This window comes from Tinamus guttatus, unplaced genomic scaffold (assembly GCF_059628265.1).
Source record: "Tinamus guttatus ecotype Peru unplaced genomic scaffold, ASM5962826v1 Tinamus_guttatus_pri_ptg000098l, whole genome shotgun sequence".
Classification (NCBI taxonomy): domain Eukaryota; kingdom Metazoa; phylum Chordata; class Aves; order Tinamiformes; family Tinamidae; genus Tinamus; species Tinamus guttatus.
This window is the reverse complement of record NW_028288632.1, coordinates 45-72,133: the sequence shown is the minus strand read 5'-3', so window position 1 is coordinate 72,133 and position 72,089 is coordinate 45. Positions and strand designations below refer to the sequence as shown.

The 72,089-nt window shown below is 39.8% G+C and overlaps 1 protein-coding gene across 1 annotated transcript; it reads left to right on the top strand.

Annotated features, from left to right (window-relative positions):
* The first annotated feature begins 21,376 nt into the window (after positions 1-21,376).
* On the top strand, positions 21,377-59,472 carry LOC104578273 (tryptophan--tRNA ligase, mitochondrial). The gene is made up of 6 exons (XM_010225825.2): positions 21,377-21,493; positions 40,129-40,386; positions 52,740-52,820; positions 54,436-54,521; positions 56,911-57,029; positions 59,011-59,472. Exons 1-6 carry the CDS (start codon positions 21,377-21,379, stop codon positions 59,457-59,459), a joined length of 1,110 nt encoding a protein of 369 aa, XP_010224127.2. The 3' UTR covers positions 59,460-59,472.
* The last annotated feature ends 12,617 nt before the right edge of the window (positions 59,473-72,089 follow it).

Below are 72,089 nucleotides of genomic sequence, written 5' to 3'. Positions count from 1 at the left end.
TCACCATGACGCGGCGGGCCAGGCGCGCGGCCCGGGCCCACGGCGCAGACGGTGGTAGCAGCTTCCCGCGGCCAGGGGGCGTCGGCTCGCCGGGCACCCGGCAGGGCCGCATCGCGGTCTCCAGTCCAGATAGACTTTGGTTTTGCTCGAAATATTTCAGAGGGCTGGGGATTTCAGTAATAAACAGGAAAGCCTCCTGGTTTTGTCTTCTGGTTAAGAAAAAATCACTTGATTTCCAAAACGGTATTTTGAAGAAAGGGAGACCTTTGTATGAAGTCCAAGCTTCGGGCAACAAGCAATTTACCAAAATGGTTAGGTATAGTGCTCCATGAATATTACATTCTGACTGCTGTTTTTTTTCCAAATCCACACCTCAGTCAAAATACACCTCTTGAAAATACAGCAGATATGTCCTCAGATTACCTTTCTTCACAAATTCTTGGCAGAGATTGCCTGCTACAAATAAAGAAGGAGGAAAGAAGGTAGGAGAGAGAAAAACAGCAAGAATTAGCGTAGACAGGAAGCTATAAACTAATCCGGGCTCCCACGTGGGGACTGTGGGCAGAGGCGGTGACAGGACAAGCATATGCATAGCCTGCATTGCTGCTAAATCATAGGCATGTATCCCTGCTGTTTCATCAAAAGCTGAAGGACGTGCAGTGGAAGATGCAGGAACACTGCGCCTGCCAGGGTGGTTTTCTTTTAGAGATCTTGCAGGCTTTGGAGATCCTTCAGGCTATGTGTTGTAGTGTCTCATGCTGTCAAGAGCTAAACATGCCACAGCAGATCTTCAAGAACACAAGGAGCTATGTAAGGAATTCAGGCATCTCCAGGGTTTGACAGTTGTTTTGCTGGCATTTTGACATATCCTTAAGAAATCTAATTGTCAGGTCTTGAGCCTTTTTTTTTTCTTTCCTATTTAATGAGGCCTCTGTTCTTAAATTTTGAATTGTTTACAGGAATATTCTCATGAGAGTGTTACACAGGTACAGGATGAGTATGAATTTACAGCAAATGTCACATGAAACTGTATTTCAGTGATGAAATTCAGTGATCACTTGGAAGTCTTATCCTTCCAACTAGAGAGTGTTAAAAAAAATTCTGAGTCTGCAGACAGGCAGAAGAAGCAGAAAATGGCCGAGTCAACCTGGCAGATGAGCTTCCTTAACAGCTCTTTGATTGATTTCAGGTTATCATAGTCAAAGCAATATTTCAGTAGATGTAGGTGAAAACATTTCTTTAAAAATATTTGCTTTTTTTTTTAACTGTCTCAGCCTTGTTGCAGATAAATTATAAATTAACTTGAAGATGAAAAGCAGGAAGTAGATATAAAGCCCTGGTGAGGCCGCATCTGGAGTATTGTGTCCAGTTCTGGGCTGCACAGTACAAGACGGATGTGGAGCTGCTGGAGAGAGTCCACCACAGGGCTACAAGGAGGATGATCAGGGGCCTGGAACATCTGCCCTATGAGGAGAGACTGAGGGAGCTGGGCCTGTTCAGCCTGGAGAAGAGAAGGCTGCGAGGGGATCTGATCAGTGTATATAAGTACCTCAAGGGAGGCAGTGAGGAGGATGGTGCTGGCCTCTTTTCAGTGGTGGCCACTGACCGAACTAGAGGTAATGGCCACAAACTGAAGCACCAAAAGTTCCACAGGAACTTAAGGAAAAATTTCTTAAGAGTGAGGGTGACAGAGCACTGGAACAGGCTGCCCAGAGAGGTTGTGGAGTCTCCTTCTCTGGAGATCTTCAAAACCCGCTTGGACACAGTCCTGTGCCACGTGCTCTAGGTGACCCTGCGTGTGCAGGGGGGTTGGACTAGATGACCTCTAGAGGTCCCTTCCAACCTTAAGCATTCTATGATTCTATGATTCTATGATCACAACAGATGTATACTGTGACATTAAATGCCAGGATTTTTCTCCACCTTTTTGTCCTAATATAGCTACCTGCTTCATGAAACTTGTCAAAAGTTCTCTCAGCAATTTTGAATATATTGGGGTTTTGCTTGATTTCCATACTCTGCCCAGCATGCACACTGTGCCTTAACGGCACGTTCATGTTTAAATATAGAAATGAACAACCAAATTAAATGAATACTTCCAGTATGCAGCTTTTTGCCAAAAGCAGGATTCAGAACTGCGGGCTCATACACTTTGAGCACTTGATCCTTGGAATCAGGTTGTGCTTTTTCCAGCATTTGAGTCATCAGCAGAAGACTTGAGTGTGCAGCCCACCACAAAAATATAATCTGAGGCATCTACTTTCTACCACTGCTAGCATGGTAACAACCATCAAGAGAGCCTGTGCTGCAGCTGTCTGGGTTAGTTTGGATTGGTCAGATAAATCACATTGTATCATTTCCATTCCTTTGCTGGCGGAATGTGTAAGCACTTCAAAACTGAATGCTTATGCATAAGAACTTAAAAACTGGTTCACTTAAATACACACATATGTATCTCTGGCATGGACTTTGTACAGATTTTCTTGTCAATAGAACTAAATGGCTCGACTGTTCATGGGAAGTTAACAGATAGTCAAAGTGAATTCATATTTTAAAACTGCATTTTAGGTGACTGCATTCAGTGACAATTTTTTCCAGAAAAAAATGATTTGACTCTTTATTGCTGTGATTCTGTTCCAACAACTCTTCTGAAATCACTCCTTTGACTAAGAGCCCCTAACTTTAAGAAACAGAAGAGCAAACTGAATGCCTATTCAAGAGCAGAAGATGGCTGATTTATGGTAGGCTGTGGGTAATGGAATTGTTTCAGCTCATGAGAGGACGTAGAAACTGTCCAGTTACTCCCCAGCTGTGCAAACTCTCCCGTTTAGGGCTGATAACTCTATACCTTTTCACCACATTTCAGATCCTCCTTTGGGTTGATGGAGAAAGCCTTTCAGCATGTAGCAAAACCGAGCCTAGCTACCTTTCCTAGCTAGCTTACACATCTTCAGGAAACAATCACAGCTGCTCCACAGAAGAGGTCCAAGAAATGCCTGCCTACCCACCCCCTCAGCACTGTGGAGCTGTTAAAGGAACAGTGAAAGAGAATCAAAAGCTGAATACTGGGGAGAGTGGCAGGAACAAAAGGAGCAAAAGCTTGGGGAGCATAAGTGGTGTAAGAGTTTGGGGAACTTCTCCTCCAGCAGACTGAGAGATAGGGCACCATTAGCTCCAAGTTTGTCCCTTCCTCCTGTTGCTGAGTGGTCAGAACAGCTCCAGCGCAGTGTCTTCCACTTTTTGTATGTCTAGAAATCCTTCCTTGATGCCCCATGAGTTAACCATGATGGGCAGCTTTTCTAAACTTTTCTACATTAGCACTGTTACAACATTGACCGTTAAAGGGGCATGTGTAGGCAGGAGCTAATTTAATTTGTGACATTTAAGATCAATTATTTTTGTATGGAGGCTGTAGGAGACTTGACTGATGGAGAAGGGTCTAATTTATGTAACTATTGCAAGGTTATCCCAGTAATGATCTACCCTTGATCAATATGGCTGCTACAGCCTCTGCTTCTTTTCATGTGTGAAACAGCTGTCCTTGTTTTTTGAGGATATGAGGTGGAACTGACACAATTAAAGGTCATCCTTCATCTGGGAAGAGAAAGTTCTGGTCTACAGTGAAGTACAGAGCCTGGTTTCCGTTTTGTTAGACTTATGTTATCTCTAAATAAAAAAAATAATTCTGTTGTTCACTACAGGAGCTTGTTGCTTAATGCTCCTTAGAAATGGCTGCCAGATTCCTGCACGAACATAGCATGGACACAGAAAGCATTTTAAAGTCTACATAGATTAGAGGTTCTTTAAACTGTAAATGAAAAGCATTATTTTTTAGAAAAAAAATGGTTTTCCAACTGAAAAACATGAGTATCTCATTTTCAGAGATGCTGAATTAAAAGGCAGCTGCAGTTGTAGAACCCATTGGAAAATTAAGTCTACAGTATTAACAGTATAGGAATGTTAGGTGGACATGAGATACAGAGAAATAAAGTAAGGAAAGAATCAGGAAGAGGAGATTTAATATGCATGGAAGCAAAACTAGAGAAAAGGGGAAGCAATCAAGTCTTTAAAGAAAATCACCAACAACAGTTGGTCACTTCAAATTCCATAATTCCAGATTCATAATCCAACAGAACTTTGTACAGACCTGAACATCAAAACTGTGGGTTTTCCAATTACATACATATGCCTAAGAGACAGTCCCCAAAACTACATTTCTGCACAGTAAATATTTTCACCTATTTTTCCCTATTTTTCTCTATCCTCATATATGTTCAAGTGCACTAAAATTCAAGAAGTAATCAAGAAAAAAATGATCAGGTTGCAGTGCTACTACCTTCAATCTTTATATTTGATACTTGAGGTTGTAAGCATAAGCAGGAGAAAACAAATGTTTCCTTTAATATTTTCATTAGGAGCTTTTAAAGGCTTTGAAGGAAAAGGAGTTAGAGGTACTGAGCAAAACTAGACCAGAAGTTAACATAATGACTGAATGGTAGGACTCTGGTCAAGAGACAGATAGAAGAAGGAAAACAGAGTGAAGTGTCCTGTCAACATCATTAAATAGAATCTGTAGAAGCGCTCAGACATAACTCTGATTTACAATAGTTTGCTCTGGATCTAAAAGTTTTCACATCCAAAAAAGGGACATGTGCATCTGTGCCTGCTCTTGTGAAGGAGATAAGATTCATTCTTTCATGCTAGCATGTTTCCTGTTTAAGGATATCTTCTGTCCAAGATGTAACACAAGAATCTGCACTAGGCGCAATGTACTTCACTAGCAAATAAGCTGTTCCCTTGTAGCGAATCCACGATAAGGTGTGCAGACTTTGCTTGTGCTGTGAATCCTATCTCTGTGCATGTACATGACACTGCTGAGAGGTACAATCAGTCCAGGAAGTGCCAACCAGCATGAATCCCTGAAACAAGGAAGACCTAAACGAATCTCATGGTAACAAAACTACCACAAATCTAGGATCTAAATCTCTTGCTTCTTCCCAGGAGGGATAGCTTTTCCTCTTCCTTTCCAACCCCTGTGTTCAAATTAAGTGTGTTTTACAAGACTTTCCTCCTGCTACTGCAGGAGATCATATGGCACTGCCAATTAAAAAGAACTCTGCTCAGCCTTTCTAACGCTTCCCCGCTCCACTTTGCCTAACCATGAGCAAATTTAGAAAATATAGTGCCTAAAATTTCCATGATTCTTTGCGCCTTGTCCATGATTAAAGTTCTTATTCCATGCAGAATATCTACAGAGAAACACAGCAATAGGAAAACAAAAAGTGTTTTTTCTACTACTGCTCCATGTGACCAGTATCACCCTTCTTCATTATTTCCTAAACTTAATGAGAAATTAGGTCAAGACCTAAAGATACCTTTTGATTCTAGCCTCTTTTTTTTTTTCAAAGCCTCAGTAGCCATCCATGGTTCACATTCAATATCTGACCTAGCCTTCCATTCCAGTCCTCAGAGGAAAGGCCAAACACCAAAGCTCTATGTTGTTGTTACATCTGATAGATGTGCTGCAGTAAGTCACTGAAAGTTTGACAGTCATTTTCCCTACGGGCAGACAGTTTTCCAACATCGGTGAGGTGAAAGGCAGCTGCCATTCACCCCAGCTGCAGCTGGAGAAGCCACAGCAATGTATAAAGACTGTCAGAAGTGAGAGCCTCAGGGGCGAAGAGGGAAAGAAACGACGTCACTGTAATGGAACCCTTTTCTGCTTGCCTGTCTGTCTGTCAGCAAGGACTTCTGAGTCAATAAATACCAGTCAGAATGCACAATTCCTGCTGACCTGCAAGCTCCCCTTCATCTCTGGAGAAAATAAACATGGTTTTTGGGTGCTGAGCAGTTCTGCCTTCTTCAGAGGTTTCATTGTATTTGTGTTTGTAGTATTTCAGCCAGCAACACTGGGTAATGTTCACTTCGTAGTCCCAGGAACTTGGAGGAACTCCCTGGTTATTATGAGATTATCCCTTCATTGCAAAATAAATGTTTTTTTACTGATTTCATCTCAGGGGTGTTCTCTCACAGATGTCTAGGAGTCAGGAGGGGTCAGGACTGGAGGGATTTAACATTATGTATAAATCCTCAATGCAAGCTGATGTTCCCAGTACAATGCCATTCACTGTCCAAAGTGTCCATGAGAACAGGAGTTGCCTCTGGAAAATCTAAAACACTCTCTCTCAGACTCCAAAGTCCAAGAGTGCCATGGAGGCACCTGGAGGCAGCTCAAAATCAGATGTAGAAGAGAGTTCCTGATCACTTGTGTCAGGAACAGAAACATCAGACACCATATCCCAGTATTTCCTGGATGTTGCTTGTTCCTATTGGGAAGTGTTTTGTTCTGGAATTTTGTATTTTATTCCCTGTCTTGATAATTCAAATACAGTACTAATTCAATATAATTTAATAATGAAAGGGCAAGCATTCCTCATGCCTGGGGGGAATGAGGGGACAGAAATTCCTTTGCTACTCAAATTACTAGCAGTGGTAGCAGACTGTCATGAATTTAATGTGTGTCCTGGGCATTAATGGGCATGAGACACACTTCACCACTGTGCTTCACAGGTACTTGGTGAGAGCGGAGTGATTCAACTTCTGAACTGCGTTCCAGTTTCTCTAAACTAGATTCTGGTGGTTCTAGATACATCTAGCCCTGTTCTCCAGGACTATGATACTCCCTGCTACTAATCTTATCCTATTTCCAGTTCCAGATTTTCTGTATCTTGTTCTTTGAAACTGCAAGGCCACTGGGACACAGACTGTTTAACACAATGACTGGAAAACACCTTATCACTTTAGTGTATAATAAAAAGAAATAACAATTTTAAGGAGTGATGTGCCTTAATTCTTAACTCCTCCTTTTAGAACATTTGTCTGACTGTGCCCAGGAAACTGTCCAACAGAACAGACAGGGCAGGACAGCACAAATCGCTCCTGCATACAAAAAATACAGTTTGCAGATGCTGTAAGATCTTCCATCAGCAACATATTCAAGCCTCTTTCCTTTCTTCTTTCCCCCTTCACACCTTCCCAAACACAAAATTAAAAGAGAGAAAGGCTTAAAAATATGTTGATCTCAGCAGACAAGTTCTGGATTGTTTGCTTGTTTAAGTTTCAACAATTAATGATTGCTGGCCGATTTTTGACAACAGAGAACAGAGGTGACTTTCTTTGCGGGGAAAAAAAAAAATCTATAGATATCATGGCATGTTTTGGGTCACCCAGATTCTGATCTTTTGGGGATCATTCTGGAAGCCAAGACTGCTTCAGAATTTGCCAAATTTGTTTTCCATGTTTTCATTTTGAGTGTGGTTGTTTTACAAGACAACCATATAAAACATGAAAAAACATCCAGACCTCATACCACAATCTTAATACTGAGTGAGTGAGAATCACATCACCAAGTTTGGGACAAAAGAGTGGACACAAGGATGGAGAGCTGATTGATTACAGAGATGATTACAAGACTGTGCGGCATAAGCTATTCAATAGAAAACTCCCAGAGGAAAGGGCAGAAGAGCAGTCCCAACTGGTGGGGGGTCGACTATAAAACAGTCTGGTGTATAGTCAAGAGTTCCTGCGGTTCTGTCCACATTGAATTTACTTACTGTAAATCATGTTTAGAAGCTTTCTATAATTTAAAAACTTTCCAGCAATTGCAGTTATGGAAATAACTGAGAGCCTACAATAGCCCTCACATCACCTTCTCCAAGCACTTCAGTCGCAGCCTCAGAAACTCAGCAGCGATCTGGAACCTTCCCGTAACATTTAAATTCAGCATTTTAACAAAGTTTGTAGCAGGTACCTGACCTCAGTTCCTGGTTGTCTTGCAAGCCAAAACAGCAGGAAGCCAGAGAACAAACTCTGCCTCTGGCAAATGAGACAGTACTAGCACATTGCAGCAGCAAGACCCATAGCTGCTAAAGCTATCTACAAGTAAACCAGACATATAGGAAATAAGTCCCGGACTATGCTTGTTGAAACAATACTGCATTAAAGAGGGCTCTGACAATGCAAACATATTGCCTGAAGACATTGTGAGGCCAAGAAAATATAAAAGCTTTCTTAAAAGAATGGTTGAAAATACTCATTGCCTTATACTGCAAATATATTTATATGTATATAAGTATATGAAAATATATTTTCAGCACCTATGGGCTACCGCTGTGCATGTTTGTGTGAAGGAAGACGAGAATGAAAAGATTTTTTTATACCATTACAGTCTGGTCGCATCTCAGAAGCTTGCTTAGTGAAGAATACCTTCTTACAAATCCTTGGAGCCAGGGTTAATACATTTAATTAAGCAATTAACAAGATACTGAAGCTTACTCAATTTAGAGCAGCATATGTTCTGGCCTATATGGTATACAACAACTGTGTACTACATAGATATAATATTAAGAGTCTATGGAGGTTACAAACAGATGTTAAGTATCATCAGCAATAGGACCAGCCTCATTTCAACCTTATGTATTGTGTTAGCTTACTGTCTTTAATTACATGTTCAAATAATATTTTTTCACTGCATTTCTGCTGCATGTCCTGTATATTTGGTATCTTCTTTTATACTCTTTATTCAATAGACAATTCATATTTCGCTAACTGCATATCATTCAAACTCTGCTCTGCAGGCTAACTCCTGAATTTTCTGGGATTTTTTTTGTTTGTTTTGTTTTTTTCTCTGTTAATTTTGGAATTTCCAACTTGAATTAACTGGTCTATTCCTTTTTAGGAGACTAGCATCTGAGGTCCATAGCGCTCTCCTGCCCTGTATCCAATCCTACCTCATCCCCTCAGATATTAATATTGACCATAGTAGCATTTTGTCCCTATGTCTTCATTCCCAGTGCTTCATGCCTCGTTCCCTGCCTTCCGCAGTCCTGTCTTGTCCTGTCAGAAAGGTTCCTTCTTCTCTCCTGTCAGACCATTTCCAAGATCACTGTAGAGGCAGTAACACTCTTCTTTTCTTGTGCCTTGCGCAAGGGTAGCCACACCACACTCCCCGTGGCTCCAGTGGAAAAGGAGGCCCCAGTCCATCCGTAGACTTGAGAACGCCCATCGGTCCTTCAGAAACTGTACATTTATAATGTGCTCGTACAAGGCAGAAACTTATGAGGCTCGTATCTTGAGTAAATGTGGGAAAATTTTCACAGAAATAGGCAAGTAAACGTGATTTGTGACATCACAGGGATCCTCTGCCCCCAAAACTGATTAAAAGACAACTTTTTCATCCATATTAGGTAGGGATTACAAATGCCTACTGATATCCCTTTCAACTTTTTAAAATATATACATGAGAATAAAACCTTTTTTTTTCCTTAAAACTCAACTGTTTTCCTCCCCCTTTCAAAGAAAAAAAGAACGTAAGACAGAGATTTATTCTTGACAAGGGAAACTTCAGCACAGTTAATTGAAATCTAGCAAATTTCAAATGCAACTGGCCTCCAACCGTCAATATTTTGGAGATGGGATTTTTAAAAGTAGAGGAAGTCTTTTAAGTTTTATTAATTAAAGAGCTGTCACATTGATTAAAGGTTGCTCTAAGATCTTGCAAATATTTACTCAGGAATTTTGAACAATCTTCTTGTATCACAGATGTCTAGCTCAGTCTGGGCAACTTGTTTGACTGAGTTTCTACAGCCGAGTTCTTCCAGGAGAGCTTCTTGGCCTCGTGTAAGCAACCTGCCAAAGGAGGAATTTGAAACTATCTAAAAGTATCTAAAGGCTGCAAACACCTCACACTCCCGTCCCCCTGCACTGCCCCATGCCCATTCTCCCTCCTCACTTTGCTCCCCTGCCACAGTGCACCATAGTCGACAAGTGGTCGCCAAGGGGAACCAGGCCAGTGCTGACGAACGGGAGCACGGCACCCCTCCCAACGGGCGGGGGGAGTGCATGCTGATTGGCTGGCTGGGCTGCAGGGCCGCCTGGAGGGCGGGGCTGCTCGTGGTCGGCCGTTAGCCTGGCCCAGAAGGGCTGTTGACCCTGGGAGGAGCCTCTTCCTGTGGAAGAACAGACTGGAGAATAATGGATAATAATAGGAAAGAATTCTACCTCCTGCTGTCTAGATGAGCGACTAGGAGTGAACCTGCAGGATTTTCTGCCTCTAAATCCTGTGAAACTGTGATCGAGGCGAGCTCTGTTTCATATCCGTTTTCGACAGTCTTAGTCCATGAGGACTGGTTGGAAAACTGAATCCCCTTCTCACCAGAAAGGATGAGGTAGATTTTTCTGCGTTGGGTGAGGTGATTTGATATTGGAACACAAGGCTAGGCTGCCATTCTGCTTTCCTAGTACCTGTTTTGTCAATCTGGAACCCCTCACTAGCACCAAATTAATAAATTTCTTTTTAAAAAATGAATAAAAAGCATCTAAAAAGTGCTAAGTAACCAGCAGTCTGTAGCTTGAAGCCCAAGATCAGATGGTGGAGAGGGAGCAGGGGGTCTTTTTCTCACCTAGGTAATGATTATACGAGCCCCATAAGGACATAGTTAAATCACGTATTAAGAAGACTGCACTTAAGAGGGGGAAAATATGTCAATCACACTTTGCCTTTGACAAAAGGAAATTCCTTGAAACTGAGAATGGGGACAGAGCGGGAGGGAGAGTGTCTCGTCATGTGGGTGGCCAGGAAACTGGAGGCCAGAAAAGTACGAGAAAGAGACCGGGGGAGGGGGAGCGGGGGGACCCCACCAGACTGAATTCTAATCCAAATGCTGTGAGGCGTTCACACCAGGCCTTGTGAGAATATTAACAAGGTTACAAAAGAGGGGCCCTTAGCCTCAGGAATTATTAGTGAATATGGAATTATATTTGCACAAACACAACCATATGCAAGCAGCTAAATGCTCTGCAGATGTGAAAGGAGCCGAGCATGTTCCAAATGGGCAGCAGCTTCATGAGTTTTAATCCTCTTTCATGATGCCTTGTTGCACAGTTCAAGAGAGCTCCATTTCTGAAATGACACTTGGAGATGACAGATAGGGTCTTCTGGTCTATCAAAAACTTACACATATTATCAACTTTAGGAATTAGTCTTTCCCAGAGTCAACAGTATCTTCCAAGTGATTATCCCACTGAAAAGTATGTTTTGTCTTTACTACACTCTTTCGCTTAGATTCATTTCCCTTAGATTCATTTCCTATGAGTTTTGTCTTCAATTTGCCTTTTGCTTTTCCTTTTGCAATACCCTCTTCTAAAATGTCTCTTTGTCCTCCCTCCCTATTTTTCCTCCTTCTTCAGATATTTCTAACTCCATTGTGGCCTAATCAGCTAGCCAGTATTTGGACATAGCAGGCTGTTTCCATTAGAATGAGAAACTGATTACAAAAGCCAGGTATTTATTTGAAGTAACCCTGTTTTACTACAAAGACCTTTTCTTGAAATCCATTAAGACAGTACAAGCTGTTGCTTTCCTCATGATCCAAATTTGCTTTTGCAGGCAACACGCTGCCCCAAAAGCTCTTTCGCTTGGATTTCTTTCAAGGCCATTATGTGTTCACTTCATTTCTTGTATTGTTATTTTGGGTTTCATTTTCTGCCTGTTTCTTTCTGTTTTTCACTGTTTCAGTCATTCTAATCAATCTTCTGACCCTGCATTCAATGTTTACCGTGGGCAGTAGCCTCCTTTGTCTAAACTATTATTAAACAAAGGGACATTTGTTTGTTCCCTCATTTAGTGGTATGGAGTGCAGCTAGCACTGCTTCAGTGGCATTTATGGTTGTTTCTGAATCAGAGCTACCCCTCATTTACTAATATTACATTATTAATTGTCTTATAACAGTATCTCAGTGTTTCAGTTGAGAACGCAGCTTGAACATTCTGAAGATGTATCATTACTCTTAAAGAAATTACAATTCATAGTCTGAAAATGAGAGAGTAGGTATTAAATTTTAAAGATCAGCATTTATCAGTTTATGCACAAAACCACTGAAATGGCTTGAGGCATAGAGGTTTTCTCTAGTGCCATTCTATGGCAGGGTTAAGATTTCTTTACAAGAGAAAAAAAAATTGCTCTGCAGAATAATGAAGGCAAATGACTATTTACCTTATTACATTATAAATGTAAAAATATGGGCAAGATATGGATGTTTATGTAGATGGCATTTTAATAGATTACAGTTAGATTTGGGTGACTATGCTAAGAGTCAAATTAATTACATGAATAGTTTGAATATCTGTTCAATTAAGTCTTGCCTGTGTATTCCCTTGAATCACAATACTTGTTTTCTAAAATAATTACAACATTCCTGCACTGCAGCTTTTGCTAAATTATTGATGATGTATACCCTCACATTTAATTATGTTTTAAAATATTTTCTGTCATGGAATGTATGTTTTGGAGGCAAATAAAGATTCCACACTGAAAGCAGAATTTTCCAATTCAGTCATGCTTTATTGATTATTCTTCTCCATCTTTGAAAAATACAGTGTGTTTTCCTTCATAGTACAATATGTAAAGTATGATTACAAAAAGAAAAGTGTGGTTATTTCAAAGTTGCTTTTGAATATATCAATTTGATTAGGAATTAAAATTAATACAAATATAAGGCACTTAAAAAGTAGACCACCCATTATTAGATCTCTTTTTGTCTTCTATCTTGGTAACAGAATACAGAATCCAGCTACCCAAGAGTATATGAGGCAGGAGGCTGCACAGAGAAAAGGGAGGGTAGAAAAATATCACATTTTCAGAGATGAAACATTATTTTCTGTCAAAAATTGTTTCCCATTAAAACTGTCAAACACGAATTTCATTCTTTTAGTATTTAAGGGGGAATTAAAGCATTAATGGGAGAGCAGCATAAAGTACTCTAACCTCCTACAAAATGGGCTAAACCACTACTAGCTCCCACATACATGGCACTCATTGCAATTTTGCATAAAGACCTTATTCCATGCATTTCTTGCAATTTTTTTTTCTGTAGTATGTACTTGCATTTTTTCCCCTCAGGCAGAGCCTGAAGGGTAGACTGCAGAAAGCTGCAGTCTTTCGCTATGGCTGCTGGGGCTTTCTACCACCAAGCAGGTCTCAGTTGGTGGCCATTTTGAGATGGGTTTTCTTCATTGTTCTGAGCAGATATGTATTTTATGACTCCTCACACTATAGGCAATCACCATCTCCCCTCAGGGCAACTGCAGTTTCTGTTTCATTGAGAACAATGGATGATGGTGGCCAGTCTAAAATGGAACAATTCTACATGGAAAAAGAAAAAGCAATAACAGAACAACTTTTAGTTACAGAAAATAACAGCAAGTATGACCATTCATACTAAGCATCTGTGAGAAAAGCACCTATTGTGCCAGATCTCTTAACAAACAAGCTAAGAGGGAAGTAGGAACCAGAAAGCTTGTTTTCTGCACTGAAAGGGAACAAAGAAGCTCCCTGTTTTAAGGAATGATAGAGGGGAAAGTGGGCATGTGCAGAGGGCTGGCTCCAGGCTTGTCCCATGATGCGGGCAAGATTATTTTGCTACCAAAATGAGAAGGGACAGGGCCCCTTCTGCTATGGGATGCAGAAAAGGAGATGAACTGAGGCAGAAGGCTGAGGGGTTACACTGCTGCTCCTGCTACCACCGAGAGGCCAAAAGTATGTATGCTACATGCCACTGCTGCCCTCCTGCCCAGCAAAAGCAGGCACCGGTGATGTCTCCTGCCTTCCTCCCAAGCAGCTGTCAGCCTGGCTGCCTGAGGCTGTGCCATAAGACAGCAGGTAGCAGCAGTACATGATTTTGCCCTTTCCCCCACCAATCTGTTGCTCTAGGTAACTAATCACTCCATCCACATGGAGTGGTATACAAGGGGAGCTGGACTGCATGAGCCTGGGGAACTATAACCACAGAATAAAGCGTAAAAAGGAGAGCTGAGGTAGAAGTCACACAGGATACAGGCACAGGCAACAGGCAAACAAGGGAATGGTTGTTTCCCCTTGATTATCTATCTCAAGAAAAATAAATGGTGCAAGGTGGCAAATCAGCAGGAATTTGGAGCACAGCAAGCAAAGAGTGGAGAATGTCAGCAACTCTTCATTGCTCTGGTGAAACAAAGCAGCTGCAAATCCAGTTGAACCATCCTCTAAACCATAGGTATAATATGCTCCCCAGATGGGAATACAATCGCCAGGGCAGAGTCATGAATATGTGTATAAAAGGTTAAAAAAAAAAAAAACACTTATCCTGGGATTTTATTTAATTTTACATTACTATATTTGAATGCTTTCATATAGATAGTTATAACATCTCTGTATTTTCGTTTAAATACTTCAGTCTTTTGGGTATCTAGAAATACTCCTGGCTGTGCTATATCTACATTTTTGTAAAGTACTTTTTTGGTGGTTTGAGACTGTCTGAATTTAAAACTAACATCTGAAAATCAGCAGAGTATATATTAAACTGTACATTAAATGGAGTAAGAAAAGCAATTCACTATTGAATCATTACCATCTGAACAGGTTTTAAGATCTCAGTTTACTAATTAGTATTTTTATTAACCAGATGAAAGAAAATACGAGAGCATGCTAGTAAAGTTTGCACAACTTAGTGGGATGATAAAGAACACTGAGGAACAGCCAGTTATACACATTAAGATTGTTTGGGAGGAAGCGAAACTTATTCAGGCAATATGTTTGAACACAAATAAATGAAAGGCCACACACCTGGAAATAAAAAAATGCAAGTCACACAGGCTGGGGGACTATAGAAATCTCCAACAGTGAAAATTATAGAGATCATGCAGAAAGAACATGAATTCTCAGTGATGCAGCAGCTAACATTTTTTATATATGTATAAACTTATGTATATTACTCTATCAATCTGTATATCACCTGCAAACTTTTTTGGCAACTCTTCTGTATTTTTTGCAGATGGCTGAGTAGAAGCAGACATATGATAACGAGTTTTACTGTAGGGCTCTAGCACATTTTAGTGCTTACCCTGAATACAAAATGTTAAAAATCCCTAAAGATTAAGACAGGAGCTATAATTGTAACTTAATTAGGTAAAGCCTATTTTATGATAGTTTGAAAAACTCAGTTTATGCAGTATGCTTAAGAAAAAAATAAAATATATTTTCATTACAAGGGGAGTTTTCTGAAAGTACAAGACTTTCTGGCTTAACAGGCTAAGAGAAAAAAAAAACTGAAACTGGAAAGTGAAATTAGACCACTTCAAACTGGAACTGCATTTTTTTAAGATGTGAAAAAACCTGGAATAATGTATACAATATACGATGGGTTTTCAAAATTAATTTTCAAACGTGCCTGGTACCTAATGACCCCTAATTTAAATATAAATGTGCAATCTTAGGAGCCTTTAATATGTTCACAGATGTGGAAATACCACTCTGAGAATACCTGAAGGAAGTAACATAGACGGGGAAATGACATGGAGAGGTAAAGACCATCCTTGCTACTAACATTACCCATACTAAAAAACTAGTCCAGAGACTATTATTTAAAGAGGTGCTTCCCTCTCAGAAATTAAGAACTACTTTTACATAGAACAAAAGCTTCTTCAGTGTCTATGAATATTATGATTTGAGAAGCATCCCACAGTCTTTCTTACATTACTTTCCAGATCTGTTCCAGGTTTGCTTAAACCAGACCTTTGGGTGTCATCGTTTGAAGAAATCTGTGGTGAATCTAGTGAAATGTATTTTGGATGATATTTGAACTGGATCCGCATTAGTACCTAGAATTTTTAAAATGAGCTTATGTGAAAGGAAGGCTTGGGGGCAGCATCTAGACCAATAAATTTCCTTCTTTCTAGGGATAATTCCTGTAAGGACATCAGATAATATGAGAAAGTACTGTATATCTGCCATGCAATGATACAAAAAATATCTTCTTTTTCTAATCTTGTGTTCTTTAAAAGCAGGCAGATATGGATGACACGTCAGCACTAATTTTTATTTTGTGAATCAAGTCTATTAATATAATGACTCTTTTTTCTGCTTGTAGATTTCATTTAGTTTATAGATGATGAATATCTCCACTTCTATCAACAGTTTCTAAGAAAATTATCTAAAATACATTTGCATATAAAACTGAATTTGAGACACAGAAGACACAAGTGATTAAAAACATTGCTCATTTAACACCTAAAAATATGTTAAGTATTTTATAGATAAAGAGTAAGATGGGCCTCTCTTGGGAACAATGATTGGTTGTCCTCGGGCATCTAGGCTGGATTAACCACTGGAAATAATAGTAGTTTAGATTTTCTATTTACTGTAGTAAGCCAAACTTGTCTATAAACTCCTTATTGCTGAAAACTAAAGGTGTGTGTCTGGGGAGGGCAAGATTTTCCCCTTGATGTTCCAGGGCATAGAAATACAATCCTTGCTCAGACACAGATGTTTGCAATAGAGAACTTTCACTCTGCACTCTTCTGTTTTTAATCTGCTTGTGACAGGAAACACAGATGCAAAATGAATGTAAAGAACACAGTCACCATAACTGATGATAATACAAAAGAGCATGTAGGACAGATGTTTTTTTTCCCAGCATTGTAAGGAAAAAAAGTTTACATACTTTAGAAGATGCTAGGTGTTTTTATTTCTGATTGGTTATCTTTACAGTGTTTTTTCATGGACTTCACAGAATATAGTTCTCCACAATACTATGACCCTATCAATAGTTTCAGCCTGAAAAAGCTAACACTTCTTCATTCTCTCTGCCAGATCCTCAAAGGTTTCAAATGATTATGCTGCCAAAGCTCCTCTCAACAGACACAGGGATTAAAATGGTGAGATTCTTCCATGGCATTTGTAAAATGAAACAGGTGTAGAGATAATTGATTCATCCTCTTAAACCAGTCCTGCTAACCTGCAGGCCCTCCAAGATGTCAAAAATGTGCTTTCAAACTATGCCAATACGTATGTCTCAAATGATGTTCTTTAGCTGTGGAAATGTGAAGGGTTTGACCAGACTCTTTCCTATACTTTCTGGTTGATTTTCCCAACTTCTCCTCTTACTTTGCATTCTTCAGATTCTAGCCTATCTTGTCTGCTTTGTGTTTTCTACTTTGCCTAAATCTTTTTTTTTTTTTCAGAATTATTTTTGCCTTTCTCTCTTTTTTTTTTCCATTCAGCTAGTCCCTTTCTAATGGCTCCTTTATTTAAAAGAGAAGTAAAAGTATTTACATAGCAATTTCTGCCAACACGTTTGGCAGCATTTATATGTTGTTATTAAACAACATTTATCATGTTGTGCATAAATACACTGTTTAATCTGTGTCCATTTTGACCATTTAGACTATAAGCTATTTGGAGCAAGGCCTGTCTCCTAGTGCTGCTTGAACAATGCCTAGCACAAAGGAATCCCACTTTAGACCATATCTGAGCAATACTGTAGCAAACAACAATTGTAATAATAATTATCCCTCCTCCAAGCTACATTAAAAGAGTAAGATCAAACACCCAGAAGTTGAGAAATGACAGCATAAAGTTTGAGAAATATTTTTAATTAATTGCCCTTTCCTCTTCTGTGGATACATTATCTCTGATTATAAAATTGCATACCATTTTTTCTATCCTTTTTCTATACCATTCTATCATAAACCCTCTGCTGAAAAGTATTTATTTCCTTCTGTATGTTTCTTTGTTATCTTTTATCAGATCATCTGAATTATTCACGAGCATTAGTGAAATTATTTTGATAATGCTGATTTGAATAGCTATTACTATATTTTAAAGATGGAAGCTAAAATACAAAGATATTAAGCATAAAATATAAAATACTCATTAATTCTATATGCTCTACAATACAGTTCCAGTTTTCAGCCTTTTTTATGTTTACCCTGTTTTTATGTTTATGTTCAAAGCACAATAGCAAAGATTGAGCTTTTATCTGGAAGTACATGGAATTTCTCCAAATCTACTCTAACTTCTCAGATTAGGAAGATACAATCTTTTAGTACATATAATCAGACTGGCATCTCACAAGAACTTTGTGATAGTGCAAGTAATAAATCAGGTTTTCAAAATTTACTCAGCTTTTCTAACCATTCTTTCTTTTCACAAAATGCTGCCACAGCCATCAAACGGCCTTCTAATTTCCACGAGCAGTGAGGGATGGAAGACTGTGAACAACAACCCATTACATACCCCTAATTCTAAGCATCCTGTTCATACTGTAGATTAAGTAAGGGTGAGTCCCATGTAAAGTACTGCCATCTAAAAGCTTTATGAGAATTTAAGTTCTGTGGCCTGTAGCCCAGTAATGGAGGTCCCTCCTTCCGGATAAAGAATCCCACATTTGGGGGTTCTGCTCTACTGGGATGTGGATACGTCTTTCCTTAAATCATTAATGGTTATTTTCAGCAGCTTTCTTCTATTTTTTTTTTCAATATCCTTTCCTAAACATTTACACCCAAAGTCAAATCAGTACTTGCTGATTGATATCCCAGTCACTCCTCCCCACCCCAGGACTCAGAAACTACTTAATTCAGCATTTCAGTCGCAGGATTGTCATAGGAAATACAGTTGCATGAGTTGAAATAAGAGTCGTCCAACACAAATTCTAGATCTTTTGCTAAATCACTGCTTCTCAGGAGGGAGCCACTTGCCTGGCAGATATGGCCTACAACTATCATTTCTAAACCAACAACTTTGGGCTACAGCAACTTGGGGTAACACAGGTAAGGGAAAAGTGTCTAGGAATGATTACTTAGAGAGGCCAGAAGATTCCTGGCAGCACTGGGAGATGTCAGAGACCAGTAAATATTAGCAGGTTATCTTTCACCTATCCTAACTTGGGACTTCTCTGAGAACGCCACCCTCGTTTCCAGGATTCTCAGGCCAATCTAGTCCTATTATCTTCCTCCCTCAAGTTCACATCATTGCCTCTCAGTGCAGTGAGACTGAGGAAATCCTGCTGCTTCTTCTCCCGCTAGATTTATGTTACAGTAGTGGGCATAGTGTTTTAAGGAGTTCTTGTAAACTAGTATGTGGAAATTTTTGTTCAGCTTGAGTTCCGTTCAAAAAAGACTCCGAAGTAATAACTAAGGCTTAGTGCTGGTTAAAGAAAAAAATAATAACATATTGAACTCAATTTTTTAGTTCATTTTAATTTTTAAAGATATTTTGTTTTACAAGATCAATTCTTAGCATGATGTGAATGCTTGCTAAGTTTTTGGCGTTATTTACAACTATCAATATTTCTGTCAAGGGCTTATTTAGAGAAGTCATTAAATATCTATTTCCAAATTATTGGTAACAGTACTGAGTTGGGCCAAGCACAAATTACTGCAGAAGTCTGCTGAGAACTCGCCCAGTTCAAATTTAACAAATACTTTTGGAGAGTTGCCAGCTGGTCAGCCCTTAGTCCATTTACTACATGCTTTTCTCTATGTTTACTTAGAATTCTCTATGTTACTAAGCCAAAGATATCACAAAAATCTAAGCAGTATTGCTTTTATACTGTTATATTTCTTAATTCAGATTTTAATAGCATCAAAAATTAATGTTTTTTTAAGAAAACTACTTCATGCATTCTTTTCAAGTAGCATTACCTATACCTTCTTTTCTTGTTATCCCTGCATAGGTTTTTTTCCTCATCATCTTGCCTGAAACCAGTGTCTAACTTACTGATTTATATTAACAGTAAACAACATTACTTATACTTTGATGCTTTGAAGATTTCACCTTGGTAATTACAGTCTGGAAAATAATTTGCTTTTAAATACGTCATAACTGAAAAACTGTCTTTGTATCTCCTTTTCCTAACAACTATTTGAAATGTAGCTTATATCCCATTTGCCTTCTCAGCCTTCCCTTCATTGCATTAGTTCAAGACGACCTTATCTGCTCCAATTACTCTTCAAGCAAGAAACATTCTAATTGGGATAGGGGCTAATAGGTACATGCACCCCTCACATCACCTGGTATGCCACCCCATGCTCCACTCAAATTACATCTTCATTCTCACATTAGTGGAGCAACCACAGGCTCATGTCTAGTAATTTCTGCTTGTCTTGGTCTTAAGACTGAAAATCTCAAAGGAAGTCACTCAGATTTTCCCCCTTTTCAGCCTCTTCCTTATAATTCAAGCAGCCTCATGTGGTTTTTTGCCTCATTATACAGCTGGCACATTGTTACTGAAACACAGAACTTCATAAAAAATTCAGCCTTAGATGGACACCATGATGGAAGTTTTTAGCCCAAATTAATAACAATGCCAGTAACAATATTTATAGTGATGATGTAAATGTTAGAAAAAAATTGTGTGTGCAAAGTAGCCTTTTTAGAATTTGTATTGTGTAGCCTAGGGAGCTAAATGTAGATTAGGCTCCAGTGTACTAGGCACTGTAAATATACAGCATTTTAAAATGTAAAAATATTACTAACCAATTCACCAAAGTGAAAATAATTAAATAGCTCCATAAATTTTGAGTGTTTTTAGCTATTAAAATTAGGTTTGGATTTTACAGTTAGGAACATTTAATGGTAATGTTCTCAGGAACAGAGTTTATATTAATCTTGCTCAGCACCAAGTTGCCTACTGGGGTGAATCACCAATACACTGTTTACTGTCACTAACACTGCCTCTTCTTTTCTGACTACTCTTTTCAGATTCCACAAATAATACATTAAGACTCCCCCACTCACTGCCCTAGATGTTTCCAACCCTACATATGAAACACAGATTAAAACATCTGAAAAATTCTAACTAATATTCTGTGGCTTCCCATCATAGGAGTTTCATTTATGGCTGGATAGAAGCCCAGAATCCTCCCTCAGAGACCAGGCAGGAAAGCTTGAGATACAAACTCTTCGAGAACATGTAATTTTTCCCCCTAGTTCAGTGTTAACTGTTTGCTTTGGTTCTGTGTCTGGGTGCAGTGAAAGGGGTACACACACAGAGGCACACTAGACTTGGGGAAACGGGGGCAGATTGCTGCGGGATGGGTTGAAGCTGAAAGCTGTTTGAAATCTTTTCAAGTAAAATGGGGCTTTATGTAGACCACCAAAGGGAGCGAGTTCAGGCAAAAAGGAACGCTTCTGCAGAAATTAACTTTTGGTGGTTTGGTGAGGAAGAATAGACGAGATGGGGAGGATTCGTACGCAAGGCCAAAGCACCAAAGCATGGCGCAGGGGTCAGTGCCCCTGACGGGACTGTGAGGCTTTGGAGCTTTAACAGGGAGCCGTGACCTCCGAGAGAGGACGCAGCCTCAGGCAGGGACTATGGGAAGAAGGGTGAGGAAAACCCTCTGGCAGTTTGCGCGGGGCCGAGGCAGCCGCTGAGGCAGCGGCCCCGCCCGTGACGCACCGCCGGCGCTCTCCCGTCACGTGATGCGCCCTCTAGACCCTGCACGGCTGCGGTGCGCGCGCGCACTCGGCAGCCCCACGAGCCGCTCTTCCTACCTGCGCGCATGCGCGGGCTCTTCTGGGCTGCCATCCTCATTCCCTTCCCCTGCCCCCTCTCCACCTTTTCCATGGCGACACCGGGTGGTGTGATCCGCGCCCTGCACCGCGGGACCATCGGCCAGGTAACGGAGCCGGGGCGCTTCCCCGCTCCCGAGGGCATCTTCCCCGCTCCCTCCGGCCCGGCCTGCGCTCCGCACTGCGAGCAAGGCGGCCCCTGGGGCGCCGCCGCGCATGCGCGGTAGCGGCAGCGGCAGGTAGGGCCGCAGCCTCGCCGCCCCCGGCGGCTCCTGGAGTCCTAGTGGCCCCGGGCCGAGATCTGTGCCGGGAAAGGGCGGGGAGCGCTCTCCTGGTTCGGGGAAATCCCGTTGTTGAAGCACTGCAGTATCACTAGACGTTATTATAGGTTTCAGCATTGGTTTCTTCTTTTCCACTTTACCGCAGAGCTTTGTCTTCTAATTTTACATTTGTCTAAAAGCTGTGAACTCTTGTTTGCTGCGTGTAATTCTGTACCTGAAAATCTGCTAGAGGATCTATTTCAAGTCTGCATATTGGTACTTTCACAACTTTGACAGGTTGTAATAGCGGTTGAAATTTGTTTCATTCATTTGTGACCATAAAGTCACAAATGGCCATCTCTTATTCTATTTTGAAATGGAAATAGAAGCAATAACTTGCATTGACCATACTTGGGAAGATTCCCTTGCAATCAACTAAGCTAGCTAGCATTTTTATTCAGTGAGCATGTATTTGTAGCTGTCCTCCTCCTCGTTTCTATCCATGAGTGATTTGCCATACATTTTGAATTTTTATGCAACTTGTAGTATGGCCGTTATTACAATGAGGGGTAGAAGATGTTTCATGTGATGAGAATAACACTATTTTTCAGGGAAGCCTTGCTCACTTTCATATTTCACCCAAATCCTAGGAGGTGTGCTGGATTGTTGTAACAGAACACTTTATCCAGAATTGTTTTCAGGGCATGTGAGTCTCATTTTTTGGAGAGAAACAGGAAGTAGAAGATCAAAGATAACTTCTAAATTCTCAGTGTTATGCCTGCCATATGACCTTGCAGTAGCTTAATTCTAGCTTTTCTGCACCTGAAAGCTGGAGTTTTTGTCCCTGAGAATTCCAGCCTAAAAATACACTAATTCATGTAAAGTTTGTGTAATTAATTAGCAAATCTTGATAAACTACAAGCTGCAGAACTGCTAGAATTGTTTCAGAACTGGAGTTTTTAACCTTAAACTTACAAGTACCTAAATCTTCCTAGGTTTAGATCACTTCAGATTTTGAATAGTGCCTCTGTCCCTTTAATATTTTTGGCCTAGCAGATAACATGTGTGTCTCGCAAAGATGCCTCTAAATTACTTTCTTTAAATACTCTTTTTTGTTTTGTTTTGTTTTTGTTTTTTGTATACAGTTATCTTTCCTGCTGTGCATGGTAAGTCTTTGGGATCTGTTCAGTATCCTTTTAGGACTCCAGATACTCTCTTGGCTTCATTCCTCTAGCAAAGGCTTCTATTTTATTTAGGTCAGGAGAGGAGTTTGTTTTGAGTGGACTTGGTCCCATTTCATCTTTGTATTTTGTTTGGCATGCATTTCCTTGCCAGTTTGGATCACCCATCAGATCAAGACTACTTATCAGTCACCTTTGTCACTTTGGTTAATATTACCTTAAGTCCTTTGGATGTAACAGAAATTTGAGAATATACTTCCTTGATATTATTCTTTAATTGTTTTAATTAAAAAAAAAGAGGCCCAGCATCAGTATTATGTAACACCATATCACCAATTGTTTTTTAAATTTTCTCTGATTTTATAGATTTACAAATCTGATGTGCTGTGGACTTTTGTTGCTTTGCTCTCAGTTTAGGTGCCCGCTTATGGCTATTTTGAAATAATTGCACTGTTAAGAATAAAATGATGATTTCTGAATTTTTGCTGTTCCTGCAGACATACTGCATGTTTATCATGAGGTTCAACAAGGACAAGTGTGGAATCCTGCACCTGGGGAAGAATAATCTCAGGCACCAGTACAGATTAAGGGTTGATCTGCTGGAAAGCAGTTCCACAGAGAGGGATTTGGGAGTCCTGGTTGACAACAAGTTACCCATGAGTCAGCAAGGTGCCCTCATGGCCAAGAAGGCCAATGGGATCCTGGCCTGCGTCAGGAGGAGTTTTGCCAGCAGGTCAAGGGAGGGGAACATGCCCCTCTACTCAGCTCTGGTGAAGCCACACCTGGAGTATTGGGTGCAGTTCTGAGCTACCCAGCACAAGAGGGACATGGAGCTTCTGGAGAGGGTCCAGCGTAGAGCAACAAAGATGATTAAGGGACTGGAGCATCTATCGTATGAGAACGGACTAAGCGAGCTGGGCGTGTTTAGTCTGGAGAAGAGAAGATTGAGAGGAGATATGATCAATATGTATAAGCACCTGAGGGGAAAATGTAGAGAGAATGAATACAGGCTCTTCTGGATGGTGGTCAGTGACAGGACAAGGGGTAATGAGTACAAGCTGAAATACAGGAAGTTCCATTTCCATGTGAGGAAGAACTGCTTTACTGTGGGGGTGACCAGAGAGGTTGTGGAGTCTCCTTCTCTGGAGATCTTCAAAACCCGCCTGGATGCCACCCTGTGCCATGTGCTCTAGGTGTCCCTGCTGGAGTAGGGGTGTTGGACTAGATGATCTCTGGAGGTCCCTTCCAACCTTAACCATTCTGTGATTCTGTGATTTATTATATGCTTATGAGGAATTGTAAAACTTCAGCCTGAAAATGTGTCCAAGCTTAAGCAGTAAATGTCCACTGACGCCCTTGAAGCTGTGGTGTTTACAATGCTGCTCTGTGACTTGATATGACAAGATTCAGTTTCTATGATTTCAGATGTGTTTTATTTGAGCATAGTTTAGCATGCTGGATTTGTCATGCTGTGGAAAGATCTCTCAGCTTTATATTGTGCATGTTTCTAGCCTACAACTGAAATATGTAGTCATACATGGTTAAAAAGAAAACAACATTTTATTGGAGAGATTGATCTATATTTTGAGGATTTGACTTTTCAGAGCTTATTTTCAAGTTTTTTGATCTGAATGAGGCATTGAGTGCACCCTCAGCAAGTTTGCAGACAACACCAAGCTGGAAAGAAGAGTTGATCTGCTTGAGGGTAGGAAGGCTCTGCAGAAGGATCAGGACAGCCTGGATTGATGGCCTGGGACCAACCGTATGAGGTTCAACAAGCCCAAGTGCTGTCTTCCACTTCAGTCATAACAGCTCCATGCAGCAGTGCAGATGTGGAGCAGAGTGACTCAAGAGTTGAGCAACAGAAAAGGATCTGGCGGTGCTAGTTGAGAGGTGGCTGAACATGAGCCAGCAGTGTGCCCAGGTGGCCAAGAAGGCCAACGGCCTCCTGGCTTGCATCAGGAACAGTGTAGCCAGCAGGACCAGGGAAGTGGTCATTCCACTGTACTCCGTGCTGCTGAGGCTGCACCTCCAATACTGTGTTCAGTTTTGGCCCCCTCGCTACAAGAAAGACATGGAGGTGCCGGAGTGTGCCCAAGGAAGGGTAGTAAAGCTGGTGAAAGGGCTGGAGCACAAACTTTAAATATTACGAAAAATTTCTATGTGGAAAGAGTGGTAAGGCATTGGAATGGGCTGCCTAGGGAAGTGGTAGAGTCACCGTCCCTGGTGGTGTTCAATAAACATGTAGATGAGGCACTTAGGAACATGGTTTAGCAGACACAGTGATGATGGATTTACAATTGGGCTTAATGATCTTGAAGATCTTTTTTAACCATAAGGATTCTGTGATTCTATGATTGTAGTACTTTTCAGTGGTCTCTAAGCCAAAGTTATGGTGACTTATTTTATCATATTTGTTTCTTTGATAGGACACCCTTAAAAATAGCCATTAACTGTACTCAAAGGGATTATTGATTAAAATTTTGAGAATTCTAGGTATTGCATATCTTGGCAGTGGGAAAACATAATCGGTCAGGTTTATGGCATGATAAAATACGAAACAATAGAGGATAAGTCATGTCAGCAAAGCTCTAGACTGTGTTGCTATCGGTGTAAATGTCCAGTTATATCTGGAAACTTACTGAATCTGGCCCCAGATTTTGTATTAGTCATTAAGTTCCATAGGTTAACTATTACACAAATATCTTCATTTGATAATATCTCTATCTCACAGTTGGAATGTATATGCCAAATAACTGAAGACCAATAGAGATGGCCACTGGTGGACTTCTAGCTCCCATAGGCTTTATTTTCTCTAATTTCAGATCTTTCTTCCTAGCTGTAACAACTGCTGCCGGAAAAATCTGGGGAAGTGATTGAGATAAAGATAGGGACTGTATGTGTATAGGTGAGTAGGAGAGGAAATCTTACTTACCAGCAGTAGTGCCAGTGCTTGTCACTAAGTGCTGAGCATTTTTGTCCTCCAGTAGCGAAGCAATTAACACTGTTGCAGTCATTGTAATAATATTGTAACATCTGTTCCTGTTCTTAGAGCTGTTCTTCCAGAGAGCATCTTTTGATGGAAATATGGACCTCGTCCTCTCTTTTAACTGCCCATTCTCCTACTTTTGCCTTCTGTTTCTGATGGGTAAGCATTTCCTGGCCTTTGTATTTGATCTAGTACAATGGCGGTATTGTAGTAGCAACTGCAAAGCTTTACGTTTTGATGCTCTACAGTCTCCATCTTTGTCTGCTTTTACAGGAGTCTGCTTTATCGGAAATGAATTCTCTTTTGGCCTTGCATGATGTAGAACTGTATCTTCCAGGCAGAAGTGTGGGTTTTGTTTTTTTATACTTTTTAAATACAAAAAACTTGTATTTCCCCTATGGTGCTAGTGTTTGGCCTTTATTTTGGACTTGATGTAGTGAAATTCAGGGCAGTGACTCCTGCAGGCAGTGTTCAGGTAAAGCAGAGAAAAGATTAGCTTGAGACCCCCAGTCCTAAGGAAAAGATCCCTGCTGAATATTTGCTTAGGACCATTGCAAGCACAGGATTTTCTTATCTGAGGAATCTTGAATTAGAACCAGCATTCTGTCAGTCTTAGCAGCTCATTTAGAAGTGTGCTTGTTATTTACTGTAGTTAATAGCTGAAAAGAAAAAAAAAAAGCCACAGGATAGATCCCTTTATGATGCTGTTTTGCTAGCTGATTTTACAGTTTGTAACCAAAATTTGGATATATCGTATTTACTGTTTGTTTATGTGTTGTGATAACCTGATGGATTTGTGGCCAAAGTTAGATTAGTCTGGCATGTTTTGCTGTTAACAAATCCGTGTTTTTTGTTGGTTTTTTTTTGTTTATTTTAGGAATTACAGAAATGTTTTGTTGAGAGTTGATGCTAAGCACACTACTTACAGACTGTTCCTCCTTCTCTTCGTTTTGAAGACAGGAATGATATTTGTCCTTTTTTGTCCTTATGTTACTTTGCTGCGCCCCTGTGAACCTCAGAGATTCCAGCCAGTATTCTCTTTACTTTAAGAAAAGATCTTCAGACTGGTTGGACATGATGTCATTTGATTCATATTATGACTACATGCTGGTCTTGTTTTCAGGCCACTTGATTACACTATTTCTTACTGTTTGGGCACGATTTTTTTAAATGAAGGTCACTGCAAAAATGCCGTTAAAGATAAAAATGGAAGGATTGTTTTGTAGGGAACCATTAACTTGCTTTCTCCATATCATAAATTTAATGTTGAAAATCATTAGTTTTAGTTACTATATGGGTTATAGATGGAGGAGGTAGCCGAAATCACCAAATCGTAATGTTTAAGGATTTCAAACATTGGAGTTGAAACTGTAGTAGGAAAGAGAGCTCAATTTTTGATATCATTCAGCTGTTATAAATAAACAGGATATTATTTAAAGGCATCCGTGTTCTAATCTTGGATATGTTGCTGTCACAATGGGGTCACTTTGTTACCCATTAATGAAATGAGTCCCCAGATGCGTGTAACAAGCTGTGCTTGTACACAGGTTACTGCAGCAGGTCAACTTCAGAACAGCCATCCAGGCATTTGTGTACCAAGATTGATGGATGAGCAGAGAAATTTTAAGTGCTTGCCTTGGATTTATGGTTGGAACAGTCCCTGGTGTAGCATCTCTTTCTTCCAGAGAGCATGAAGGTTGAGGGTAGAGGAGTGCTCTCAACTGAGAGAGAAGTCGGAAATGCAAATACCTATTTGTTTGCACAGAGCCCAGCTGTGTCCAGTATGGGATTGTTCAGTGTTTGTTGTTCAATGATTGTTTAGGACTTTTAGGAAGAATATCTAAGTTACATAAGAAATGCTTAGGACTTCTGTGAAGAAACTGATAACTAATTTTTTTTTTTTGGAGTGGGTTGGCTTTGTTTTGTTGTTAATTTCCTGGTTCCCTGTTTTTTTCTGGATTTCATCTTTCTGGTGTTGGATACAGATACTCAAATTTAATGAGTCAGTGAATCATTCCTGAAATCAGTAGGATTTAATCTCTCAGTATTGGAAAGAAAATCTTTTTCTAATCAGCCATTGATTTCAATTTTAATCACTAAGTAATTTTTGTTTAATCCTTTAGGATAACTTGCTTATTTTTTCAGATAAAGCACTGGAGGCATTCCCAACACCAGAAGGCAGCCATCTGCTTATCATTTTCACTGCATGTACTCAGTATGCAGAAAGGCTACATACATTTGTTGGGTCTTCAATGGGTTTGGCAGAACTCATATTTTCACATAGAACTATTAGAAGTTCCAGTTGGACAGAAACCTCTTCTAATCACTCTTGCGTAATGCTTTGTCTGTGGTTTATTGGACAGTGTTGTAGCTGCACAGGAGGGACCCCATTGTAGATAGAAATGCAGGATGTTTGAGGCGTGAACTGGCCCTATTCATTTCTTTAAAGTCCTAACAGTAAAATCTGGCAAATGTAGGTTGTTTTTGCAGGAAACAGCCCTTTATTCTGGCGTCTTGGCAGGGTTTGGGTAGAGTCCCATCATTCTTTTCCCTCCGGCTCTTGCTTTGAGTCTGTTGGCTGAGCTTGATTTTTCTCTGGAGTTTTTATTAACTTGTTTTTGTAAAGTGAGTTTAGTGAACAATGTTACACTGGCAAACATGGATGCTGAAGTTCTGTTTAAATACCTGTGTATATTGGAAAAACATACTGTGAATTGTACTGTCTGTAGTGGATCACCTCTGTCTCTAGATTGCAGGCTGGGGGTCCTGTCTTAATGTTGCTTAACTGGTAGATAGAATTTCCATTTACTAATACAGCAAGTGCTATTTTAGGCGTTTAGCATTTAGGTTTTTTTTCCATGACACAAGTTGCAGTTTATCCTGGGAGTCTAGAATTAGATGAAGAAACATTTTGTGGAGTTGACTCAAGTTATAGTAGGATCAGAAGCTGGAGTGTAGAAAAATCCTAAACATTGTCAGTTAAGTTACTTTGGATCACTTATTTTTTTGAGCTCTTCTGAGTTTCTGACTAATGAATTGAAACTTTTAGTTATGTGAGCCCTTGACTGTTACTCTGATGATACCATTATCATAGTCCACAACTTTATCGTTTTCTGTTGTATCTCACAGTTATATGCATCCACTGAAAAATATGAAATGTATCCTTGTCCCCCGAAATGTCTATCTTGAAAGTATGCTAAAGCTCTTGCTGCAAGAAGGAAGCAGTGTATGTTTATATTTAGATACAATATATAACTAAATATAAATATATGTACATATATATGTAAAATGTATATAAAAATGCATTTTTTTATTATTGATTTAGATATATTTCCTTCCTTTTTGTGCTAATGGTGTCTAGCAGAAATTAAATATCTGGTTTGAATTTCTTTTTTTTTTTTAATTTTGCTACAGCTTCCTCTGCTTTAAGTTGTCACAGGGAGTTGAATGATCGAGTTGACTTGATAGTTTCAGTGATGTGTGAATGAAGAAACAGTGTTGTGTGCAGGGACCACTGACAAGGCTTTCCTCAGTTTTTGTGGTATTGCACATAGGTGTATTACAAGCCACTTACTGATGCATTATACGTCCATTATGAACCACATACTGGCATTATTTTCATAACCAGGCAGATAGCGCATTGCTATGCCCAATTCATATTTAGTTGGCACTTCAGTAATTGTACAGTCTAGTAGTTTTTGTTTCTATCACCTAGTTTATAGATAATCTTGGAGCCTTACAGTGCATATAGAATATACTTTTGCCTTTCAGTGCTTTTCCCCTTGAACCTTCAAAGCAGGGTGAACCTACATAGTTTACCTAGGAACTTGTGTCTTTTGTGAGCTTTTAATTTTCATGTGAAGTCTTAATTAGACTACCTTTCTGCCTTCTGGAGTGATTTTAGGTGATTTTCAATCACTGATTCAAATCCACTGTAGACTGATTTTAGCGGACTGTCACTATTTCTGTTCCTGAGCAGAAGGATCTGGGGGTCAGCTAGAGATACATTCCCTTTTTTGAGACTCAAAGCTTCTGCATAACTCTTCTAATTCCCAGAACTATTGGGAAGCTCAAGTACATGTCATTGTACATGGTCAGTGTGTCTGATGCTGTATAAATGTAGTAGACTTGAGTCTGGTTGCCAGTCAGAAGATTGCACCAAACATTCTACCTTGGTTGTCTTAATGTCATCTTCGAAGTATGGATGTTAAGCCATAATTCTCATTTGAAAGGTTGTTGGCCAATGTTAAAATTTAAATCTTCATAATTTCAAGGCATGCTGTCATCTCTTCCCTTTTGCCAGGTACATAGACCTTGAAATCTGCCTTGTGTGTGTGAAGCCTTGGAAAAGTTACATCAGTGTTTCCACATTAAAAAAGACTTCAGATCTCCTGGTATGTCTGACGATTTGGATAGCGTTCGTTTCTGCTGCTTGCTCTTGTATTCAAGGATAGTCTAATACTCTTGTCCTTGGCCAATGTGATTTCTAAACAACCTATTCTGAGCTTACCCAGCAAAAGAAACAGTCCTCTTTAGGGATCCTTCCTTAATCCTAGAAGGTCTCATGGGATTTTCCTTTTCTGCTTATCAGCATTTCTTTTTAAATTAACGTCAGCAAAGAAATAGAGGCAGCTATAGACTTTGGATGACAGAGCCACATTATGCTATCTTGCCTAAATATAATTTCCTTATACCCACATCAAAGTTTCTTTCAAAGGTGGTCTTTGACTTCTACTTGAATTGGGTTATCTATTTGCAAATATTTTTCTTGAAACCACATACTTGCTGAAATGTGGAAAGGCTGTACTTATTGGACATCCGTAGGGTGCTTTCCTTTTGCACAGAAGGACAAAAATTTCAAGCATCTCAAAGCTTTTTTGTTGCTTATGCAAAGAGAATGACAAGCCTACCCCTCAGAAATCCTGACCAAAACTCATTTTGCATCTAGCGACAAATTAGACCATGTAATCGCTACCACTCAGAATGAGTAGGCATTCTGCTAGCTGTATACTTTTACTGTGTTTTTGGAAAAATATCCCTATTTTGAGATCTTTGCAGAGTTATAGCAATGTCAGCACTTGGTTTAATGTCAGAGCAGCCAGAGGTGACATTTCTCTCTTCAGAGAGACATTGTTATAGTTGTTCATCAGATAGACCTTAAGTTCCTATGTAATATTGTTTGTGAGTCTGTTGTAGAATACATACAAGTCCTTGGGGGAAAAAAGCGGTGAGTTATGTATCATTGGGCCATCTGCAGCATTAACTTTCCATTTCTTACTTGCTGCTGTACTCCAAAGGGTATGTCCAAACTGAGAGTTTGTAATTTTCCTGGGGCTCTCTGGGCCAGTTTTAATACGGGTAAGTCATCAAGGGTGACCTCATCGTTAAAGCAGTGTCCAACGGGAACCAGGGCACTTTTTATTTGAAGATTATGGGCTTGTGTGGTAAGTAGGATTGTGACTACAGTATGCTGTGACTTTTACAAATTGTGCTTTGGCTATCCTGGTCTCACAGGGCAAGTTCTGTAAAATTCTACATGCTTTAGATACCAAATGTGTTACCTTATTTATATTGTTTTTACATTCCTTAAATCTGTGGTAAAAACAGATTTTTCAAGCAGCATTTGTTATGCTAATGGCTCAAGGTGCCGGAGCACATGAGGCATGTCCATCTTGCAGGAACTTCCTCCCACATAAGCAAAGAATTTGTGTTCTCTTCAGAAACTTTCAGTGGTTGTAAACCCAGTTATTGCTTGTCTGCTCATTCAAGTACAGGCAGTGGAAATATATATACTCCACTCTTCCTGCCCTCAACCTAACCTTGGATTAAATGCTTTAGGAAGAGTATATAGCTTCTGCTGTCTATATACTCCTTGGGATCATTGCCTGAGTCCAAGCTGTCGCATCCAGAAGTGCCTCCATGCACTTGGGCATGTGTCTCATGTATGTGCTGCTTAAGGGCAGGATCTGAGCGTACATGGATTCCCCTCCCCCTCCCGCCCCCTCCTTCCCTCCTCCCACCTTTCCCTCTCTTTTCCTCCCCCTCCCCCCGCTTCCCCTCTCTCCCAGGCAGTGCAGAGCTGCTGCAAGTTGCAGTGTGCACTGGACTTGCTCTGTAACTCTGCCTCTGCAGGGTTTGCCTCAGCTTTGAACCAGGTGCCCTAGTATACTGGCCCTGCAGCCCATGTGAAGAATGCTGGGAAGCACAACACACACACACACACACACGCCAAAGAATTATTGAGCTATTGAGCTGTGTCCGTGTGGAGGAAGCCACTGTGTTGTGATGCCAGCTGGAGCCACTGTGGAGCTGGTTGTGGTGACTTCACCTGCTGCGCTCTTCTACCATTTCGGTTCTGTCAAATGCTATCACCACTTCTTCCTCCAAGATTGCTTGAGCCAGCTCTTCTCTTCTGGAGGCTGCTTAGAAGTCCCCAAACCAGCATTGCTTAGCTTGTGTAACTTGGCATGGGAGTGAAGGGTCCTGGGTCCAGGAGTAGGTTTGGTTGTGGTAGCAGGAGTTCTGGCAACCTGCTGTAGATGGTCCTTGTGCCTGTCAGTACAGCTGTTTCTGGGACCCTAGGGGGCACGTGCAGCATATAGAGCAAATAAGAGAATACATTTATGGAACACAGCATGCCACATGAAAAGGCCCGTTTGCTTAGTCATCTTAAGGCAGCGTGAGAGGGCAGCCTGACACATGCAGTTACTCTCCCTAGAAGGCAGAGTTACATTTATAGGCTTGGGTTAATAAATGCTGTAAATGTTCCTCCTTTCAATGTGTTTCTCATTTTAAATATAAATATTAAAATTTTACTTACATTTAAATATAAATGTGTTTGACGTTCAGGACGGATACCAGCCACTGCCGTTTAGATCTTAATTTAGTTCAGTTTCTGGGTAACAAGTTAATCATTTCTTAGAAGCTATTTTTCTGAAATTTTGCTCTGATCCAAGTGTGCTTCTTTTTAATTTAATGTTAGTGCTTTAATCCCTAATTTGATGAGTCAAGCATGATAAATAATATTTGTACCAGATTAATTTGATATGTTGGATTAACAGATCAAGATAAACATGTTTTAAAAGCTTCTACATCAAGTCTACAGAAAAATAATTGCTTAAGAAGAAATGAAGCAAGGCCTGTAGTATGTAGACTGCTTCTAAGGTTCCCTTTAAGTCATTTTTTTTTCTTTTTTTTTTTTTTTGGTGTCTCCAGTAACATTAAGTCTTAAATTGTCCCAGCTAGGCTTTAAAACTTATGCTTTAGCTAGTAAAATCTGTGTTCTCTGGTCTTCCCTCTTTTTTTTTTTTTTTTTTCTGCTTAATTGCTGATTGAGGTCTGTTTCTGCTAAGCCAAGATTAACAGGCCAACATACTGTTTTGGAAATGAGCTTTGCAGTTGCAAAGTATTAGTGAGGGAAATAAAATATCATAGTCAGATGTAAAGATACAGTAGTTGGGAACTTTGTCAGCCAAAGAATTTCTTCTCTCTCTGAAGCTGAGGCAAGGTTTCTTTCTCCCTTTTTTTCCTCTCCCTTTTTGATCCCTGTTGGGAAGATCTTTACGTTTGAAAGTTCAAAATGTTCAATTCATTTGTTTTACTCTTGTTTGTGTTTGCTTAATGTGAAAGTCGGGGGGAAAAAAGACCACATTTTTTGTTCCTCTGGCAAATTTGCTTCACTTTGAGGCAACTAGGGCCAAATGAATGGTCCTGCATAAAATTATTCTAGGAGGAGCAAAGTCTGTGAATGATCCTCTGCCGTTTCCTGAACTGCTTGGTCTCATCAATCAGTGCTAGTGCTGCGGAGGCTGTGGTGTGTGTTATGTCGCCAGCTCAGCAGCTTCTCTGTCCCTTTCCCCCACCCCCTGCGTGCCTTCACAGTGGGGAAAACGAGAGAGGGAAGCCATCAATCTTCCCTGTCATACATGTCAGCGGCGATTCTCCTGTCAACTTCCTGTTCACTCTGTCTTGCTCCACCACCTGTGTTTAGAATTAGCTCCGATTCTGCATATTTCACTCTGAGCTTCACCTGTTCTGCCCCCACTGAAGAACTATTAAAGTAAAGCAGAAGGTCTAAATGTTATGGCATATGAAGAGTAACCACTAGAGTGTGGAGAAGTGATTTCTGTTGCAGCTGCCTATTGTAATGCTGTCATCATTTTCAATTCATTTTTTTTAATCTGAAATATCTTGCTTGTGCCTCAGCTAAAAGGTGAACTTGTGAGCATATCTTTTTTTTTTTCTTTTAATTTAATGTCCAGATGAAAATATTTGTTAGATATGTTGTAGATAGTGCCATAAGCCAATATGGTATCAGTTAGCTTCTTTGGGTAGATTTATGAACAAAGTCCAAAGAAATTGATTAATCAATCAGAAACTTTCCCCTTACCTTCAAGGATTTAATTTGCCAAGAACACTTTGGGACTTAGGTCTTATATCTCTGTATCTGACAAGGAGGGTCTTGAAAACATAAATCACCGCTTTGCCCTTGCGTGGGTATCGGTAGCCTGAAAAGCTGAGGTGTCCTGCCTCTATAGCTCTAGATCAGGATCAGTGTCATAATCTTATGGTCTGTTCTTTTAAAGAATAGTTCTAATACAGACTCTCACCAGCTGAACTTTATATATATATATATTTTTTTGTAAGTGCATTCCTAGGTAGGATGAAAAGGAAAAAGTACTCCGGAGAACCGTCTGTTGCCAGCTTCCATCTCCTTGAGTGGATGCTAACCTTTTCTGTTTTAAAAGCCCATGAAATGATGGAGGCATCTGCATAAGATTTCTCTATGATGGTCCTTGTTTGCTTTCAGCTTTGTCCTCACATGCTGTCATCCTAAGTGTATGATGGTGATACTCAGGAGGACTTAGGAGGAAGAAATCAAATCACTTGGTTTGATTTGTATAATTCCTCTGAGAAGTGGAAGAACTGAACTACAGCTCTTCTTTTACTACGTATTTGAGAAGCAGTTTTAAATTGACTAGGTTAGGTAAATACATATAATTTGGCTCCAGTTCTCACAGAATTCATAAAGCTAAGCTTTGATAGATATATTCAGGATATTCAAAGTAGGATAGTGACTTATGATGCCTTGATTTGCCTGTTTCTCTCTTGGTGTGGACTCTCAGCAATTCTGGAGACCAGATTTTTTTTTTCTTCCTTTAAGCAGACGGAATTTGGGACTACCCAAATCAGTAGTTGCCTCCCTCAATAGATGTACTTGCTTGATTTTGCAGGTTGATCAGAGTTCAAGCTTGAAATAACATGGACCTTTTTCTGGCCAAATTAAAAACATTTTTTCCTGGTAGACAGTCTTAAAAATCTGAAAGAAGTTTCAGTAACATCTTACAGTTTCAAGGAAGACAGGGACGACTTTTTATACTAATAAACCAAGTAGGCTTGCCTCTTTAAATACTGCTGATCTGGGTTCCTGGAACGAGCCCTGTAACTTCATGGCCAACAATACAATGAAATGTTTTTGGGGTATTTCTTTTCTTCTTATGGTTAGTTGTGCATTTCCATGCTTGTTTTTAAATGATTCTTGAAATCTTACTTTCCACATTCTGTAATGTTACTTTAATTTTAAAGTAAGACCTGTTTCTCCATGTTTTCCCAAGTAATGAGTACATATTTTAACATAAATTTCTAAGTTTGTAAATATTTTGCTTGGGCAGTCCCTTAACATTTTTAAGATGTCTTATAGTTGTTCCATTGTTTGTATATTACAACTACATACACCTCATAGTAATATATACTCAAATTATACAGATTTCTAAATTAAAGGATATTAACAAAATAAACCTGTGTCAACTGAAAGTCATAAAATATAATAGAGAAACTTTACTGTGAAACTTTTTTGGCAGCTGCAGATAGCTTAGGGAGCATAAAACATCCTGCTTTTGGAGGTTGCAAAAAGCTTTTTAAGCACCATTGAAAATGCAATATGTACAGCTATCAGCATCCATAGAATTGCATAGCTGTTTTAACAATATAGTGTTGCCTTGCTGCTGAAGAGCTTGGAAGCTTCCCTATGTGCTCTTTAACAGTTAGAGACCCATGTCTGCCTTTTGACGTATGTATTTTAACCTTCAGATTTCTTGTAAAAAATAAAATTTTATTTCTGGATATTGCATGGCAGACCGTACTTAATCTGTGAAAAGAGTTTGGCCCACCAAGGAGAAAAAGAAAACTGAAGCTTAATCTAATGTAGCTACGTTTTTGGAGTGTCCTCTTTTTCAAATCATTTTTGCTTTCATATATTGGCTTGAATACCAGCTTTAGGTGTTGACTTGACTTCATAGTTAAAATTTTCTTTTTTATTTTCCTTTCTTTTTTTTCCTTCCTAAAATTCTTTCTAATAGACAAGCATGCTAGGAAAACATTTGTAGCTTTAAAAATAAAATTGTTTATGATGATCCTCCAGAAACACACATGTGAGATTTCCTCAGCTCTAGCAACTTTGCTGTGTTCTCCGCTTCTGGCATGCTTGTTGCTTACATGCAGGGGATAAGTGTGTTCTTCACTGCTGAACTGAGATCATGACAACTGTTGCTCTTCTTGCTGAAAGTGCAGCCCATTGAAGATGAGTTTCCACATGCAACATTCTATTTTAATCCAGAGAGCAGTATTCTGTTTCAGAAAGGACCAGCTTTTCTGGAATACACCTCTCCACTGAAAGCGGATATGGCCACGCTGCAGATGTTGGAGATGGACTTTGGCCATCCTACTGTGGGTTGAGCACTGAATACTGATTCCTGGTCCTTGAAGAGCATTTAGATAGTGATGGCTTTTCAGTTGTGTTCATCCTGTTGTGACAAAGGAGGTTAGATAATAGCACACCTGAACCTTTACAGGTTTCTGGCCCACATGAATTTAGAAATGCCACTAAGAAGGAAAGGCACTGTAGTGTTTGGATTTGTCCTGCAGAAGTTTCATTGAGGCGGGGGGAAAAATACTGAATGTTAAAACATCTGTCAGATGCCATGTTTTTGCCAGGAGGGCAGGTTAGCATGCAGCATTACTGATAGAGGTGCACACACCATACAGAGTTAAACATATGAGCAGCAGGCTCCTGCTGCACTTACCACAGATGTCTGAATGAGTGAGTGCCTGTGGGCTGGAGCTGCATGTCTTGTGGCTTTCCCTCTGTTCCACTGGGAAGTCTTAGCTCCTTTTATTTTCATCCTCTTCCAAAGGCTGTACTTTAGAGTGCCCAGCTCCTATCCCCTGACCTAGCCGCCCCACCAAAGTACATTCCAGTCCCATGATTTCATGGTACCAGGCATAACTCCCCTGCCATGCTGCTATGCTGCCTGCTGGCTCTCACAGAGTGAACAAACATGGAACATAAACTCTCTCCAAAGGAGCAATGTGCTCTGTATATTTTTAGTATTAGAAATCCAACATTCATTTAAGGGCTTTTTTTTTTTTAACAGACTTCTGCTAACACAGTGGAATATTTCATACCACCCTGTAATGTCTCATACTTTATGTTGTTAAATAGAATCAAGAGTTAAAGATGAAAGACCTGTAGTCGGCTAGTCCCTCAGCTGGGAGCCAGTATAGGTTTGTTCTTTGTAATGTATTTCCTAGTGCTTTATCTAGCTTTTTTGTTACTGGACTTACTTATTTCTGCAAATTTCATACATTAGGTAGTTGCTGAACTTGGACCCAGTAGAAAATTGCTACAGTTTGTTTCTCTCATTTAATGTGATATTTATTGCCTATGTACTGAACAGACCTTATGTAAGTAGTTTTTTACCATTTAAACATGCAGACACCATTAAAGATGTCGTTCTTGCTTTCACAGATACATTCTTCTAGATAGAGAACTTTATTCTGTCTTTATGTAAAATTGCCTCCATGTTATATTGCAATTCGGCGTTTTCCTTCCAGGGTGCATTGTGTCACCAAATGCTAACTTACACAGTATAACAACAACAAAAACCCACCTTTGATTAGTTCATGCTTGTCCTTCAAATCTTTGGAGTTGGTGCAGAATTAGAATGTGCAGAATGTATTGAGACATTGATAGTTTCTATTTTCTTGGTGAAAAGCATTCTTGGATTACCTTAAAAAAAGCAAAAAAGATTTTTTTTGCATTTGGATACTCTATTTGAGTATATTGCATTCAAATTAAGGAGATATTTTTGCCAATACATCTCTTGTGTTCACAGTGATCCAAGAGGGAAAAGCAGTGAGCAGATAATAGTAGGCACATGAAGCGATACCTGAGGCTGCAAGAGAAAGGCATTTGCATAACCTGGGGCCTGAGAAGATCTTGCATAGAACTGTTTTGCATGGGCTCGATGTGCCAGGTGTCCTTGGGTTTCTTCATGCCTCCTTCTCTGTTAACAAGATGCTGGTGTTACTCCTTTGGCAGGTAGTAGCTTAATGGGCAGCCAGGGGTTCTCCTGGTGGTGGTAAACCTGCTGCAGTCTCCTCAGAAGAGAAGGTGTTAAATGGCAAACAAGGAACTGAGCAGCACAATTCAATTTTTAAATAATAGAGAGCATAACTGGGGGCATGGCTGAGCAAGGACTGGAAGATGGCATCTGGAAGTTAGAATTGCTGTTGGAGTAAATACTCTGCTTCCCACTGCAGCGTGTGACTGCCTTGCAGCTACTGGGTTGGAGACTCTCCAAGAGCTTTTAGAAGCTGACTCGAGAACATTCCTAGAAGTGAAGCAGATACTTGAGATAAAATATATGCAGGGGAGTTATCACCTGGAGTAAAATGTGTGGCCACTTTCTTGAGCAGGAAAGATTAGTATGGCAGCTAGCCCAAGTTTGCACTTACCTGTCAGCACAAACACTTAGAAGTTGGATAAGAAAATTGGCTTGATCTGAAAACGAGGCTTATTTTGAAAGCAAGGAGAAGTTTTCAGCAAGCTTTAAAGGAAAGCTGTTAGGCTTTTCTAAACTTTTCTAAAATAAATAGTATTAAAAAAACTACTGTAGCTGAACGTGCTGTCTCATTAGTTTTTTCCTGAATCTGTCTAGATCAGAAAGAATTAAAGGAACACAGTCAAGTTGAAGTGTAAAAAATAAAATAATGGTACTTGGCCTTGACTGTTGTGGCCCTTTTTTTGTGGTTTCATAGTTGCATGATTCCCTCCTTCTCCATCCATTTATAAAAGGTCCACAGACTTGGTAGTGGACTACATGAATAAATATTAATCTCCACTTTGTTCTAGATGTTATTTTTAAAATAATCAGGGAAAAAAAATCACATAGCCAGAAGTATAATGAAGGTGATGGACTTGACATGATAATCTGTCAGCTTATATTGTGCAGCTTTGTCAACAGGGTTGGTTGGTGGAACCCTGGTTTATAAATCCAGCACTCTTGTGCAGTCTTAAAACTTGGCATGCAACAAGCATTTTCACATGAAATACTGCTGAATTACTTTCTGGGTATAAGGGAATTCTTTAGAAAGCCATGGGAGGCAGTAGATCAAACCCTGACAGCTTGAGGCTCTGAGAGAATGGTAAAATGGAGGTCTGGGATGCAGGAAAACAAGCTTCTGGCCATGGTAACTGTCCCTTAGCCAAGCTATACATGTTTTAATTTTTTTAATCTTTGTGCACAGCATCTTTTTTTTCTTATTCTTCCTCTGCTTCCCTGTGAACCCTCTCTAGATGCTGATGTTTTACTGATGGTGTCCATAATTAATTCCAGTTGTGATCCTGAGCTATGCACTAGTAATGAGTGGCAATATTGCTTTATAGATCTGTTTTTAGATACTCCATGCTACTACCAATGTGGGTATTTTCAGGGCTTGGATAATCTCTCTACATTATTCTTTGACATTTGGTTCAAGGACTGGGTTTCTCTCTGGAACCAACTCTAGCAGTTCTCTTCAGCTAGAATAAGACTGATATTTGTGGGAGTCCGGATAGCAGTCTACTTGAATATTGCGTATATTTATAACAAAAATTTTGATTTTCTCTGTGCCATGATCCTAAGCTTCTATAGCATAGTGTAGCAATGTACTAAAAGGAAACATACAGCTTTGCTACCGAAAGCAGCTTGGCTTCTAAGATTATGTTTTCACTTGTCTCCTTTACAGCTATGTTTGTTCTTACATGCAGTCTGATAGCTTAAAACTACTCCAGTTGCCAGTCTCCACGGATAGAAACAGTATTTTGATTTCTGCAACTATTTGTAGGAAATGTTGATGTATTAATTTTTTTTTCTTAATATATGACAAGAGGAGAAATGAGACAGATGAGCAAAGTTTTATTAATGACAAAATAAAAAAGTATCTATCAAAACTTACTTGCATGTGTTACTTTTACTAATGCTTTGTAACAGAGTGGTGTCATGGATCGGATTTTCTCTGGTATTCAGCCAACTGGGACACCTCATCTGGGCAACTACCTTGGAGCCATCCAAAATTGGGTGAAGCTGCAGGAAGAATCCAGTTCAGTGCTATATAGCATAATGGACATGCACTCTCTCACTATGCCCAAGGAGCCGTCTGTTCTGCGCCAGAACATCCTGGACACCACTGCTGCCGTCCTTGCCTGTGGTATTGACCCTAAGAAGTGTTTCCTGTTCCGACAGTCGCTGGTTAGTGCTCCTGTTATATTACATTTATTTCTTACTAGGTAGCTTTCCAGACATATTAGCGAATAGAGTCTATGCAACCTGTTATCTGTGGCCTACTTCTCCGATTTCCCAGAGGAGGAGATTGGTCATAGCTTCTGCTGCAAAGATAGTGTTCACAAGGTCTGAATCAGTGAGAGGTACAGTGCAGGTACCTTCCTTATTTGAACATGGTTCTTTATAGACAGAGTTCCTTAGAAATATGAAACTGTGAAAGACAAGCCCACCTCTGTATCCTTAATGGATGATGAAGACAGGTATACATCCTCCTCACTTTTCACTGTATTAGAAATCAATCTAAATAGATAAGCACAGAATTCTGATGGAAATATGTTTAATTTAAACTGTTTAAAACTGTTCGTCTTTTTAAATCAGTTATGAGCTGGTTTGGCTGAATAACTAGGCTAAACCCTGACTTGACTTTATTCACAGTGAAGATGACAGTGAGGCTGACCTTACCTAGAACACTTTAAGCTGAAAGATGCAGTACAAATCAGTTTAGGATTTTTTTTCTCTTGTTTTCAATCAACTGAACAATTTCTTTAGTTGCAACACAGAATCGGGGACTTTATATGTAGACAAGGATTCTTCATCCTAGAAAAGAAATGATTTGCAGGAGGGCTAGAGAGGAATATAGTAAAGGTTTATAAAAGTGCAAGCGGTATGGAGAAAATAGGAAACAACTATTCTGTCCACTGAAGTACATGGTCTAACAGATGTCAAACTAAACAAGTGGTGGATTTAGCACAAACAAAACAATGCTGTATTTCATGAAGTACATCATTAGGCTACGTACTTGGCCCAAGGCTATAGTGCGTGCTAATAGGTATGTAGATTCAGAAAAGCATTGGACAAATGAATGAAAGAAAAACTTGCTGGGGACCGTTCTATACTTGAGGTACCATCTCTGGATCAGAAAGTGCAACAAGCACAATTAGCCCATGCTGAGAGGAAGTATGCTTTTCTGTACTTTTATTCTTTCCTAGACATAACACTATTGACTCCTGACAGAGACGGGTATTTGGTCTGACCCAGTGTTGCTATTATTATGTACTTTTAAGTCTAGAAGATAAGGTGCTGCCATTCCAGATTTTGCTTAAGTCAACATGCAGACTCTCCTTGAGACCATCAGATTATCTTTGAGGATTTTACACTCTAGCTAGCTACAAAAAGCCAGTTATATCTTGCACATTATAATAATGTAGGGGTTGAGTCTTTTGAGTCCCACCAAGGGAAAGTTTTACTCAGAAAATGGCAGGAGGGCAGGGCTGTGATGGTTTTATAGACTCAGTACAGTCAGCAGCCAATTATACTTTTAGCTAGCTAGGCTTGAAGACACTATATTTAGGTGCCACCAAAGATGGACTATGGAATGGACTACTTTTTATCTTAATTTCTCTGGATGTCCTTCTCTTTACAGATCTAAAGTTTTTTCTTCTACTTTAATCTATGGCATTAAGTATTTATTTGCTGCAGGCATTGATAGGTGTTATGAACCATATGCATACCAGTACTTATCACACTTATGTCCTTACAATTCTGTAAGTTCATTATCATATTGTGCACAATTGTGTGTATAATCCAGACTGTTTCAGCATGGTTCAGTCTGAAGTGGTTTGTGACTTCCTGAAAGAGAAACATTTGTTTAAACTGTGTGTGCTGTTCAGATATAGCCAGAGATGCACTCTAATCTGTCCTAGCAGCACTGGCAAAGCCCGAGGCCTAAATTCCTCTGGAGGAAATTTAAGGAAATCTCTCCGTGTAGCTCTTGATGTGAGGAAATAAAATGGGGACCTTGCTAATGTGGTTATTGCTTTAGTATGACAATGAAATAGCAAGTTATAGAATGACATAATAGGGAGCTCAGCTTTTCTAGGAATAAAGGTGCAAAATGGATTGCAACTATTGCTTATCAAGGTTTATTCCTTGGTGGATCTAAAGTTTTCTGACTGATCCATTTTTTTAAAAAAGAGCTGGCTTTTCCTTGTCAGTCACTGCAGCAGTCATTTCTTAATCACTAAGCAGCTATAAATAATGAGTGAAAACACTCTGGTTTGGTGGCAGTAATAGCAGAATGAAATTCTTCCCTTTTGTGTAGTGGCTGCAACACTGCAGAAATATGCCAGTGTTGGTAAGTTCTCATTAAGGGAATTGCTTACAGAGTCAACACTAATTTCTGTGGACCAAGCTGCTAACCCTAACCCTGAGCCCTAAACCCCAACCCTAAACCCTAGCCCCTGAACCCTAACTCCTAAACCTAAACCCTAACCCTAACCCTGGACAAAGCTGAGCAAGAATGGTCTAGAATCACTGAAGAATCTTCCCTTCCTTTCCTTCCCTCCCTTCCCTCCTTTTGTTTCTTTTTTTTGGCTTACTCTTTTTGTTCTTTCTTTCTGATGCTGCTTGTGTTACTTCTCTGAATTATGTTTGCCATCTATGAAAAAGTATTGATTACAGTGTTTCTCAAAAGACACATACGTTTGGTAAGGGTTTCCCTGTCAGTAGGCTTTTATTTACAGCAGAGTTTATCCAAATGAAATCCCTATTCTAGAGCTGCCTGAAATATCTACCTCCAAAGTTCTCACCCATTTTATCATCCTTTCCATTCCAAACTGGAGACAAACAGGCTGAACGATGTTAGGCACAGATGGGCTCCTGGGAGAAGTGTGTATGTGGTGAGAACAGACACCTCTGGGTTTTACAATAGATACAAAAGGAGCTATGGTATTAGGGTAATGTGGAGGATGACTTTGAGTCCCAAAGTTGATTACAGTGATGTCCTTGCTTTGCAAATAAAAAATGTAAGAGGAATTCTGTATAGAAAGATTTTTATCATGGTGCTTACTTTGAGGATTTATGGCCTCTGTTCTTGTATATTCTGTATTTAACCAAGTTATCTGCTTTTGTAAGTGGTAGTTTTTCTTAATGTACATAAATAGAACCTTAATGTCTGTTTGAATATTTAGCCTCCATCAATAACTGTTATTGCCATGTATCTGCCACTCCTATATTATACAAATAATATACCATATTGTTTGGTTTGTACCATATACAAACCCAATTTCCAGTTTAGAGAAGTGGTAGCCAGAAAAAAATAAATTATGATAACCTGAAATTATTTGGCAGCAAGAATGATGATGAGTATTTAAGATAGTGTTTGGAATTGAATTGTTGTTGAAGGGTTAGCTACTCAGCCCTAGTGAGGCCGCATCTGGAGTATTGTGTCCAGTTCTGGGCTTCACGGTATAAGAGGGATGTGGAGCTGCTGGAGAGAGTCCAGCACAGGGCCACAAAGGTGATCAGGGACCTGGAACATCTGTCCTGTGAGGAGAGACTGAGGGAGCTGGGCCTGTTGAGCCTGGAGAAGAGAAGGCTGAGAGGGGATCTAATCAGTGTATATAAGTACCTCAAGGGAGGGAGTGCAGAGGATGGTGCTGGTCTATTTTCAGTGGTGGCCACCGACAGAACTAGAGGTAATGGCCACAAACTGAAGCACCAAAAGTTCCACAGGAACTTAAGGAAAAATTTTTTAACAGTGAGGTTGACAGAGCACTGGAACAGGCTGCCCAGAGAGGTTGTGGAGTCTCCTTCTCTGGAGATCTTCAAAATCCGCTTGGATGCAGTCCTGTGCCACGTGCTCTAGGTGACCCTGCGAGTGCAGGGGAGTTGGACTAGATGATCTCTAGAGGTCCCTTCCAACCTTATGCATTCTATGATTCTATAAGCACATATAGGTAAAATATTAAGAAAGCAGAATTGTAGACATTAGAATTAACTTCCTTTAAGAAACACTGTCATTACAACTTGGTTAGTTTCTTGGTGATGAAATAACTCATAGAAGCATGATAATTTCTATACAAATTAATGCATATTTTAAAATCGCACATTGTAATTTGGAGTATGGATACAAGTGAGTTGTTAGAAAACCTCTCTAAATTGTAGCTAGTAAGCATTGTTTTCAGTATATACTTCTCAGTTGGAGTGTGGTACCCTCTCCGCTCTTAAAGGAAATAATGTCAAGATACACTTTCACAGGCCACCTTTGCCTGACAGGTGTCAAAGTAGTAACAGAAGTCAAGAAGTAACACGCTGTTTTTCCTCTACACCTCTACCCTACTAGACATATGCTGGATGATCCAAGAGAAACTAAAATTCCTTCAGAAGCTTCATCAGGCAGTGGCTGATTTGCTGCACTAAAACTTCCTTGAGGAGTTCTGTAGCTTTTTGGACAATTTAAAGTTCATTTTTAGGCAGAAAGATACAGTTTTCCCGCTTCTAGATGAAGTGATTTATTTTTTGAGTATAATCAACTGCAGTATTCTTGCAGTGTGCAAGTAAATTGAAGCAGTAATTCTGGGAGGTGGGAATTTGCCAATTTGTCTTAGCCTCAACTCTGAAAGCCAAATAATGACATTTAAAATGTGTTCATTGCTATTATTTTCCAGAAACGTCCAACTCTTGGACACTGTGTTTTGTGGGAAGAGTTTGAGTGGATTCAAGTTACTTCTTGTCCAATTTTCAGAGGAACTTAAAAGCTTCCATTGCATCATGGCTTATAAATTCATTAAAGAACATTAACTTAGCAAGATCCATTGAAAACTTCCTGTCATAAAAGGAAGTATGCAAATATTTAATTTAGAAAAATATTCTGCTTCTCCAGTCCTTCTTTCTGCCTCATAGAACTGGGATAAACTAACTAGAGCTGGAGGAGGGGTGGGGGGAGAGTGGGGAGGGAAGTCATGCTTCAGTTTATATATTTTTTTCCATTATTTATTTGTTTATTTCACTTATTATTCATGTGTCTTTATACTCTTCTGTCCATCAGGCATCTGAACGCACCAAACTAATTATTCAAACAATATTGTGAGTTAGACTTTCAGAATGTTTCTGAAAATAAGTCTTTTTATTAAAATAATAATAATGATAATAAAGGGAGGGAAAAGGGTGCCTGGACCAGATGACTGTGCTCTTTCTGACTGGATTTATACTGGTCTGGTTTTAGTAGAAGCATTCTTGTTGAGGTTTTGTGGGAGTGAGGAGAGTCAGATTCTATTTCTACAAAATTTTAACAAATGGTTAAATGAGCATAAATTATTAAATTGATCAAAGATAATAGCAAAAGCTGTAAATAGTAGCGAATTTACCAATAATACCTTAATTACTACACCTTAATTCAATGACTTGCTTAGTTTATGTTCAGTCAGATATTGCCTTTGCAACATGAATTTGTTTCATCCACTTGAATTACTACTTTGAACAGGAATGAGGGATGCCATATCAAATTTTCTATCTTAAAAATAGCTCACTAGGTACTTTAGTATTTTAGTTACAGGGGGAATGTAGCTTAGGAGCATTCTAACTTCTCTTGTGTATGGCTTCTTTATTTCCTCTAACTTTGTTTCCAAGCATTACCAAGTATCTTGAACATTCTGCTTTAAGCTTTGCTAAATCTTGTTACTAATTCTAGAAAATAAATGGTGGGCAGTGCTTTTTTTGTAAAGGGCTTTTTGATTTTTTTTTCTGGTGTTTTTTTGGAAGCAGAGTCAAAGAGCCTCAGAAATATTTTCCCCCTTTGGAAGTTTAGGACATGTTTCCTTCTGTGTTCAGATTACTTCTAGTGCACAGCTGTCTGCAAGTTACTTTGACAGACCTTCTTGCTTGCCTCTCTGCACTGGGGAGCATATTCCCCACATAAAGTGTAGCTCTAATGAGGTTAACCTGCTGGGAGGAAGAGGAGTCGATACGATAGGCATACTGCAAATTTGCATCCCTTTGTGAAGAAGGGCATAGGTTACCACTTAGGTAAATCCATTTTGAAAATAGAACACTAAACCTCTTTTTGCAAAAAAACACTTCAGCTGCCAACATAGTAAACCTCAGAAAGCTCATTTTCTGAGTTACTGCTTTACCTGCTTTCAGATCTGTGTGCAGTCTGTGTGCAGTGTCCATTCCTCTCCCTGTTAGAGTCCGTTCTTCTCATTGCTTGCTGTCCTCCTCATCTCTTGTGTCTTGACATATGAAAAGTCATCTATAACTGCGTGGATTATAGGAGTAGCTATTGATTTCCTGTGCAAATATAACCTATTGTGCCCGTGGCCAGGCAATAGCAATAATCACTCTGTTGGGAAAAGACAGGATCAAGGAGAAAGCAATAGATCTGCAGGGAAAATCCTGAGGTGGTATTTGAGCATGTAATAAGCAGAGACAATCTGATTGTAAGCTCTAATCCCAGTGTAATAATGCCTGGTGCAGGCTGTGAGCAGCAAATGGCTGCACAAGCAAACAACTAAGAAGCTATTTTGAAAGACGGTGTACAGGGCACTCAACAAGGTGAACAGACAGGTGATATGTTTGGCCATCCAGATAATTGGTAGTAATATTTTAAATGGTCAATGCAGTTAAAAAAAAGTGGTAGGACTTGTTTGCTTGTGTTTTGTTTTATTAAAAAAGAAGCTCACACTTATCAGCCCACAGGGAAACGATGTCTGTAATTTGTTCTGGAAATAATTCTTTGGCCAGTGATAGTAAGTCAGTAAGTCAGTGATAGTCAGCCAAGCTACAAGAAATATTTTCCTAGAAAATAATGTTTATATTGAAAACAGGCTATTATATTCTTTCAAGACAAAAAAGTATCTGTAGTTGACATGAGGAATTTAATAGATTAAGTAGCTGTTTTATAGATTAATAGCTGTTTAATAGATTAAATGGTTGTGACCAACGTTTGTGACATTCTCATAGGCTGATTTGTTTGCAGTTCAGGAACGGTCACTGATTGTGAATTTTGCCTATTGGAGATGCAATTCTTTTTTTTTTCTTCCCTGTGTTTTGTAGTATTTCATATACTGCAGTTCTTGGGAGGGAGCACTGGCTGAGAAGCTGGAACTTCACTGTGGAAGAGTTAAGGTGGCTTTGGGAAAGGTGGGGCATTCTGACAAAGTGCGTTGTTGGTTTAGAGGATAGTTTTGTTGACAGGCTTTAAAAAACAAATGAAGTTAAATTCTTTACTAGGTGTGTTATACATAGAGCAACCTTATTTGATGGTAACTGTGTATCCTTCTGTTATCTACGAGAGTTTTATTTTTTTTTTTTTAGGGTAAACTACTTAAAAAAAAAAAAAGAAAGAAAAGAAAAGAAAAGAAAAGAAAAGAAAAGAAAAGAAAAGAAAAGAAAAGAAAAGAAAAAAACCCTCTGGCAGTCCTGCTGCTCTAAATGAAAACTGCATGTAAAGGGATGCATCTCTGTTGAAGGTCTTGCAATGGCTTGATAAATGCTACCAAATGCAATAGGATGCAATTTTAAGTCTTTTGAGATACTGAATTAAAGATGAGATGTCTTTTCTCCATTTTTACTTATCACTGAATTACTGGATAGGTTGCCTCTCTTCATTATATTAAGAAGAAAAACTCCCATGAAATCCTTATGAGTGGAAATACAATAATCTAACAATAAAAAAAGTGTTAGTAAGACTGTACTACTGATCCATTCTGATCAGGATGGTGATAGTGATCAGAAATTGCTAAGTTAGATTATAGAGAAGTTGCAGATGTATGGCAAGTATCAACAGTAGTACATTTCAACTTTCCATATATAGGGTCAATGTCTCATCAAGCAGAGAGGTAGAGATAAAATTTTTGGATGCTTCCCAGAACAGCCAGTTTTAGAACCTACAAGAAATGATGCCAGTCAAGATTTGGTTTTGGGTATTTTATAGGACCTAGTTCAGGTTTTGGGTTCAGATGGAATGGATGTGGAGCGGAGAGTTTTAGAGGAAACCTCTCAGTGTTAACAACCTATTTATGCCTTTAGCACTGTTTAGCACTGTTGCCAGAGAGAGTTGACCAAATAAATACAAAATAAATAAATGTTCAATTTTGAGAAAAGGAGCTAGAGGAAAAGAAAGCCTAATTGTCAAAAAAATATTTAAAATAATATACAGGAGCAATCCAAAAAGCAAGAAAGTGACAACTAGCCTGGAGGCTTTTTCTCTTTTTAATCGTATAAAAAGTCAAATATGTGACACCACTCAGCAAAATAATGGAGTGGGGGAAGGAGAAATTTTAAAAATAAATAAATAAATAAAGTGATTTCACTGAAAAAAATAAGGTGGCAATCTTAGTAGAAGATTAACCTTTCAGAAATATGAAACTTGCCCAAATGAGGAAAGAAGAAAGCACATAATCTTGGTAGGTCCCTTTCCTTAAACAAACAAAAATGGAGCTAAAAATAAAAAAGAATTTGAGGAGTACTCTGCCAAGGATTCTCAAGCTGATAGCAGAGATTCAAAACCAGGAGGTCAATTGTGTATCAAACAACAGATTTTTTTACACCAAAACATTAGCTAGGGAATCAGTGGGGCCTATTAAAGACCAAAACATAAGAGATCCTCACAGATAACAAAGCCTTAGACTCAGTTCTTGGTGTTGGACACACAGCTGAAAACATTTGGGGGAATTAACACATTCTCTGCAGTCTGTAGCAGCAAATCAGAAGAGCTAGGTCAATGTAATATAAATATTTAGGAACTATTAGATAGACACAGGCAATTTAGACATCAGTCTCAAGGACCAGATGACATTCGACTGAGAATATGAAAAACAAACAAACAAAAAAAACTTGGATGTGAAGTGGCAGAACTGCTAGGCAAGGCATGCATTCTAACACCATAATGGTCGCTATGCCCGAGGAATGGTAGACTGAAGTCACGTCGGCAGTCCACAAACAGATCTCTGAATGGGATCTCGGAAAAGATAAATGGCAAATTTTGATTTTAATCATAGTAGAAACGATAGAGTCCACAACAAAGAATAAGATACTGAGTATAGGGAAAAACAAAATTAAAGAGAAAAAACAAACAAGACAATCTGCTGTGGACAAAGAAGATCCAGGAAACATAATAGATTTGGACTTTTTTAAAGCCTTTGACAATATTCTACATCAAAGCATAGCCAAAAAATGGAATTGGAGGAAAAGATCTTAAATAGATGAACAGCTGTATAGGGAGTTGAAAGCCAATAGGGTATAGTGATCACCTTTTGGAGTGGAGAAGTCAGGTCCCTCAGGACTCATGCTGAGAACAGTTTTGGTCAGTACTATAATTAATGACCTGAAGAAGGCGGTGAACAATAACATCTCCAAGCTGTGGACAATGCTAAGTTCTTTGAGTAGCCAAATGCTATGCCAAGGGAGAACTCCAAAAGGATTCCTGAAAGTGGGAGAATGGGCAAATTAGTGGTAGAAAAGTTTTAAATGTAAAAGGGAGAAGTAATCTGAACCTTGCTTGCACAAATCAGAAGAAAGGTCTTAGAGTCATCCTTGACAATTCTCTGAAAATATTGGCTCACTGCAAGCAATATTCAAAAAAAAAGCTAATGATGTGTCGTCGTTTCATCATCAGGAAGGGTACTGACAACAAGGTGGAGGTATCATTTTGGTGCTCTATAAGGCTGTAGTGTCCCTCTATTTAGAGTACTGGGTAAAACTGTAGTGTCTGCATCTCAAGAAGGAAGTAGTGAATTGGAGATGATACAAGGAAGAGGAATTAATGCTACAGGGGATGGAACAGCTAGCTGCCTTAAAGACCTACAAGTCTGGGATACTTCACTTTGTAGAAGGCAGAGATGTAGATAAAATCAAGGTTTGCAAAATCACAAAAGCAGTGGAAAAATTGAGTGTGGAATTGTTCAGCAAAGCCTGCAGTACAAGATCTGATTGGTATTTGAAACTAGTAAACAAGCAGTCTGAAGTGAGTAAAAGTAACCAGGGTAACTAGGTTCGAATTTCTAGAGCTTGTTGCTGTAGGAGAATGTGGAGTGGAGAATTACCAGCGATTAAGAAAGTTTGTCCAAGAAAATGGCTTGTCTTCTTTGGATCCATTGCAAGTGCTTAGAGATTTGACAAGGCCTTTATTTTGTAGTAATTTTTTATGACTTTCTTCAGTTTATCTTGATACAAAGTTATCCAGCCAAAATGAGGGAGTACTGGGGCTTAATGAGTCACCACTTTTCAGATGATGCATGATGATGGACCAAGTGCACCACCAATTACTTGCCCCTCTTGCCAAGAAATACACAGTAGTTTAAATGACGAGTTAGTCTGACAAATGATTTGTCATTTAAGCTAGTACCTTTTGCTACGCAGACTGGCATACAGTCAGTTACCGCAATTCTGGTGATAAATATTAGGCTTCATTCCAGACTTGTCATACAGCTTCAGTACCCAACTTGTTTTCAAAAGAAGTTCACACCCTTTTGTGCACTCTTACTTTTTTCTTCCTTTATATGTGTGGAGTTTTTTTTGTTGTTGTCGTTTTTTCTTCACAGTATTCAGCAATCTTCTTGCCTTGGTTAGGAGAGATTCTGTGTTTAAGGATTAAAAGCAAGTGTAAGTTGTTTAGGAAACTGCAAATGAGAATTAACAAATGTTGTTTAGATCACTTAGTGTTTTGGTAACTGATGTAATGTCAAAGCAATGAAACACACATGCAGCCTGCAGCCTTGACTGTGAAAGCAGTGTCCAACAGAGACAGATCAATGACTGCATAGCTTTTAAAAGGAGTCCTTGTCAACACAAGTGCAACAGAGCACTGTCTCCTCTCTATCCATGACTAGAAGAAAGGAATGAGAAAATACTTTGAACCAGATGGTTTTTCCTCCTAAAGAGATAGAGGTCTGAGCTGAATTGATTTTGATTTAGCTCAGTTGACTGTGTATCTCGAAGAAGATGCATTTGGTGCATCTTGGTGCACTTTGCCTTCCACACAGAAGGCTGCAAGTTAAATAAGTGTGAGGAAATAGAAAAAAAAAATCTTGGAATATTTCATATTGGGCTGTTTTTTTTTGAGATTTAAAATGTGACAATAAAGGAGTTGTCATTAACAAGGCTAGTAATTCTTGCTTGTTGTTAACAAGCACTTTTTACTGCCTTAATTTGGGTTGTTAAATCATACTGCAGGCATGATTTAGACATCTTTGAGACAACATGCTCTTCAATATCCAAATGCCAGTACTGAAAGGAGTGAATGAAACATGTAAGCAAAGGAGCAGAGCACGTATCACCTTATTCTTTTGATGATCGTGTTATATATAGCTAACTAGCACCAGATGAGAACTGCTGCAAAGAAATTAGTATACATCAGCACTCCCTGGTAAAACACAATGTTTGCCTGTCTTGCTATTCCTAAAACAAATACCAGAAATACAAAATCTGCAGGATATATGTCAAAAAACAAACCTGTCATGGTATTGGTTGTATAGCATATTTCCGCTATATTTTAGCATGTATCTCTACGTGCATCAAATGTTCCCAACAAGCATTGTGGTGGGGAGACTAAATAAATGGTAAAGCAAATAAATTTTAAATAAATTTTAAATTTTATTTTAAAATCATTGTCTAATGTGTTTTCAAAACAGTTAATATTCCATCATCCCTTCATTTTCCACATATTGTTAAATGAAGAGTTTGTTTTAGGAGCTCAGATAGGATCTCCTGACTGTCTGCCTTTTAAACGCACCCTTGCAGCAAAGCGTATGTGGAGGCCTGATCCTTTGCATTCATCTGAAGATCTGTATTCATCTTATAGTATTGCAGAACTGAAGGATAAATTAATCCACAGTTCAGGCTACGCAATAAAATTCAACATATCAAAAACTCCCGATGTTATCTGGGGTCAGCAAACTAACAGCTCCTGTCCCGCTTGTGGCTGACATCAGCAGGAGCCTTGTTGGGCAACCTTGGTCCTCCTGTTCTTTGACCACGACAGAAGCTCTGCAGCTGCATGCACTACAACATGACATAGCTTAGGTGAGGACTGGGACCCAAACCTGAACTGAAATGAGACTTCTGGGCCCATAGGAAGTGTGTGGGTGATGGACCAGGTGAGGCAGCTCAGAATCCAGGACACAGAAGAACCAAAGCCAGGTGACTTTGGGGATTTGCAGCAAATTATCATTAGAACCAAGAAAGGCAAAGTGAGTCTGTAACTACTGATACATTATCTCAATGAGTAGGGATGTTGCAACATGCTAGCCAACAGTTAGTTAGGTTTCACACAAGTTCACTTTCATGCTCCTACCAAAGCCTTTACTTTCTCTTTTGGATTTGGATTAGATAGGAGAACATTGTCCAGCTGTCCTAGCTCACGCATTCTATGCAGTGTCCAAAACTTTTTATTAACTTTTTTTTGGTGTGGCCCTCACTTAAAAAAATAAAAGGAAAATAAATGGCTTTCTGATCTCTGCCACTACTTATCTCTACTGATTTTGAGAAAACCTGCATATACCTGCATATGATTAAAATACGTTCTGATTTTTTACCTGCAGGTCCCTGAGCATGCAGAACTTGCCTGGATTCTTGGGTGCATTACTAATGTGCCACGTTTACTACGCTTACCGCAGTGGAAGGTAAGTTCAGTTTAATAAATTGGAGGGGAATTCAGTAGGGGAAAAAAGTAGGAGAGCTGTTCTCCTGGAAAGACCTCATTATCTGTGAAGTACCAACTGTATCTTGGTTATCTTTACAAATATGGTTAAGTTTTTCTTTAGGCCTATTGCAGAGGGAGGATTTTTTTTTTCAGGTCTATGGCTGTCAGTACGTTTGTTCCTTTGGGATACTACAGGATAGTATTTGTCAGAGACTTTAAGAAAAAATACTAAACGGGCATCCATGTCTTTCAGTTTGATTAAAACAAGTTTGATAAAATGCTTGAAGTTGTTAACAAGGTTTATTTAAAAGTAAAATTAAAAACAACTAACCATTTTAGTGGGAAAAAATGAGCTTTTTTGATGAAGGAGTTCAATAAAGAGCTTTTTTGGGGGAAAGCTGGTGCAATAGAAGCAACAACAACATATATAACATGTATAACAACATGTATAACAACAACAAAAAGAATACACAAATGATAAATATTAAAAATATGCTGAGTCATTGAGTTAATGCACCTTAGAATGTTTTTCTTTTAAGTTTCAAATAGTTAACTTATTTGTCTTGGTCCTGCGTCAGCATTACTGCACCAACTGCATTCTTGCACTTAATTTCCTTGGATTTTATTTTAGTGTTTAGTAAACAGAAAAATGAGGGAGAGAGAAATATCAAGAAAGGGCAAAGAATCTTAAGAGCAGTTTGGCTTGCAGAGTTCAGAGCAGTCTTAAATATCTCCATATGTTTTCTCTTTTTTTGCTGTTTTTCTTCTTAATTAAATAAAAACAGTAAAACTTAAGTCCAGCAACCCGTGTTAATGCATGGCATAGATTAAAGCCAACCTTTTCAAACCTGAGGTTCTAAAGTTAAGCTCTTAAATCCAGCTTTGTCTGGATTGACTTTCCAAATCTACGGATAGGTGTTACAAGTGCTAGGGTTTCCAAATTAGGTCCCTTGAGCTTAGGCATTCAGAGATGTAGAGAGAAGAGAGAATCTGTATGAAAGGTAGAGGAAAATCTAAAGAACTTGAATAGTGTGAGCAGTGTGAACTGGTAAAGAGAAGGCTGGATTCTGCCTCTGTGAACATTGATGTTTCTCCTAGCTAGCACAGACCTCTTGGTGACTGTAGGTAATCATTTTCCCCCAAATTTATTCCTCAATTATCTGTGAAACACAGGTATTCATTAATGCCTTTTATATCTCTCCTCTAAAGTGTTTCAAAACTTACTGCTGAAGATGATTTTTGGAGGTAGGGTTTTCATTAATAAGGGCAATAACCCAGCTATACTGCTTTGTATTTTTAATCACTTGAAGGAGTAAGATTATAAATAGAAAGGAAATAAAAGCCTGTATTTTTTTCCCCAATAAAATATCGGAACAGTAAAAGGGAATTCATAAATATAGGGCATAAAATGGGACTTATATAATAGCAAGGAGCACATTTTACATGGCTTCCTTTTCTCTAGAGTTACACAACAAATGGAGTAGCTGAAACCTGCAGCACACAGTTAAGTGGAGTTCTAATAGTTAAAATCAGTGTCAGACTTTGACATCATTAGCTAAAAGGGTAATTTCTCTCTGTTCTTCTTTTGCAAACAGATGAAGTGTGCCAGCCAGAATAATGAAGGAACCGTTGGTTTGTTGACCTACCCTGTGCTTCAAGCAGCAGATATTTTGCTGTACAAGTAAGAGTATGTGAGCCCACAGGCCATGTCTGTTCAGCTACTTTAAACTGAACTTTCATCAGATCAACATGTTAAAATTTTAAGTGGGGGAGCTGAGTGTGATTAGCTTCAAGATCATCAAGTCCAACCGTAAACCCATTGCCAGCATACTGCTAAGTCTGTTATTGCTACTCTGCACCTTGTGGTATCTGGGCTAGCTCAAGTTTCTCTGGGGCACACTGCATAATATAATGAAAATACCCTAAAGAGGGACTGGTTCCATGTCCAAGTTCCTAACCTAGCTGCTAGAGTTTGTAATGCATTGTCATGCAGTACAGTTGTATTTCATAGTATGATTTAAATTGTCTCTGTAACTGAATATCAGAGACAATGCACGGTGTATTAATTATTTCTATGTTCTATGTATACGTACTTTACAGAACTGTTCTGAAGTACATGACGTTGTGAATATTTTGGGGGGCAGAGAAGTAACAGAGAACTTTTTTGGAGGGAGGACAGAGTATCCAAGATTAGCAAATTGTTAACTACAGAAAAAATAGTTCTAGAGAAATTTAATCCTAAGTGATTATTAGTAGGGGAAAGTAGTAATGTCAGAGGACTGATAGATAATATTTCTAATTCATTTGTATTTTACCAAAAAAAAAAAAATAAAAGGAAGCAAGTGAAAAGGAAAAATTGTTTTCAACAAAATAGGGAGTCCCATTTGATTGTCAAGTAGTAATTTGGAGTGAAACCTAGACTTCATCAGAAATCACCGTGCTCTGGTTGAGCTGGAACATGTATGTCTCTTGCATCTCTAATAACATCCTGTGATTCATCACTTCATGGAGAAGCCTGTATTTTGTTTGCCACTAAGTTTATTTTCATTAGACTGTCCAGATAGAGAACAAAACAAGAAGGTGAAAGAGAAAAAATATTTCTTAGAGGAAATTTGGCATTATATATTTAATGAAAAATGTTTTAATGTAAAGGTATAAGATAGGAAATGAGAGTTGAGGAGAAATGGCAACACAGGAAGGGAACAGCAATCTGGAGTAGAATTAAGAGCTGGAGGATGGGGAGAAACAGTACTAATTCAGAAGAATCAAGGATCAAAGAAAAAGGAAAATGGAAAGATAAATATAGGTAAAAATAGATTTTAAAAAGGTGTAAAAATAGCAATAAGAGAAGTATTAAACAGCAAGGAAAAAGGAAAGGAATCATGCAGAGACTTTTATAAAAACAGTATGCTTTCTCTTTAGTGGCAAACTATGTGAATATGGAACCATTTTGGCATATGGAAACATTTCTTTTGACCTACTTAAAGTATATTGATTATGGTAACTGATTTTCTTTATGTTAGTTTTAGGCCACTGTGATTTCCAATTGGCTACTGTAACTGTTTTTAGGTTGCCTTGATGACTGTTTGGTGGGGCACAAAAAGTGAACAGACTGATTACTGGACACCAGCCCAGTGGTTCAGAATAGGAAGTATGGAATGCTGTGTTGAACTAAAATTTTATGGGAGCTTAAAAGATGCTTAGTGAACTTTCGTACACTGGAACATGTCCAGGATTTGGAGCTGAATATTCCGCAAACCTTAGGGAGGAAAAAAAAAAAAAAAAAAAAGGCGAGAGAGGAGGGGAGAATAATCAAAAGCTGACAAGACTTCAAGTCTGCCTCATCTGAAACAGTCATATGTTTTTAGTGAGGATGATTAACTGTGGGAAAGAATCACCAGGGGAAGTACTGGATTCTTCATGTCCTGATGTCTTCAGATGCAGATTGTATTTTCCTCAATACAGGAGATCAAATGGTCTTTTGATCCTCACAGACCTAATCTAAGAATGATAACTCTTACAGCAGTAGGAACACTGGCCCACGTGATATTTATGTAATACTGACCCCCAAGGAAGAACCACTCTCTCCTTTCCTTCCCTTGATAAATCCCCTGTGCTAACTTCTTAAAAACAGTTATATCTTCCTGAGACTTGACAAGGGAAGATGGACTTTCTGCCTTACAGATCTTTCTTGCTTTGTTCATGCACCATAACACGTGCTCTTTGATCTCTAAAAGAACAGCAGGAGATACTACAGTAACCCTTCTTTGTGTTGAGTTTAATTATTTGCTCTTACTGGTATCTTTATCAGTATATTTTTCATACATGTTTTCATAAAGGGCTATTTTCAGTCTTGGAGAGGTGCTTCACTTCAGTGGGAAAAAAAGCATATTCATACTCTGCTACAGTCAGCTTGGGATCTTGTTCACACAATGCCTATGTCTAGGTGAGACTGAGTATTTACCTCAGTCTGGCCTTCAGTCATGGCAAAAGCTATTACAGTCTAGAGTGACCTTTCAGCAGAACTGGAGAGCTTTGCTGAATTTCCTGTATCTGTTTTTTATTAAAAGGTCAACACGTGTTCCTGTTGGAGAAGATCAAGTCCTGCACCTGGAACTAGCCCAAGATATAGCACAACATTTCAACAAGAAATATGGAGAATTCTTTCCTATACCCAAAGCCATTTTAAGTGAGATGGTTGTAGTTATTTTTTTAACTGCTGTTTGTGGTTGAAGATAGATAAAAATGTGTGGGAGCAGTCTCAAGGACCAGAGAAAGGAAATAAACTGATGACAAAAGAGTAGAAAAGTGAAAACTGACAACAAGAGACTAGAGGCTTTAACAGTGATTTCCCAAGATGGACCCAAGGCCTTGGTAATCCACAGTAAAGGAATGCTTATGGCATCTGATATTCCAGTCTCAGGGGGCAGATGCACTCTGTTACTGCCAGTCAACCTTGCTTCAAGGGCCTTTGAAGACCAGAGTCTCTACTCCATGCTGCTAGTTCAGGAGACATGTAAGAAACAAGATAAGCAACATCTAGCAGGCAGAATTTTGTGGTGTCTGAGTTTACATTGGTGTTTACATTAAGCATGCTGTACAGTTTTTAGGTTTATTAATACAGTGCTTAAAAATTCTTTGATCCTTTAAGTACACGTAAGTATTGCATATTTCAGAAAAGGTTTCTTACAGAACCTAGACTTTCTATTTTTGATCTTAGTGTCCAGGAGACTTACAAGGAGAACTTCTTCAACTGTTTTTGAGCAACAGGGTCATAGGCTGGGAAGTGAGGAGGAGTTAGATTATGTAAATGGCATGTTTGTTAAGAAACATGAAGAACTGGGCAAGGAAGAAGTATTGCATTTATTGTAAGTAATTTAGAGGAATGCACGGCAAGACCTTTGCCTCCAAAAGGGCAAGGAGCTCTCACCTTAGAAAAGATGGGCTGTAATAAATGTCTCTTGCAAGCTTCTGTGACAAAAATTGTATTAGCCTCAGAGTGTGGCTTAGAGTGAACTGGCTGTTGCTAACTCTGCAATATCTAATGCACAATTGAATGCCAAGCACTGTAAAGAGGAGTGGAATGTACCCTAAGCACAGTGAGATTTTATATCAAAAAATAAAAAGCTTAATATGAAAAAGGGTCTTTTCACCTGCCTGATGATAAGCATGCCTTCCACAGGTATTTACAAATCAATGGCAGGTATTAGGTGACTGGTGGTTTTAGGGAGTTATTCAGACTTGTCAGTTGTAGGGAGCTAAATCATCTGGGCATCTTCAAAATCAAGACACTCCTCCAAAAGAGAGTTTAGAACAGAGCCCCCTTGTCCCTTCACTGAATGTATAAGGAGCTGATGGGGACTTTGTGGGTAATTTAGTTGGCTGTATTAGATGTGTGAAAATGATAGGTGTGAATCACTGCCACTAAATCAGTGGTAGTTTATATGCTTGGTGGATGCTGTTTCTTGGAAAAAGACTGTAATGGTTTGGGTTGATGACATTAAAATATTTTGCAATTTTCCTCTAATGCTATTCTGTTTCAGATACAGGCATGTAACTTAGTAGTTTTTGTGATACCTTCATTTCTTTTATCATCTGAACAACGCTTCCCCCCTAATGGAGCCTGTTAGTTTTTGCTTAGGGAACTCTTAGGAACTGTCTGTATTGATATTTAGGAGAATTATCAAGAGTTTGGAGTGAGAGAGTTTCCTAAAGTAAGGAGATTAATTACTGTTCTTTAGGAGCAGTGATTTAACCTGCTTTCCAGTGTTACATAACCTTTTGCTAATTTCCAGTCCTTGCTTTCTAGGCGCTTGGGCTCTCATGGCCCCCTTGCCAGGAATATAAGGGAATAGATGGGTTGTAGTGGAAATGAGCAAGCAGTCACAAAAAATATTAGAAATGTCCAAGCAAAAGTGTCTGTTCAGGGAAAAGACAAGGGAGAAAAGTAAGTTTTCAATCAGTTTATGGGAGAAGAAAAATGACTTAGTAGGAGATGAGGACTAAACAGGAGTTTATTGCACTCAGAAATTGCACTCAGAATTCTTTTAAGCAAGGACAGTGAGAGAACTGATTGTTTTTTATGTGTTGCTATGAATTGCCAATCATATAAGAGATTGTTCGATAAGAGATTGTTTTCTATCTGTGCATAACTACACTTTTTTTTAAAGGTACAACAAAGAAGATAAAGTCCCTCAGAGATCCAGCAGTGAAGATGTCTAAGTCAGACTCACAGAAACTAGCTACAGTTAATGTAGCAGACAGTCCTGAGGAGATAGTGCTGAAATTTCGCAAGGCTGTGACTGACTTTACCTCTGAAGTGACCTACAATCCAGAGAGTCGCCCTGGTGTCTCCAATCTGGTGTCCATTCATGCCGCGGTAACAGGACTTAGTATAAAAGAAGTGCTGCAGCAGTCTGCTGGTCTTGACACTGCTCGCTACAAAATTGTAGTAGCAGAGTCGGTTATTCAAAAATTTGCACCTATCAGAAGTGAAATCAAGAAACTTCAGGAAGACAAATACCATTTGATAAAGGTTTTAGAGGATGGAGCAGAGAAAGCCAAAGAACTAGCTGCCCCAATCTACCAAGAAATAAGGAGACTGGTGGGATTTCAGTAGAAACTGCTAAATAGCCCAAAGAACTTCTTTTTTTTTTTTTTTTCCTGGACAGCCTTTTTTGTTTGTTTGTATCTTCTTAATCATTTCAGTTTAGAAAAAAAAAAATATCCTGGAAAATCAAAGTAGGCTGTCAAAGTTTGCACTTCAAAAAATGTGCATAAAGCCAGTTCTTCCCGGTGAGACCAGTGTCAAGCTAGTCTGTTTGGTTAAAGGAAGAAGGTGCAGGCAATCACAATTCACAAAGAAATTCCACAAAAGCAAGATAGCAAGGTTGCCCAACAGAATCTTGCCTTTCTTTATTGTTTGTTTGTTTGTTTGTTCATTTATTGACTATTGCAAAAAAAGCTGAGTTATAGGCAAGGTAATTAGAACCTAGTAGAAAGAGTTGTCATGTTCTCAAGAACCTTTCTTACTGTTCACGTAACGTTGATCTTGTTGCAGGCAAGCAGCTTATCCCATCAATGGTTATTCTGCTTTGATAAGGTGGTTCTCAGATAAAAAGAAGAAAAGCATAAACTTTACAAATCTAAATGCTCAGGACATTAATAATGAAGGAAGAACTTACTACCTCTTCCTGACACCTCTGTAAATTCAGTCCAATTTCATATCTGCATCTAATTTGTGTGAAGCGAGTTAGTCTGTCTTATATAATATATGTACACTCAGATTGTAAAAGTCTTTGTAACTACTGTGCTAGATGGCCTCTCTGTCAGTCAGTCAGTCCAAAGAATGCAGCATTTGAATGTGAATTTTCCTTCTGACACCTGCTGGTCAGATCTGAGGTACTTTGGCCAGAAACTATGTGTAGTTCAACTGCTCCTTTTCCACTGTGATTTGGTTATGCAAGGAGCTCCAGGGTCATCAACTCCCTATCAGGTCTAGGGTTCCTTTAAAAAAAGAGCATTGGGAAAAGATGTTATCTTGACTGCCGGAGATTTTAGTCTGAGAAATCACAGAACTTTCTGTAAAATTTACAAACTTATTTAAAAGAGTGTGCTGAAAACAGAACTAAAACCATGATCAAAATATTTTATCAAAATGGGATTAAATGTATCAAGAAAGATCCATAATGAGCTAATCTCTGCTGATTTTAGGCCTCACAAGACCCAGAGATTGGGATTTATAGACTATGTCATTTGTTGGGGAGTATCCAACAAAGGGGAACTGTCAGAAGGAGAAACGCTCTCCTGAAGAGCAGGTGCATAAAGTGGACTAAAGCCTTACTTGTCCTGTGCTAGCAAAAATGTCCTGTGCAATGGCACTGGTGCTCTGCATTTGAAACTACTATAATGAAATGTAAAGTGAGTTCATTTAATAATGTGGAGGCTTACAACCATGGCAGCTACTTGACAGAGGGAAATGAGTGCCTATTAAATAAGCCTATGGCATCTGTCATAGATTATGGCAACCTTACATGACTGAGTCAAGTAAAACTGTTTTTTCTCCATGTAATGCACATATTTTAAAAGCTATGTAGTTTTTAATTAGTTAATTGTCACAGATAAATAATACGTTTTTTTTATCCTTTTTTTTCTTTTTTCCTTTATTTTTTTGGAAAAGACGTAGTTCTAGGCTGGATGTTTAGGATTCTACCCTGACATCTGTGTTTGTTAGGAATCTGAAGAAAGAGAACCATAAGGCAAAAACCATATGATATGACAAAGTTATTCAAGATGAGAGGAGCAGAATGGTTGGAGAGAATGCTGAGAAATCAAACTCAGTATAGACAAGTCTAAGGTAATACCCCCTGGAAAGAATAAGTGTATTTGTGAATATTCCCAAATCTCAGAATAGCAGACCAGGAAAGGGCAGAAGTATTGTTGTACATAAACCTTTGTTTTTTGTGAAAATCTGGTTGTAAACCTTCCTTTTGTCAATTTTTAAGAACAGATAGAAAAAAATCATTAGTTTGCACAGGAATGAGGAGAAAAAAAATATTAAGACACATAAAATACAATCATCAATCTTGACAGATAATGTCAAGATAAAGGCATACTGCATTCCCTTAACTGCTTTCTGTTTGTATCATACCTTTAATCTGGTGCCCAGAGAAGCTAGGGAATTTATTTCCACAAATCTAAATCTTAAATCTGATTTGAGGAAAAAAAGATGAAAAGAAGAACATGATAGAAATAAGTTAAAATAAATGGCATGGAGAGAGTTTTGTTATTTTTTGTAGTATGCACATAGAATATGTGCAATGATGTTTAAAAGTCAAATAAATGTTTATGAAGATATGTTGTCTATACATGGTACATACTTAATTAGCCCACCTGCCACAAATTCAGGTATGTTTGATAAGTAAGACTTAGCAGAATAAAGAGCAGGGTGCTTCAGCTGAAGTTACCTCTATATGTTTTTAGTATTTGTCTTCTACACAAAAGCTGTGGAACTGTTTCTCTTTCTTTAAATTAGAAGTCATAGATAAAATTAGGGAAAGCAAGGCATAGTATCACAGAATCATTATGGTTGGAAAACACCTTCAAGATCATTGAGTCCAACCGTAAACCCTTCAACACCATGGCTACTAAACCATATCCCTAAGTGCATCTACATGTTTCTTAAACACTGCCACAGATGGTGACTCCACCATTTCCCTGGGCAGCCTGCTCCAATGCCTCGCCACTCTTTCCGTGTAGAAATTTTTCCTAATATCCAACCTGTACGACCCCAGTGCAACTTGAGGCCATTTCCTCTTGTCCTATTGGTAGTAACTTTGGAGAAGAGATCGACCTCCACCTCACTGCAACCTCCTTTCAGGTAGTTGTAGAGAGCTATAAGGTCTCCCCTGGGCATCCTCTTCTCCAGACTAAATAACCCCAGCTCCTTCAGACACTCCTCGTAAGGTCTGTGCTCCAGCCCCTTCACCGGCTTCGTTGCCCTTCTTTGGACACGCTCCATGCACCTCCATGTCTTTGTTGTAGTGAGAGGCCCAAAACTTAACACAGTATTTGAGGTATGGCCTCACCAGCACCAACTACGGGGGAGAAAAAAATCCTGTTCAGTTGCAGCCCTCTTCAGCACAGCTTTGTTCAGTTACTACTGTTCACCAAGCAGTTGGCCTGAGTGTTTGTTATGGCACTTTGTAGCATGGATTGGTGTAAGATCACACAAGAGGTTCTTTAGAAGAAGATAGCACAGTGCTCATGGAGATGCTGAAAATCTTCAACGTTAATTTATCTTGTTTCTGTCTCCTCCCACTTTTCACTTGAAAAGACAGGAACATGTATTGAAAAGGCATATTGTTTCCAGGTCTTCTTGCATTTCTGATACTCAGGGCATGTGACATCTGAAGTTGGCATTGAACACACCTGCTTCGAGAGGTATTTGTATGTCTTCAATACAGTAAAAGGTGGGAAGTCAGAGGGAGAAGGCATCAGCAAGTAATTCTTCAACATTACCCAAAGTGTTTTGAACAGGATGCTCTTCCCCAAGATGGTTAGACTTTTCTGAAAATCATATAGGTGGAGCAGGAAGAAAATCGCCTGAAGATCCTATTCTGTGGGTAGGAGTTGCATATTGCATATTTAGCAACATTTCAATAAAGTTTTCTAATTTTCCTGGAAAAGACAGGCATATTTCCTTACTCCAAGGAAATATGTCAAGCAAGTAAGATGTGTTTGATTGACAGGGGAAAACAACAACAACAACAAAAATAACTTCTCTAAAATAAACCCTTTAGTCTGTTTTTTGTTAACTTGAAACAGGTCCCCTGAGACATCTGTAATTTAGATGTTTGCAGGTATGTGCTACCTATATAAGTTTTCATAGAGCATGACTTTCCCGGGAAGTTAATCATTTTGGTATTCAGGTCCTGAGTATAGCTGTACCTAGCCAGGCCACCTCTTTGTGTTCCCTGAGCTGTAGCTAGCACCTGGAAATAGATTAGTAGAAGGAAGTTAAGCTTCAGGCAACATATGCTTACTACTGTCAGTAAAAATTATTTGATACCAAGCAACTGATCTCTTCCCTCCTCTTCTGCCTCCCTGTTTTTTTTTTTTCAGAATACCTTTGTAAGCACCTGTTTCAGACTGTCCTGTGGCCCTGTCTACTTTAGTAATAGACATCTGTGCAAAGTAGCACAGATGAATTGGAGCAGGTCTTCTCAGCAAAACAATTGTGTAGAAGACATGATATCTACATGTTAAATGTTGCAGAGGGGTTCATCTCACATTAACACTATTCCATTAATCTGTTCCCATGGATTGACTACCTATTTAAAATTGGAATGCAGTCTGTGCACTCCTGAAATGCATTTTCTAGTTTGGTTTCATCCTAAACACGTGCCCTGAGTCTGCTCTGTGATGCCTGCTGAAGTACAGTAAATAGGGGCCGTGGTGAGAGCATTTGCTAAAGCACAATCCTAATCTCAGCTGTACCACTTCTGTAGACACAACCTGTTGTACAGTGGAAAATGTTCACCAAGATCTGCAGAGTTTCAATCTTATGTTTTGTAGTTGAAGGTGGAAGAGTTGAAGCATAGAGATGTCCTTATCCTTTGCTGTCTGTGCTGCTTTTTGTTTCAATTAGCCTTTCTTTAGTGATCTTGGTCTTCAAGTGTGTGCAATAACTTAGCATCTTAGCGTCTAAGTCTTAGCATCTAAATCTTTCACTTCCTTGTGTATTTGCTACACAAAAAGTACATATGATACTAACTGGGGTCTGCAGTATCAAAACAGAGATGTACCCAACATCCCTCGATAAATTAGGAGATTTACTTACCTTTAGAGGAACAGAGGGAGCTGAATAGCAACTGCGCAGTGGTTGACTCTTTATTAAGATCTAACTGTGATTTTCATACACTTGAGATATTTATCTCTTCAGACAGTGTTTCCAGGGAAGCCTTATTGCATATCAGAAGATACTGATTGTGAGTCTTGAGGGTTGATGGAGAAAAACAGTTTTGATTGCTATTTAGAGCACAGATTTTATGGGGAAATTCAGATTCACTAAAAAAAATGTCTTCTTCAGCAGAGACTCTGGGTGATGATTGACCTCAAATTAACTCTGACACTGCTCCAGCCTCCCTGCCTTGGATAACTGTGATGTTTGTATATTTTACCGCATGCTAGAATTTGTGTGTAACTCCTAAATTTGTGGCTGAAATGTAGTTACTTTTCAAACACCATAATCTGAGTTGTCCCAGGTTCACCAGAAGGCCTTATGCATCATCTGTTTCAGTGTGCATTTATCTATAAACAGTTCAAACAAAACACCTTAGTGTGATTATATGTGCCTTCATTCAAGGTTCGGGAGTTCGTAAGAGTGGCCTGAAATATCAAGGAAGAAGGACAGTGAAATGTAGTCCTTGTGGATTGGCCTGCATCTAAATGATCTGGATAAGTAATCCAGGTAATCCAAGTATTTTCTTAGGTTTTGTCAGGGCACTGATAGTCCTGACAAAAGTGCAGTAAATTCTGCTGGTGAGAGCCAGCATCACCTTTTGTAGGAACTCCGTATCTCATGCACTGAGAGCTACATAACATCATGAAACTCTATACTAACATAGAGAGTCTAATGGGAAAGGTTTTCTGTTCAGGAAAGAAGTTAACAGCTCTTGCCAAGAAAACAGAACCCCTCTATTTATTATCCTGAACCATCTGATTTCCTTTAAACAATTTAGTCTTTAAACAATTTAGAAGGAACCTTCTTTCTGGGTAAGTCTTGCAGTATTAGCTGTCAAGAAGAATGTCACTTTTCTAAGTAGTCCAAGGTCTTGGAAGGACCCAGACATCAGGATTTTGTGCCAATTCACACCTTCTTTCCTGTCTGTTTCATTGGTTGTGCTAGTGGTCATATTTTTTAAGATTTGTCAGAAATTTATTTTGTTGTGTGCCAGAGTAAAATCATTCGATGAAAACATCTGTATTATTATGCAAATGGCAGGTTCACTGATCATTTTACTTTTTAGGCCCTACCCTTGTTTTTCTAGAATTGTGAAACCAAATGCCAAAATGTGCTTAGAGAGGAGCATACACGCCCAGTTCTGGTATCTAGTCTAATACCTGGGAAGAGATTTTGCTACTGAATACCATGACTGAAGATAAGATTATATGCTGCATGAATGGTCTCATTCTGCCTGTGGTCATGAATCTATTACTTTTTTTAAGCACTGGGCTTATTGTGTTGTCTTGCTGCCAGCACTCTAACATATCTGTGAGACAGGAACAGCAAATCTATGCCACACCAAAAGGCTTGAACAGTTCCAGATGTGCTATGCCTGGTACATCTGCAAGGTGAAATGTCAGGACACCAAAACCCTTAAAAGTTGTTATATGTTCGTGGTAACAGCATGCTTGAAAAAAAAGCCTGGCTATGCTAGTGTAGTCACAACCTCATTAAAATGGCTAACTTGAAAAGTCACAAGGTTGCATGTAATGGTAAAGCAGGTCATCAGCTTCCATGATAACCCTCAGTATAAAGACAGTATGAGTCTAAAGTAAAAGATTACGGGATCAATCCCTAGAGATGGGAAACAACAATCTGTGGCAGAGTAAGGTTGGTGCCAGTCCCTTCCTGACATTCTGCAACAGCACTTACACTTCAGGTGGGAACTGTATGTGGTACAAAGCAGAGACACAAGATCCTGCTTGGACAGTGTCATTTGTCCCACGCTCTGTTGTAACTGTCTGCAGTTCTCCAATTTGTCCAATTTCCTAAGATTGTCTTCACTGTCAGAGTATCTTCCATTTCATCCTTCAACATGAGACAATGAGGAGGTGCTGTTGAAACTAACAGGCTTTGATTGGAAATATTGGCATCAATTGGAAGAGGATTACTGCTGCCATTGGAACAATTGATCCAAGCAGCAGCACTCATGGTTTATGCTCAGCAACCTGGACCCCGTAGAAGTAAGGTGTGAACAAGCCAAATTTGCTTTTGGGGCTGCATAAAGGCAAGTTGTGTAGTCTTCATGTGACCTGTTGGGAAGAGTATTGCTTTGGTGTTTAATATCTAGTGTTACTTGGGATGTGCTATTGGGGATGTGCTGAGCTTCTAAAAGTCTTGGATTCAGACTGTGTTGCTGACTTATATGTGGTAGCAGGTTATCATAGCTCTGCTGAAGATTAGTTGTGCTTTAGCAGGGTTTTTATTTCTAAGGGGCTTAACAAATTCATTAAGCAGTTCCTTAACAACAAATTCAGTGTTGTTAAAATAGACTTTAAAGTTAAAATATACCTGTGTAGAATAACAGTAAAATTGAGGTGTGGAGCATCATTCATATTTCAATCCATTCGTATTTCAATCCAATTTAATGAAAATCATAAACTGGCTGGCCAGCCATCTTGGAATAGATTTTTTTTTTTTAAGCCAGCAAACTCTGCTTCAAAATACTTCACTCTGCTCTCTGGTTGCCTTTGAGGAGAAGGATTAGCTGAAGTGTGAATGTTGTATTTGTGGCTTATGAGAGTGTTTTAGTAGATGATGACTGGGTTGTCAAGGGAGAATCTCTGGGTGAGCTGGAATGGGATTTAGTGGATGCTGGTTTGGGGGGGTAGTTTGAGGTTTCTTTAATGAAATGTGTATTTGCTGCTGAAGATCTGCAGCCAAAGATTGTAATTAATAGAGAAGATTTCCTATCAGCCTTGTGGAGTGTTCTGCTAGTTTACTAGCTTTATGAAAAATAACTACATGTGTCTATGAAAAAACATTTTGCCTGTTGCTTTTAATGTGATATTTCTCTTTTTTGTCTGTGGTTTTCTGCTCATTAAGGGAAGAATTTTGCTCTTTTGCTTAAGCAAAGAAAATCAAAAAAACTGGCCATTGGTGTCTCTGAGCAAGTTACTTAACTCTCAGTTTCTTTTGCTATAAAATGAGGTTTATGAGACTTCATTACAGAGGTACTGAGAGGCTAAACTAATATTTGCTAAGCATTTTGAACCCTCCAATTGAGAATGCTCTCACTTGGCAATGAGTTACAGCATTTCTCTCTGAAATGCTCTATTAGTGGTGCTTATGGCATGAATAAACATGGTGAAATGGGCCAGAGGGCAGACAGTTCAATCCAGTGTAATAAATAATGGATCCAATGAAAGTGCCAAAATCATCTGCTTCACAGAAACCTGCAGGCTCTTACTTTCTAACTTGATATTTTTTGTTCTGCTGTAAAGTACCTGAAAGTTTCCCCAAAAAAAAATGTACGCTGTGATCTCTACTGCAGCTCTGTAATCTCTGTCTCTCCCCTGCAGCCTGAACATACGGGCCTCCACCAAGGATCTAATATCAAAAGTGAAGTATAATGCCACTTACAGGGAGGGAGAAAAAATAATTGCTTAATTTCCTGAATAGTAAACAGCTGGGAGGTTTCTGAAGGAGCTGGACCCCCTGCTCTTTTGTCCCTTGCTCTGCTGGTGGACCGTGGTTATATGCCCTGACACCTATTCTTGCCAATCTTTTTCTCCCAACCCTCCCTAAAAGAAATTTAAAAAAAAAAAAAAAAAAAAAAAAGACGAGGGAAATAAAAAGTTTTGCTTTGGAAAGGATCGTAAGTAAAAGCTGCAGCCGCGGCGGGAGGGAAGGAGTTCCGAAAGGCAGCGCCGCGACCCCGCTCCCGGGACGGGCCGTGCGCGGCGGCGGGCGCCAGGGGGCAGCCGCGGCCTCCGGGGCCGGGAAGCGGCCGCGCACGGGGACGAGCCTCGCAGGGGCCCTGGGCGCGTGTGAGCTGCAGCGCGGCGGGGAGAGGCAGCGCTGCCGCGCAGTAAAATAACAATGATAATTTATATATATATAAAAAAAAGGAAATGCAGGGGAAGGGAGAAGAAAAGAGGAGGGGACAGAGGGAAAAAAGGGAAGGAAAACGAAGGAAAGTGAAGGAAAAGGAAAGGAGAAAGGAAAAAAAAAAAAAAAAGGCTGACAGCAGGGCAGGACACGGGGAAGGGGGGCACGAACTGGCTACTTTCAGGGATATTTGCAGGGATGCTGCAGCTCGACTCCGTGCCCTACGCCTGGGCAGCTCCTGCAAAGACTTGCCCGACTCCTCCGCGGCCTCTCCGGGCTCCCCGCGTCCCTGAATGCTTCGGAGCCCTCCCAAATGCCGAAGCAAACAAGAAGTATATTGAAGAGCCTTTCCGAGAACATTCTGCTTTTCTGTCCTCAAGGATATCCTTGCTTGCTTTAAGGAGCAGGGAAATCTCAGATCCTGAAGGGCCATTTTTTCCCCCCCGCCCTAGATTTCATAACAAAGGTTGCCGAGAATCCATCCTTCTCTCTGCCAGTCCCTCGGAAGAGTGAAGCTCTGCAGGAGAAACAAGGGTGCCCCCGGGATCAGCCCCCTCACTGCCCGGTTCCCCCTGGCTCCCTCGGCTCTTCACCTCGGGGGTAGAGGCTGTGGGGGGTCAGTGCCGGGGATTTGAAAGCCTGCGGGAGATGATGGTGCAGGCGCGATCCGAGCTGCTCGCCGGCGGGTTAGCAGAGCCCCCCATGCCTCCCTACACACGAGAGGAGCCGCAGTCGTCACCTCCTTAATGTGGGAAGAGTGCCAAAACCCTTCATAATTCTTTTTTTTCCAAGAGAGGGCAATGGGATCAAGGGGGCGAAATATACCTGATTCCGCTAATTATAGCGGCGACACAGCGAATGTATCGTCAAATTAAAAAAGCACGTCTGATACTACTGTAAGAGTCCCGATATTTGACCTCCTTCTCTTGGCTTTATTCCCTCTGGGGAAAGCACCTCTGGTCCTGACCGTGTGTCCCCGCTGCTTCAGCCTGGCGTGGGCTGCTCAAGTCGGTGCTGCCTCGCGTGCGCTCATCGCTGTCGGGTCCCTGCACCCCTCGGGGCGGCCACTGCAGCCTTCCCCCTCGCCGCAGAGTCACGGCTGGGCAGGGTAGTCCTGTCTCTATCCCCACGCCAAGGGCCTCCGGGGCGCTTAAAGCGAGGCCGTTTCCTCCTGTGCCGGCTGCAGCGCGTGGGCTTTAGCGAGGCAGAGAATAAATGTGTGAACTGCCGAGCGCCCCATCATGTAACATTACCCGCAGTTTGAGCTCTTTTGGATGAACAAGAGGTTAAACTTCAGGTTCACTCAAAAACATCCGGAGATAGCAGAGATGGGACACAGGCGCGGGCAGTCGGGGGGAAGAGGGTAAGGAAACCACGCGGGCGAGTGAAGTGCTCTTGTTTTCCGAGAACCTCAGTAGGGAAAATTGCAGAAACTAAGGAATAGCAAATTAGAGGAGAAAAGGAAAGAGAAAACCCGTAGAGAATGGTTATGTGTCGAGAAACGAAACTGTAAGCTCTTAACACGGTTCCACTCACGGACCAGCGCTAGTTGTTTCCGTTAATTCCGCTGATTTATTTTCTTCTTCTCTCTGCAAAGCTCTGCCCGAGCTGCCGGTGCCTCTGCCCTGCCTGTCCTCGTGCTGCTCCCGGGCCCTCCCGACGTCCCAGGGCTCAACCCCGATGAGTCTCTCTCCTGCCTATTTTATTTCCGGCGGCTGAGATGCCTAAATCAAACCCCCAAACTTTCCCCAAGTGTTGCAGTGCCCGCAATAAGTCTTTTCAAGAAGAATTTGCCTCTCAAATACGGGAATGATCTGCCTGCGCTTTACTTTTTAATGACTTCCATAGAATCAACTTTACAAAGTTCTTTATCTTATAGCACAATACGGTATGTGGCGTTGTATACATATGGTTTGGTTTTCTCCTTCTAATTCTTGCGAGATGGGCAGCTTTGAGTTGGGAAAGGCAGACTTATACATATGTGACCCTTTCCACATTCTACTACATCGCAGTGGCATCTGTCCGTTTAGTGGATCTATCTGGGCAGAGAGATTAAACCAATTCTCTAATGGCAAACACAGTTTGAAGAGGATTCTGAAGAAGCGAGGCTATCCTAAAGGAAAACAATAATAATTTAAAAAAAGAAAAAAAAAAAGGAAATCGTGAGTGCTATTGTGGAAATTGGGCTAAGTATGGAGAGATCGATGCCATAGAAAATGATCAGGAATTGGAGTTAAGATCCCGTGTTAAAAAATATACAAATAATAAATTATAGAAAGGTAGGTGTACAGCTGCTTCCAAAAGAGGATGCGTGCGTAACCGTGAGAGGACTCCTCTCTCCGGCGCTGCTTGTGCGAGATGTGGTGCCCAGCGCGGGGTTCCCCCGCGAAGGCGCAGGCAGGGGCAGGCAGAGCCCGCCGCGAAGCAGCAGCTCCCGCAGCGGTGGCTCCCGGGGCAGGCACCGCGGCCCCAGGCGTTTATCCGCCGGCCCTCACGGAGCGGCGCGAGCCGTGGACAGCCGAAGCTTCCTGGCATGGACAGGCACTTGGGGGGCTGCGCAAGCCCCTAGTCTCGCCGCAGAGCAGGAGAGGGGGCTGCAAACGCCCCTCGCCGGTAGGGCGAAAACTCCTAGCGCCGCTCTTGCAGCGCCTCCAAAACGGAGACTAGCTCGGAGCGTGCGCCTCGGGACTCGCCCACCAGTCACTCCGCGCGTGAGAACGCACAGAGTGTCGGGTGGGAGCGTCCTCTGTGCGAGTGCCATGCTCTACTGCGTCCGTGCCTGGTCGCTCTGTTCGAAGGTATCCTTCAAGTTTTGTCTCTGGTCTCCGCGCGACCCGCGGGCAAGGCACAAGAGGTGAGTATTAGCGATGTAATCCCTGGCTGCGGCCCCTCTTTGCGCCATGTCTGAGCTCGCGGGTCATCTTTTCTGGAGGATGATTGACTGTATCTTTGACTTTTCAGGAACAGCTTGCTCTCCATCCTCCTTCGTGCTCTGACCTTGAAAGTGTCGGTGCGGGTTTATTTTGTAAAGTCAGTGCCTCCAAAAGCAATACGGGCTTCCGATCCAAATAAATAAATCTCGGTAAACTCTACTTTCTGAACTGTATCTCCTCGTTCCAGACTGAACTCAAACGTCTTTTCTAAGTTGCGAAATCCGCCTGTCTCTCTACCGAGCTATATCCATCTGTCCATCTATCTGTCTCTAGGACCGGGCATTCTGGGAGATGCAGCATTAATCAAATCAAACCAAATGATTTGAGCACTCAAATATGTGTCCGTTCCTTTACCTGTTCCACTCCCCCAATCAGTTTCTTATTAGAGTAATGAAACAAAGAAACGCCAGTCTCCTTCTCGAGTAGCTCGGGCCCCACACCAAGCCCAAAACACAGAAGTCAAAATTTAGAGTGTTTTTGTGAATAAATATATTTGTATTTATGTATTAATTCACATGCATTTGTGTTTTTCGTGTGGTCACAGACTTTTAAAAAGCTGCGCCAGAGGGTAAGCGAGAAGTACTAGCCCCTGTATTTGGGGAAACGAGATAAAATTTATCTGCCGTCAGGCGCATTAGAAGTAGGTTGCCGTTTTATTTTATTTTTTTTCTCCGAAATAAAGACGATTTGATTCTGGAATGATTTTTTTTCCACAGGTATTTTCCCCTTTTTGTGAGGTCGCTGCTGTTGCTGCTGTTGCAAATTGCTGTTGCAATTTCGAAACCTGGTATCGTACTTAAAGATGAAGAGTTAATGCCGCCAACTTTCTCCTTTTCTTTCTTTCTTTCCTTTCTTTCTCTTTCTTTCTTTCTTTCTTTCTTTCTTTCTTTCTTTCTTTCTTTCTTTCTTTCTTCTTTCTTTCTTTCTTTCTTTCTTTCTTTCTTTCTTTCTTTCTTTTCTTTCTTTCTTTCTTTCTTTC

Coding starts and splice junctions, on each gene's coding strand:
- LOC104578273 (XM_010225825.2), top strand. CDS start 21,377: ATGCGCGGGCTCTTCTGGGCTGCCATCCTCATTCCCTTCCCCTGCCCC. Junction 21,494..40,128: donor ACCGCGGGACCATCGGCCAG/GTAACGGAGCCG, acceptor GCTTTGTAACAG/AGTGGTGTCATGGATCGGAT. Junction 54,522..56,910: donor GCAGATATTTTGCTGTACAA/GTAAGAGTATGT, acceptor TTTTATTAAAAG/GTCAACACGTGTTCCTGTTG.